The sequence below is a fragment of the Balaenoptera borealis genome (assembly GCF_965194805.1).
Source record: "Balaenoptera borealis genome assembly, chromosome: 3".
In the NCBI taxonomy this organism is placed as follows: domain Eukaryota; kingdom Metazoa; phylum Chordata; class Mammalia; order Artiodactyla; family Balaenopteridae; genus Balaenoptera; species Balaenoptera borealis.
The window spans coordinates 18,090,652-18,162,740 of record NC_138866.1 but is presented as its reverse complement, the minus strand read 5'-3'; the positions used below and the strand labels follow the sequence as shown (position 1 = coordinate 18,162,740).

The 72,089-nt window shown below is 37.2% G+C and overlaps 1 long non-coding RNA gene across 1 annotated transcript; it reads right to left on the bottom strand.

Annotated features, from left to right (window-relative positions):
- Positions 1-36,586: 36,586 nt before the first annotated feature.
- On the bottom strand, positions 36,587-63,705 carry LOC309626277. The gene is made up of 2 exons (XR_014243080.1): positions 52,947-63,705; positions 36,587-52,912 (listed from the first exon to the last, which is right to left on the bottom strand). It is a non-coding gene; the product is annotated as an uncharacterized lncRNA (long non-coding RNA).
- Positions 63,706-72,089: the final 8,384 nt, after the last annotated feature.

Sequence of the window (72,089 nt, the reverse complement as noted above, 5' to 3'; positions counted from 1 at the left end):
TTCTGAGGATACATCTGTGATTAAGAAATAGATCCATTGTTCTGAAAAACAATGAAGTTAAATAAAAATTAATTGACAAAACTTAAAGATATGAAAGGGAATGAAAGTTTAGGATCCACTAGATTTGGTAGAGGGTTGTTATCTAGGAAAGCAATGGTAATATTATAGAACTGTGTTTCTCCTTCAGAGATTCAGTCAAAAAAATCACTAAAAAACATTAAAAGAGTCCCAAAGACTCACAGAAATCGAAGACATGAAAGTCCCACTGTACAACATTAATCAGTGGATGTTATTTATTAAGTGTCCACTGTATACAAAGCCATTGTTTAGACATTCTGTTATTTAAGGCTAATCTCTAATCCTTGATGTCAGGAATGGTAGATACTACATTTGTCTGCTCAGCAATCCTTATTTCTTTTGAGTAATTTACCTTCTCCATTTCTTTTGCTCTGAAAAGTCACTCAAAGTCTAATCAGGAGACAGAAACCACCATACAGTTATTTGAACAAGAAAAGTTGAAAATAAAGAATGATAAACTATAGCAGGGCATTGGAATAACAAGAGATCAGCAGTAAAAAGTAAAGAGAACTCTAGAGAATTAGGAATAGCATATATAAGAAGAAGCACTACCCCCAGCATAGTAGATTGAATAATCATAGCCACCCAAAGCCTCAGAATGTGATCTTATTTGGAAATAAGGTCTCTGTGGAGGCAATTAGTAAATTTAAAATGAGGTCATATGGATTAGGTTGGGCCCTAAATCCAATGACTGGTATCTTTTTAAGAAGGCCTCATGAAGATGTACACAGAGAGGAGTGCACCATGGGAAGATGGAAGCAGAGATACAAAGGATGCAGCTACAAGCCAAGGAGCACCTAGGATTGGTGGTAACCACTAAAAGCTAAGAAAGAAGCATGGGATGGTTTCTCTCTCAAAGTCTCCAGAAAGGACCAATCATGCCAATACCTTGATTTTAGATTTCTGAACTCCCAAACTTTGAAAGAATGCATTTCTGTTGTGTTTAGGCATCAAGTTTGTGGTAATATGCTTTGGAAGCACTAAAAAGCTAATTCACCTGGAACTGAGATCGAATGACCAAAGAAGAGCCCCTCCCCCACCCCCAGGGCTGAGATCCAGGCCTTGTTGGGGAGGTCACACCTGTGGATCACTGGATGGCAGCAAAGTCACTGTGATGCTTCACTGGTAGAATTCACTGCAAATCTGCCTTCTGGGATATTGGAGAAAGGAAAAGCCAAGCATAGGTGGTATCTTGCCAGAAGCATTCTACTATAAAACTTTCCAAGAGGGTTGCTGGGGAAAGCTGCCAGCCACTGAGAGCTGCTGACCACTGTGCATTGGAGGAACCAGGTGCCAGGGAAGTTACCTGCACGGCCGGAGCTGGGCGTTGGAGAAGCTGCATGTGCCACAAGATCTGGGTGCTGGCAAAGCCGGGCATGGCAGGAACCTGCTGGGCTAGCATAGCAACACAAGAAAGGACAGCCCCTTTGGTGCAGGAAGGGGCGCTCCTTCCAGGGCCCAGGAGCGGGCTCTTGTCTAACGCTCGGAAATGAATTGTCCGAGGACACACATGTGCTGACAAAGCAAGAGACTATACTGGGAAGGGGCACTGGGGCGGAGAGCAGCAGGGTAAGGGAAACCAGGAGAACTGCTCTGCCATGTGGCTCACAGTCTCAGGTTTTATGGTAATGGGGTCAGTTTCCAGATTGTCTCTGGCCCATCATTCTGACTCAGGGTCCTTCCTGGTGGTGCACGCACCACTCAGCCAAGATGCATTCCAGTGACGAGGATTCTGGGAGGTTGGTAGGACATATGGACTGGTGTTTCCTCTCTCCTTTTGACCTTTCCCAAATTCTTCTGGTTGGTGGTAGCTTGTTAGTTCCGTGTTCCTTACCAGGACCACCTGTTGTAAGATAACTCCTGCAAGGGGTTACTATCGTGTCTGGCCAGGGTGGGTGGTTTCGGTCAATGGTTCCCCTAACACCTTGCTCCTGCAGTGTTTATTCCATGCTCTCTATTGACAAAGCTTAACATTGCACCAGCTGGCAAAGGGAATATATTTAAAAGCTCCAACTCCATTTTCAAAGAGTGGGTAATGACTGTAATGGGATTGGGATAAATTGATAACTGGCCTGGCTGTCAATCTTGTATTTTTGGCACATCCCTTCCTGAGCCACAGGAGCGAGCAGTTGGGCTTTGGAGAACCATGGACTGCACTGAAGTACCAACATTGAGAGAGAGAAATTCCTTTTTCTCTTTGTAGTGCTAAAACTAAAGAACGTGAACCTAGGGCTGTTATACGCCACCTTACATGATACATAGAGAGAGTCTACCTGCAAAAATAACAGCACAATCACAAACAGACTCTGTGGAAAAACACAGAGATTATGCCCTAATGAAACCACAGGGGCCCCTGGATCCAACCTTACCTAAAGCTTATTCACTCCCCAAATTCCTACACAGTCCCATTTTTCCATTGTTTGAGTTGAGTTTCTGACACTTCAGCCAAAATTATCCTAACAACCAGATGGCTATCTATAGCTGTTAGCTAGGCAGCTGTAGGGCAGGCCTGGGGTTACACTAAAGTGTGCTTTGTTTTGCAGAAACTAACCACTGAAAGGTAGAAAGCTCCAAACACCGTGTTCCAGAAAGGTTACATTGCTTTCTAGTCAGCAAGATACACAGTGTGAACAACCAAGCACCTACTTGCTTGCAGTTTTGGGCAACTTAGAGTACCCTTTGCCTCATTACAATGACCTTGCCTACCCTTTCATGAATATGCATGTTGCCCTGCCCCCAGGTTGAGAACTTCCTTGGTCCAGCCCTTTGGGGAGACAGTGCTTTGAGAGCTACCTCCCTGTCTCCTTACTTGTCACAAGAAATAAATGCCTCTGCTTTAATCAAAAATCACATGGTGTGTTCATTGGCTATACACCTCAAGTGATGGACCCATCCAATTTAGTAGCATAGCTAGGAGGAGTTTCCTTGTCCCACTCTCCAGATTGCTATGTTTGGAGTATGTTCTTTGGAATCAAGTGAGTTAGGCTTAAATTCTGCTACCTCCATTTATTAGCTGTTCCCTTAAGTGATCTTCAATTCTATCTCTAAAAATGGATTAAGCTCTCTCACGGTATTGGAGAAAAAAAGAATGTTCAAATAATGCCACTTGATTCTCTCAGTTCAATTTCTTCACTATTGCATTGAAAATATCAACCTACATGGAAGCAGTATTAAACCACACTTCTCCAAGTTTAAACGGTCAAAAAATACATGTGTAGGAGATTCACTTAATACTGATCCAAAGATTGACTAAAAAAGATCCTTCTGTACTGTTTTTTTATGCAATTCCTTCAATCCAACCAGACACACTTTTCACACTATGTTGAAAGCTCTGGCAATAAATACTCTTCCTTCTTTAAGGTCTCAAAAATTTGGAGAAGGCTCTGCCCACCTGATTTTCTTAATCTTCACAATGGTTTGAGCTATAGTAAGTTAGGAATTGAAAGCTATGATAGTAAGACTTGTATTCATATATGCCCTTTGTTCTGAGGAGTTTATTGACTCTTCAAAGGTCAAAAAATCCTGGAGAAGCCTTTTGACCTTTCACCCCATTCCTGTCCACAGTAGACCACATGGTTTCCTCTCATGATACAGCAAATGTTTTCTTTTTCTCTCAACCTCCGCCACTGCATGCTTTAGTGTTATTACCACATGGCTTTAAAAAATGGCCAAGTCTTCTCTCTGCACAAATCCAGACCATTCTTGGAGTTTAGGCCAACTCATTTGTTTTTTTCTAATTTCCTTCAGTGAAGTTGGACATTGGGGGCAATTAAAACCTAACCCAACCATGTCTTAAAGTGTAAAAATCCTATTGCCTTTTATGTAATCAGCCAATCTAATTATAAACTCTATAAAGTTGCTTTTTTTCCACTCTTAAGAAACCCCTTAAAGAAAGGGCTTGATTTTTAAGTGTTTTGATGGTTTTCCTTTACAATTTCCTTACTGTGTTTAAGATTGAAAAACTTTGACAGGTACCTGATAGTGTTTGCATTTGCAGCTCTGTAGTTGTACCAACAAGCTTCTGGCTTTAAAGATAAGCAAAAGTACTTACTGTATTCTTGAGTAGTGATAAGAAAAGAAAAACAATAAAGACTCAAGCAACTCAGAATTCTTTCCTGTCTAATTGCTAGAAGTATCTTATGGGGTTTACAGGAACTATACAAGGTGGAACAGGTACAGTGTCAGAGAGTTGTTAAAGAATAAATATATATATATATATATTTGAAATGACATAATGAAAATAATTTCCAAATAATTAAGATCCAGATAAAGACAAAATACACCTACCCATCTTAAACCTAGATATATCACCCAATGTCATGTTTATACATTTGCTTGCACATTTTTCTCTAAATTCCATTTTATAGTATTGAGTTTACAACTAAGTCATATAAATGTGGTCTTTCTTTTTGTTCTTTTTAAGTCTATTCTTATAACTTTTATTAAACTTAAAAGGTTTTCTTAGTAACTACCAACTAAGGTAGGTTAGTTGCAGATGGCAGCATTAATAATTTCATAAGGAAGATGGTAGGGTTGAATTTTCAGCTGTCCTTAGGTGCTTAGCACTTATGTTTTTGGATTTCTTATCTAATTTTAATTTCTAGGCTATCATGATTAAACTGTACTTATGCAGTCGACTTTTTCTTTTTAACCTAGTGATCAGGTCACATTCTCTAGACATTATCCCTAAAACAAAAGCAGCAGATGCCATTTCTTAAGATGTCAATGGATGATGAAACTGATAACATTAACTTTTAAAAACTAAAGAACAGTAGTATATTTATCATATTAATAATGATACCAAATTTTACTCTGATTCCTAGAACAGAACTTCAATCAATGATCAAATATAAAGTTGTATATACAAAGTACTCCTATACAAAGCACTCAAAAGTTCCATTTTGTTCCCCACCCACCAATATTTCCCAGAACATACCTTCTCTACACCATTAAGTTAATCCTTTGATAAGGTATTTTTGAATGGTAATACCACTTTTGGATGCTATTCATACATATATCTATTCAACAATCTTTTTTGTTGTTCTTCTTCTTTTAGCAGAACAATATGGCAAGCATTAAGGAATATGTAAATATCAACGAAAAGCACATTTTGGCTTCAAGAACCTTACAGTCTATCAAGGACTAATAAATGCATATAATTAACTCAATTACAAGGAGTTAATTTATAAATGCTACATACAAAGTAAAAAGAGAGTTTACTTGTTGGGAAGAGTCATGTAAGTCTAATTGGAAGAGGCAATGTGGACAAGATTACAAGATTTAGTCATGTCTATATTTGAAGGTAAGACATTCCAGGCAGAGGAAGTCACAGAATTTAAATTAGGTGGGTAGGCAATGGTCATATGGTTCTGGATAAGATTAGATCACCCACTAGTTTGAAAATTCTAGGAGAGCAGATTGTTTATCAGTGTATCTTTGGTGCTTAGCCATATGGCACGTTATCAATCATTCATTTAATGAAAGAAGGTAGGGCAAATGAGTAATAGGATTGGAAAGACAGACTGAGCCAGATTGTAAAAGCCCTGAATGCTAACCTAGAGAGTGTGAATTTTATTTATATGTAGTAGAGTTGTCTATGGAGATTTTATTAGCAGGGGGGATATCGCAGCAAACACTTTAAGTTGGGAAGATTCATAGGAGAACAATGTGTAAGATACAAAGATGTGAGGAGAAGAGAAAAGTGTTAGCCACCAACGTACAAATTTTTATATGATGGAGGAGAAAGTTACTTAAAAACCTCTGGAGACTGAGATAATCAATAGGTTGTTTTTACTTATAAAAGTGATAATGAGTCAGAGCATGCTTTGTTGTCCTCGGAGGGATACCAGAATTGAAAAGCAGACACTGGGTAAAGTGAGCATAAGAGACGTTTGTTATGTGCTTTCCACTGTGTTTTAGTTGCACTACCTCAGCTAATCTTCACAACAACTCTATGGGTTAGATATTAGTATAATCTTCACTACTGAGGGAGGGACATAATACTGTCCAAAAACTGCCTAAATCACACAGCTAGTAAGGGGTGTAAGCCCTGGTGTAGGGACTCCCCTGGAGGGCAATTACTGTAAGAGTATCTCCCCAGTTCTTCCCATCACTATTCATCTCCTCAACCTTGGTTGATTTATATAAACCCTCTGGGTTTTACATTTTTCATCTGAAAATGATAGAATTAAATTAGGTCACCTCTTACTTCCTATTCTGCTCAAATACTCTAACATTCATTAGCTGATTCTAAGGCTTAGGTGACTAATTGTGATTGTTAAAAATACTTTCCCGTGACTCTTCATTCAGTACCAGTTTATGCAGCCCGGGCCAGCCTATTGTAGCATCAATCGCCCTGAAAATGTCTGGATTCCCTCATTTCTGGATTTGTGTAAAGAGAAAGTTAAAAAAGCAAAGTAACAACAACAAAAAACCTTAGGAAAAGGAATGGAAAGAAGAGAAGTGGAAAAAAAGAAAAGAAAAAGAAAGAAAGAAAGAAAGGAAAGAGATGAAGAGGAAGGAAGGAAGAAAGGAGAGGGGAGCCCTAGAGAAATTTAACATCTGAATAACCTCAGCATCCTTGACATATTCCTATTCCACCATGGGTAAATAGCTTCTGAGGTTGGACAAAATTAAGCCATACGCCTGTGATGAAATCACATTGCCCTGCACATGGCGTGCAACCATTACCACACTATTGTCACCACCATTATTACTACCCTTGGCATCATCATTATCACTATTGTTGCCTCTTTTGCTCTTTGAGAGCTCATCAGATAACATTTCCCACTTATTTTTTCCCTTCTTCCTCTGTCTCAGTGTCTTCTATTTCTCTTTTTTCTTAAACCTAATGTAGTTTTTCTGTATTCATACCAGGTGAACGGAGGCATTTAGGGGATAGTATGCTGATTTAAATCTGATTTTGCTTCATTTTAAAGATTCTTTGTTCTATAATCTTTAAGCCAGGCTTTGTCTTACCCTCAAGCCCTAGTTTTATAAAACAAAGATTTCTGCTTTTGCATGGGGAGATCATTTCTATAATGTGAAAATAGAATTTAATACCTCCTAAAGATTTCTCTTTTCCTTGACTTCCTGATGTCAATTTTTAAAGCTAGGTTTTCCTAAACTGAAGACCTGGCATCTCAGAAATCTTCACTCTTTTTGCAAGAGGACTGAAGTGGATGATGGGATATACCATTTAGATCACCCTTTAGGACTGGGGCATTTATGCTCCAGGCTGCTGATGACACACCAGTTGAATCCATCCTCCTTCCCTGGGAATTGTCTCAATCCAAGGGGGTTCTTTCTTGGAATCAGCTTCCTTCCCGTGACTGGGGATTTTTCCAGACAACTTTGAAGGATCACCTCAAAGCTCCTTCTGTCCTATCCTGCTCCCCTGTCTTCCTTCCACAGGTCCTGGTCCTAAGAGCAGTCTCCGATAAACCTTCCACACATGCATTTCTGGCTCTGAGTCTGTTTCCTGGTCAACATGACCAGCAAAGATTGAGGATTTGGAAGGACCTCTAAAGCTTCTGTTTTTCATTTGGTGTTGAGAATGAAACCACAGAGATTCAAAAGTAAAAGGAAAAAAATGGTGGTCTGGCTGAGAAGTACCACTAGCTTTTGAAAAGAAAGGCCTCATGAAGTTATGCAATTTTATAGGATAAGTGTGCGTACTTGTTCCAAATGAGGTCTTGAAACTCACTGGATCATCTGAAGCAACTTTGAAAAACAAACAAGTTTAGTGCCTGCTCATCATTAATCCAATATTCCATAAAACCAGTGTTGAATATATTAGTTATAAGAGTAGAGTTTAGGAATGAGTAGGATGGGAGCAAACACTCCCAGACTGGACTGATTCATCTTGTTTGCGAAACTCAAATAACAGAGCCTCAAATTACACCCAAAGATAACCTGAACTTTGATGATTTTCACCAGGAAGTTTTAATTAATTTCACAAAGGGTTGTTGCCTTGAAAGTACAAAATGTAAATGCATTGACTGCAAAGAAGTTTGTAGCCATTGGACCACTGTGAGTGACAGACTGTCAGTCTGTTTCAAGTCGGAATTTAAAGGTGACTTCACAGTATTAATCCTAGCATTTTGCCTTGCAAATTAGACTAATAGAAATTTGGTTCCTTTGACTTTGCTGGGACTACATAGACATATGAGCTTTATAAAAGTAAAAGATTTCTGTATTCAAAAGCAAAGAAGATGAAGTACCTATCTTTCAACATCCTTACCCATTGCCATATGCTCTTTTCTCTTTACAGGAGTTCTATCTTGCCATCTCTAGGCTTTCTAGGTGTCTAATTTTAAGAGAACTTTCTAAGACCTTCCTTCAAGGTAAAGACTCTTGTAAGAATTTTTAGAACTCACTAAGAAGTATAACCATTAATATTTCAAAATTCACAATGATAGAATGTTTATTTAAAAATTAAAAGATCAATACATTTACCATATAAAAGAATAAATCCACTTAGAATTCTTCAAAAGGCAGCAGACTCAAGAGACTGTTCTCTGAAACTATTCCTTTGCAACTCAGGAATGGAGAATATTTTACTCACAACTGATGTTCTACCTTAATCACTTCAGACATGTAGATAATATCTCAGTATGTGCACCTACACAAAATAACCGACGAATTTTAAAAACATATCTGCATGTATAGATAGCAATCAGATAAGACTGGGCTGAATCATGTGTATAGTGCTCTTGTCTCCAAGCTCATCTTATAATTTTAAAACATATGAAATGTTAACATCAAATTACTGTTTTGTTTTGTTTTTTTTCTTGCAAAGTAACCCTGACATTGCTGTCCCTCCCTTTCCCCTCATCCTAGACTAATTATTTTAAGATCTGACCTTTGTCAAAGAAAACAGGCACATGTGGGTGAGGCTATGTGGAAAGGGATTTTATACAAAACAGACATTCTATTTTTAGGGAAAGGAACCACAGCATCTTTGAAGTGGCCTTGCAAAGGTAAAATTCTTCAAGCGGTGAAACAAGGGAGGTTATAGAGTGAATAACGGTAGAAAATAGACAAGAGTTAAAGACATTTACTGAAACAAGATGAGCCTGAGTTGAATCACAGAAATAACTAAGAGAAAGAAGCCCTCCAAACTACAGGTGTTGAGCAGCCTCATGACCCAAGGCCTGATTAAGGGCATCCTCTCATCAACCTGGGAGTCCTTTGCTCTGCTCCACACAAAGATTACAGCTGATAAGTTATGACAAGCACCCAGTGGAAACCCGGTCAGCCAAGAAGGGCATCACCCCTTTTGGCACAGGCATTCACATTATTTTGGCATTTATTATTATCATTTAAATGTAATCTCACCTTAGAAGGAAAAAAAAAAATCCTCCTATTTGCTGCCGACTTAAGCCCGACAAAGTAATTGAAACAACTTAGTACGGCTTCTAAATGAGAGGCTCCAGATAGAAGAGCTGAGCCGGCAGCATTGCAGAACGGAAACATCACATGCCTCCCGCGGTGACATAACTTCATTAAACTGTGCGTAGACACACAGGCAGGTGCACATACACACACACAGAGGAAAGAATAAGAAAAAGACAACAATAAATTCCAATCCAAAGAGGAAGATCCAGTTCATATCTGTTTTTTTAGACACTGCTCAACATCTAGAACAGAGTCACAATATCACAGCTCAAACCATAGCTATTTACCTTTCTTGCCAAGAGCAATCTGGCAAGTCAGGCAGAAACGGAGAAAAAAAAAATACTGATCACTGATAAAACCTGTTAAATTTGACCTCTAGCTAAAGTACATTCTAGGAATTTTCCCTTTCTCCATTAAAAAAAAAAAAAAAGTTGTCTGTCGGTGTCCATGGGGGATTAGTTTCAGGATTCCCACACATACCAAACTGCAAACGTGCCCAAGTCCCTTAAATAAAGTGAAATAGTATTTGCATATAACTTATTCACATCCTCCATATACTTTAAATCGTCTCTAGATTACTTATAATACCTAATATAATGTAAATGCTATGTAAATAGTTGTAAATAAAATTCAAGTGTTATGCAAATAGTGGCCTGAATGCAGCAAATTCAAGTTCTGCTTTTTGGAACTTTCTGAGATTTTTTTTTTCCCCCGCATTTTTTCCATCCATTGTTGGTGGAATCTGTGGATGCGAAACCCATGGATATGGAGGTCCGACTATAATAAAAATGTCCTATTTTCTATTTCCTTTATCCTGACCAAGTGAAATGACAGAGGCATGTAAATATCAGAGTGACCAGGTATAGGTCTGCCAGGCAAGAAACAGAACACGCCAGGTCGTGTATATAGCGTCTGTTGAAGGGCGGGGGCCCCCTAAACCTGTGTTCTCACCAACCAGGGACCTTAGTGCTCCACACCAGCTCTCTAGACTGAAGAAAGGGAAGGATGGATGCTCTTGTCACCTGTAGAAAAGTTATCTGAAGCCACTTGAACAACTCTTTCTTTTATCTTGCAGGTGGAGCATGGAGGTCATTTTTAATATCCTTGAAGTGCTCATCCATTGTTAAGATGCCATTTCTTTATCTCTCAGAGTTTGAAGGCTTATTAAGGAGTTCAGTGGTTTTATAATCGCAGGGTAACAGCTTTACAAATGTGGCTTTTCCTCTTTCTTGTGTAAGTTTTCCAAATTAGATTTTCTTGTCTTGCCCTTCCTGTTCAAAGGTGTATTTAAGGAGTCCCGTGGAAAATGAAATGTGTCAAAAGATCAAATGACAGATAGGTACTGGGTGCCTACCATGTGTAAAGTAGCAGGTATAGCACAACAGAAATTCTAGGATTGGTCAGAAGAATAAAGAAAGTAAAGGTTGGTGTATTAGCCAGCTAGGGCTGCCCTAACAAGAATACCAGAGATTGGGTGGCTTAAGTAACAGAAATTTATTTTCTCATAGTTCTTGGACTGTAAGTCCAAGATTAAGGCACCAACAGGGTTGGTTGCTGGTGAGACCTTTCTTTCTGGTTTGTAGATGGCTGTCTTCTACCTGTGTCCTCACACGGTTTTTTCTCTGTGCACATGTAGAGATGTAGGGAGAGAGAGAGAGAGAAACGGCTCTCTGGTGTCTCTTCCTTTTCTTATAAGGACACTGCTCCTATGGGATTAGGGTCCTATCTTTATGACTCATTTAACCTCAATTACCCAATATAGTCACATTGGGGATTAGGGCTTAAACACATGAACGGAGGGGGCACAATGTCTTCATGAGTTTAAGACAGTGTGTATTTCATTTCCCTTAAAATTTAAAGGCTCTGCTATAGGTCAATTGTGCCTCATCCCCCCCCCCCAAAAGATGTTGAAATCCTAACCCGCAGTATTTAAGAATATGAACTTATATAAAAATAGGGCCATGGTAGATGTCATTAGTTAAAATGAGGTCACTAGTTAAGATGAGCCATAGGGTAGACCCTTAATCCAACATGACTTGTGTCCTCATAAGAAGAAGAGAAGAGACACAGAGAGAGACACAGGAGAGGAGAAATCCTACAGATTTCAGAGGGAGCATGGTCCTGTCCACATCTCGATTTCAGATTTCCGGCCTCCAGAACCATGAGGTAGGAAATTTCTGTTGTTTTCAGCCCCTGCAGTATGTGGTATTTTGTTGTGGCAGCCCTGAGCAATTAAGACAGGTTCCATGACTCAAATTTTGTTCTTTTCTGTCTATAGTCACTCCCTTGATAGCATAGCCAGTCTCATCATTTAAATACCAACTATGTTTCAATGGCTCTCAAATGTGTATCTTCTGGGCAGAGCTCTCTTCTGAAATCCAACTGCCTACTCAGCATTGGCCGTTGCATGTACAACAAACAGCTCAAATATTAGATGAGCATAATTAACTCCTCGTCTTCCTCCTTAAAACTGCTCTTCCGGGGCTCTAATTCAAGTCATCCAAACAAATTGTATTGGCTCTCCCATCAAATGTCTCTGGATCCTGCTCATTTCTCTCCATGTTCACAGCTAGCATCCCAGCTAGCACCTGGCCCAAGGCACCACCATCCACTGTGTGGGAAGCCCAGCAGCCTCGGAACTGGTATTCCTGATTCCGATTGCGACTCCAACAATGTATTCCCATCATTATATCCAGACTGACCTTCTAAAAAGTAAGTCAGTTCACAGAGCTGGTCTTCTCAGTATCCACCTTAACCTCACCATCCCACTGATGGTAAAAGCTAAATGCCTTTCAAGGGCTCTTCGAGCCCTTTGCCTGCACCATCCTCTCCCTTAATCTCTCAGAATTCACCTACTACTTGCCCCATTGCTCACTTAGCTTTACCCACACTGACCTCTTTGCTCTTCTTCTAAAACAGCAGGCACAACTGTTTTCTCCCTGACTTTTCTTGTTATATGAAACCCACTGTCCCCTCAGCTCCTTAAAGTCTTTGCTCAAAAACCTCTTTTCAAATGAAGCTTACCCTGACTGAACATTCTAGTTAAATCACATGCCCTGATTCTTCCCTCTCCACCCTTAAACTCCAAATCCTCCTTGCCCTGCTCGATTCTTTTATCCAAATCACTATGCTTCTTATTCTATTTACTGATTTATTTTCGGTCTATCTTTCCCACTAGAATGTACTCTCAGAGGGTGGGGATTTCTTTTTTATTTCATAAACATTTTATTTCATTCATATATATGTATTAACACATATGTACTGGGTCATAAAATAAAATATATTTCACAGCTCTCAACACTGCCCTAGAGAAAAACATACTTGGTGATTCAGTCCCTTGAGAAAAGATTCTTTCTTTCTTTCTTTCTCTTTCTTTCTTTCTTTCTTTCTTTCTTTCTTTCTTTCTTTCTTTCTTTCTTTCTTTCTTTCTTCCTTCCTTCCTTCCTTCCTTCCTTTTTTTCTTTTCTCCTTCCTTCCTTCCTTCTTTTTTTCTTTCTTTCTTTCTTTCTTTTATTTTACTTTCTTTTATTTTATTTTTTGATTTTTATTGGAGTATAGTTGACCTACAATGCTGTGTTAGTTTCAGGTGTACAGCAAAAGAGGGCATGGATTTTTGTCTCTTCTCTAACTTGATGCATCACGGGAGCCTAGGACAGTGTCCAGTGCATGTTCAGTGCTCGATAGATGAACAATCACAGCCACTCCTGACGTTCCCTCCTGGTACACAAACTCGCTCAGTGCTAGTCTCTTGCCATAATACATCCTCTGATTTTTTTAAATAAAATTTTCCCCACATGTTCATATGTCAAAATTAATTCTATCCTCTAGCTATAAATAAATAAATAAATAAATAAATAAATAAATGTATCTGAACATTTACATCGTAGAGTAGTAAATAACTTGTTGTTTGAAATGAAAAAGCTGAGCTCCAGAGAGCCCAGTGTTAGTCCAAGGGCACGATCAGGAACCGAAGCCATGTTTCCCATTTCCCGTGCCGTTTCCACTCACCAATTTTGGATATCTCACAAATAGGCAAATCTGCTGGAATGTGGGGCCTGTTTGTGAAAATATTCGCATCCCATCCTCTAAACTGAATCTGTCCCCATGGGACCTTTTGTGTGTTTCTCGTTTAACTGGAGGCAGGCTTGGCAACATGACTGGCTGTGGGCACTGTAATGTGAGCACAGGTTTTAAGGGTTGTGTGTGGTTCCACCATCTTTCACTTTTTTTCTCTGCTATAGGAAAGCCAACATGCAAGCGCTGCTCCTTCCTCTGGATGCCAACATGAAGAAGATGTGGAGCAGAGCCCACGGTGGGCCTTGAGCAGCATGAAAAGGGGGTGAAGCAGAAGCCTTCGTTGTGGTCAGCGAAAACTGACTAATAACTGCGTAACAGCTCCTCCCACTAAATCCATTTTTGGAGGGCTTGCTATATGCCAGAAGCTTGGCAAACATTCTTTTCTTGATTTCACAGCTGTAGGAAGGTGGTATGATAATCTTTTTTTTCTCTCAGGAAACTGAAGTACAGGGAGGTTAAGTTATCTAAAGCTACACAGCCAGAAAGTGGCAGAGCCAAAATGTAAACAAAAGGCTAACTGATTCTTAAACACAAGCTCTTAGTCTTTTCCATCAACATTTGAAGTTGATTAAAAAAGTAATAATAATAAGCACCCTAAAGTTAAAGCTAGTATAGGTACAGGAAGAGATTGAACAGATAGTGGCTAAAGCCCAGATATCAGCATGAGGCATCTTTGCTGTCCCCCGCTCAGATTTTCCAGAGAAATACATACAGTCCCTGTGAGAGGGTTTTGACTATTCACATAGGCCCAGGCGGCGATCCCAGCATGGGTGGCCAGGGCCTCGGTTTTATTTGTTTTACAATATGTTAGAACATTGCCAGCTAACATTTTTAAACTTCTTTTTTTCCTTTTCAGCCAAAGCAATTCCAAATGTTTGAAATGCTAAATTGTGGGAAGAACTAAGAGTAACCAGCAGTACAGAATTTTTTCTTTTATGAAAAATAAACATTTTGAAGAACAGCAAGATTCATCTCCTTAGTCCAGTGGGAAGAGAGGAAAGCAAACCATCGCTCATCCCAGACACCAAGGGAGAGAAAAGAGGTTTCTGTTTTTTGTTTTTTTAATTTTTCAAGATGTCTTTAGACATTGGAGAGATAAAATTATAAATGATGCTTAACTTATAATGGAAAGTAACCCGAGTCTATATTAGTTAGGAACCCCTTTAGCTGCAATAACAGGAAGTCAGTCCAATTCTTCTTTCCTATCTGTATCTGTGCCCTTTGCCATATAACTCTGTAGTGAGTGTCTTGTTACTGTGGATCGGATTCCCATTGGCCCATGGGGCTTGCTTTGGCCAACAGAATGAGGAAGTGCCAGCATGCCAGCTCACAGCATAAACCTCAGGGAGTCTTCCTTATTCCATTTGTCCTCTTGACTGCTTCTCTTCTCATGAGAAAAACATGCCTAGGCTAGCCCGCTGACCCCAGGAGGAAACACCAGGTACACCCAGCCAAGCCCAGCCTAGATTAGCTCACCCCTGGCTAACCTGCACACTCCCAAGGTAAATCAATGCTGATTGCTGTCTGCTCCAGAGACATTGTAGTTGTTTACTGTATAACGGTAGCTGATTGATATACCAACTCGAGGTAGCTTCAGTGGAAAAGGATGTTTACTGAGAGGATGGGAAAGGAGTTCATAGAATCTGAAGAAGGGTGATTAAATTGGACCTAGGAAAGTATCAAGGCCATAACCTGAACCTGAGTAGTAAAGCTAGTGGACTTTCTCTATAAGGTTCTGCCATGTGTCTCTGTCTTTTGGTCATTTACAAGTTCGCACAAGAGCCCATCTGATTGGCCCAACTTGGCTTCCTTGACCTCCTCTTACCTAACAGCGTGGCCTCTTGGCTGTGCCACTCCTCTTGACAAGCAGTTCCAAGATGCTAGCGACTGGGATGATACCTGAAAAGGGGTCTAACACGATTGATTTAAAGAGAAGAAAAAATGGAATTTTACCCAGTTTGGCCCAAAACCTAATTCTTCATGGTTTTTCCCAGGTGCGGTGTGTAATTCAGTGCCGTGCCTAAAGGAAAGTGTTATGAAATACTCCTCAAGATGCTTCAAGTCAAGGATGCCCAGGAAGAGACCAGACTAGCTCCTACCTCAGAGTTTGCTTTACTTTTCTTTTTATTAGCCACTCTTCTCTAGATTCTCAATGCTCACAAACAAACAGAATTTCACAGCTAGAGCCATGTTTTAGCTCTTTCTGCCTCGAGTTCTATTCCAGCAGCTGGGCATGAATTCCTTGAGCATAAGACTCCGGTGAGGATCTGTTCACACCCATTTCATAAGCAGTCTACCAAAGTTTACCTCATCTATTAGTCTCCTAAGGTTGCCATAATGGATTGCCACAGACTGGGTGGCTTTAAACACAGAAAGGTATTCTCTCACACTTCTGGAGGATAGAAATCAAGGTGTCACAGAGCTGTGCTTTCTCTGAAGTCTCCAGGGGAGAATCAGTTCCATGCATCGCCCCCCTTTTTTTTTTCTGTCTGTGCCGTTCCTTTACCAGGGGATTGAACCCATGACCCCTGCAGTAGAAGCACAGAGTCCTAACCACTGGACCTCCAGGGAATTCCCCATGCCTCCCTTTTAAGTTCTGGTGTTGTTGACAATCCTTGGTGTTCCTTGGCTTACAGATGAATCACTCCGATCTTGGTCTCCATCCTCACATGGTGTTCTCCCCTCGTGTGTCTGTGTCTCTGTGTGTCTTTTCTCTCCTTATTAGGACACTGGTTATATTACATTTAAGGCCCATCCTGCTCCAGTATGACCACATCTTAACTAATTACATGTGCGAAGACCATATTTCCCAGTATGATCACATTCTGAGGTTCTGCGAAGGATGTGAATTTGGGGGAGAGGAAGTTGGGGGCACTATTTCAACCCTGTACACCTAGTATAACAGTATCTTGGTGTCTGAAAGAATCTCAGAGTTGATCAAGTCATACTATTATCTTACCATTAATTCCATCATTCTCTCTTGAATATCTTTCATTAATGGAGTGCTCAGCTACTTGGAAGCCTGTCAGGTCTGATTTTAAAGAGCTACTCTTTAGGAATTAATTCAAATAGCCATCAATAGAAGCTTAGATAAATAATGTAGGCTACGTTCATATAATGGGATACTATGCAACCAGTAAAATTATGAAGATCTATAGTTATTGACATATAAAACTTTCACAATGAATTGTTGAATGAAAGACAGGTTATAAAGCAATTTGAAACAAATCAATTTCATTTATTTAGAGATACATGTACAAGTGCATTTTAAAAGATAAAACTTGAAGTTATTTTTGGATGCTGAAATTAGAGGTGATTTTTTTGTTTGCTTTTCAAACATTTCTATAGTGCCTGATTATTATTTCTTTTAAAAATAATGATAAAGTATTTTTTAAAAGACTGCAAAAATATGTTATTCTTTATTTTGATTAGAAATGTTCTTTCCAGCAACTCCATTCTATGACTTCAGAGTATTGGGAAGTAACATCCTAGTGAGGTTTTAAAAAATCCTCAGTAAGACATTATTTTCAAAAAATAATACAATTTATACGTTCTAGTGCTGCCCATTTCTACCTTTACTTGTCTACCATAACAAATACTAGTCCTTAGCCTGGGAATGAAAGGAAATAAATGGGCAAGATTGTCAAAGGTCATTTTTTTTTATAGCACTAGCTTTTATTATTCCTTTTAATTCTTACCAATTTAATAAGTGGTATATAGAATATTTTGTTTGACTTTTTGTCAAGAGTGACATTAAATACTTTTTCTCATGTTGAATAATCATTTTAAATTCCTTCTGTGAATTACCTACAGTCCATTTTTGCCCTTTTAAAAAACTGATTTATACGAACTATTAATGTATTTATAATAACCCTGTCTTTGAGATATAGATATCATTTCATATAGTCTGTCATTTCGTTTTTGTCTTTCTGAGTCTCATCATTTGAGCTTTTCATTTTCAGACATAAAATCTTGTAAATATTTTCTTTGGAGTTTCTGTTATTCCTGTGTTGCTTAGAAAGAACTTTCCTTTTTCCAAAGTTATGGGTAGTATTCTCTTATATTGTCTTCCTGTAAGTGTATTTTTATTTTAAAAGCACAGTGAATAAAGTAAGAAAGTTACAGCAATCTGTGCAAATCCCCTCAGTCCTGCTAGATTCCTTTTCATGTCTTCAGAGTCTCTTACTTCATTATAACATAGGCACTGAGTGCACAGTAATCAGCTGAGATTCAAAGACCACTAAGTCTAAATACTTGCCGATCACAAGAAGCTCACAAAAGACGTTGTGAGATCCTATCTGTAAAATATTTTTGGTCACTTTCACAATTTCCCAGTTGTTCATTCTGGCTAGCATCCACCTTCAATAAGATAGAATATTGAGAATATCTTTGATAAGCCATTTCATTAGGGAGATTGCATTCATTATTATCACAATCTATATGAACCAGGTTCATATGAAAGTGTTTGTATAAAATATTATCACCTGCACTAGACCTAGAGCAAGTGTTATTAGAATTACCATCATGTATAATAACAGATAACTTTTTCTGAGTGATGGTTATGATCTTTAACAGAATTATTTCAATTAATACTTATAGCAGTCTATAAGGAAGGAATTATTCAATTATTACCTCCATTTTCCAAACACAAAAAATTGAGGCATAGAGAGTTCAATTTGTCCACAGTTCAATAACTAGTACATAGCAGAGTCAGAGTCAAATATATATTGCTTAAAGGAGAAAGCAAGTTATACTTATTTTAGATGATATATATGTAAATGATGATAACAAAGTCCAGACTACACTGTCAATAATAGAGAAATGGTGCTTCTGTAGCCTTTTATGAACAATGTTGAATGATTAGTGAGTATACAGGGTTCATACTTCCCTACTGAGAGTCAAATGGTTAGAAGGTTACAGGAAATTACATTCTACAATATAACCTAGGGAAGAAATTAGCATTTCAAAGCTGATGTGTGTCTGAGAGGGAAATCTCTAGAACAGATCTGCTCCATGCTGCACGAGCTGCTGATTGACATTCAACGAAATAAACAAGCACGGTGGTCCTCAGAACCTTCTCACATATGATCATCTCAGTCAAACCACCCTCCCCATCCCCTCTCTACAACCTTGCGCCTCCATTCTTTCATCTCCCAATCCAAGCTACCCCATATCCATGAAGACTTAACACACTTACTTTGGATCTCTATGGACCATTTGTCCACAATCTATTAAGTACTGCTTTTACATTTTTGATGATTTATATGTAATATTTGTATAACTCTTATTTTATAAAACACTTACCCATACATCTCCTCATTTACGTTCTCCAGGTAATTCTAGCAAAGTACAGATAGAAAAGTGATACTTTCATTTTATAGGTGAGAAATATTACATAAAACGTCTTTTATCAATGTGGAGGCAACACCCTTCTACAGCTTCGTATCCTAATGTAAGAATCTTGTCAGCAATAGTCCAAGACTAGTTCTTTGTGAAATCTCTTTGCATTTGGTCCTGCTGTTCCTGAAACATTTTCCCCCAGAGCTTCTAACTCTAAATCCTGATCATTTTCTTAGTAAAAGACAAAGTCTGTTGAAAACACACACACACACACACACACACACACACACACACACACACACACACACGAGTCTATTGAAATGTATGGTTTTACTTATGTGATAATTTATGCATCTTCAATATGTGACAACTCCAGGAAATATAGTTTAGTTCCACCCTTTTAATTTTAGCATAATTTCAGTACTGAGGATAGTACTCAGCAAACAGTGTCCATTACATATATGAGAAGTTGCAAAGATATCTTGATCATTAAAGTTAGAATTTTTGCAAGCCAGGGAGTCTAAAGCAAAGTTCTCATTTGAATGCAGAGTTCTGGTTATTTTGCTTTTTAAAAAAAAAATGTTAGTACTGTATGGTTTCACCTAATAGACACTTTATTCAATTAGTTAGGGAAATGGCAATGTCAGTGGATCTACATAGAAAATTAGAGAGATATGCCATTTGAGAACATTAGTTCTATGCCCTATGGTCCTTGACTCCAACAGCTATTTTTAAGGATTAAGATTCACATCTAAGGCACACAAGGCTTTTTAAGGGAAAGCACATCTGCATAAACAGTCTTGTTCTGCTTCAGTGTTCCTTCCCAGAGGTTTCATCAGTTTAACTGGTTTTCCTTTGATGTGATGCTCACTTCTGCTGCTCTCCAGCCACATTTTTTTGCTTAGTGCTCACCCCCTCTCAAGAAGCTGGACCATTTGGCAAGCTTAAAGATTGTTTTGCAGGTGGAGAAATTCAAAAACTCATACAAACTCTCCTTTTTTTTTTTCCCCCTGTTACCTTCTTTAAGAAAAGTTATCAAAATTTTTTCTTTATTAGGATAGATCTAGATGTCCGAGTAGAGGATGCCTAATAGTGATTTTAAGAAAAATCCAAAATTGTCAGTTTTTTTTCTTAATATGCAGTTTAGCTTTAGCTTATTCTTATCATAATGGTGACTAAACTTGAAAGACAAAATGTAGTAGGTATGATTAGAAATTTCCCATATACAGCAGTATATACACTACTGCTATGAATACAATACCTAACATGCATTCTATGCAACCAGGATAAGGTAAATTAGATCACAAATCTGATTCTCTTCAATCTCTGAGAGAGTACAAATGATCATCTTTCTGGAGTACAGGAGGAAATGAAGACATAAACATGCTTCTGGAAATTTCCTTTTCAGCCCTGAGCAACCTAAAAACAATAAATTTGGTTAAAACAGAACACCCATGCCTAGGATGGTTTGTCAGCAGTCTTCACAAACTGAATCTTCACAGACATGAGGTTTAGATTTGACTAGAGTACTGTAATGCAGAGCTAGTCTTTTTACGTTTTCTTTCCTTCTTTTTTTCACCATAAAGATGAATCAAAAAAAAAAAAAGATGAATCAATCTATTTTTTTTTTTTTTTTTTAGCTAGGGCTAGGAACTTTTACTGTGCTGAGTACAATACATCGTCACTCATCACCAGGGTTTTAAAGATTGATATTTAATTCATGGTTAAAGTATCTCCAGGGCATTATTTACCCATACAATGTGAGAAATTTGGGTATGATATGATGTCGAAGAACAAAGTAAGGTTTTACAGGCCAATTTCTATAGCTTTATCTTCCTACATACATCTATACTCGTATCTATATTTATACCTGCATTTATCATGAAATAAAGTCAAGTAACAATAAATCATGTGATAATAGAATACTTTATGAATGTGACAGTGAATTATGGCACATATAATCTGCACAGTTAGATATATATTTCCCTATCAATTATGCCATTTATTTCAAAGAACTTCAAAATTCACTTTAAGAAACTACGTATTGAGGAGATTGGTTCAAGATGGCGGAGTAGGAGGATGAGCGCTCACTCCCTCTTGCGAGAGCACTGGAATCACAACTAACTGCTGAACAATCATCCACAGGAAGACACTAGAACTCACCAAAAAAGATACCCCACATCCAAAGACAACGGAGAAGCCACAATGAGATGGTAGGAGGGGTGCAATCACAATAAAATCAAATCCCATGGTCACTGGTTGGGTGACTCACAAACTGGAGAACACTTTTATACCACACAAGTCCACCCACTGGAGTGAAGGTTCTGAGCCCCACGTCAGGTTTCCCAACCTGGGGGTCTGGCAGTGGGAGGAGGAATTCCTAGAGAATCAGACTTTGAAGGCTAGCGAGATTTGATTGCAGGACTTTGACAGGACTGGGGGAAAGAGAGACTCCACTCTTGGAGGGCACACACAAAGTAGTGTGCGCATCGGGACCCAGGGGAAGGAGCACTGGCCCCATAGGACACTGAACCAGACCTACCTGCTAGTGTTGGAGGGTCTCCTGCAGAGGCAGGGTTGGCTGTGGCTCACCGTGAGGACAAGGACACTGGCAGCAGAAGTTCTGGGAAGTACTCCTTGGCGTGAGCCCTCCTAGAGTCCACCATTAACCCCACCAAAGAGCTGGGTAGGCTCCAGTGTTGGGTTCCTCAGGCCAAACAACCAGCAGGGAGGGAACCCAGCCCCACACATCAGCAGACAGGTGGATTAAAGTTTTACTGAGCTCTGCCCACCTGAGCAACACCCAGCTCTACCCACCACCAGTCCTTCCCATCAGGAAACTTCCACAAGCCTCTTAGATAGCCTCATCCACCAGAGGGCTGACAGCAGAAGCAGGAACAATTATAATCCTGCAATCTGTGGAACAAAAACCACATTCACAGAAAGATACACAAGATGAAAAGGCAGAGAGCTATGTATCAGATGACAGAACAAGATAAAATGCCATAAAAACAACTAAGTGAAGTAGAAATAGGCAACCCTACAGAAAAAGAATTCAGAATAATGATAGTGAAGATGATCCAGGACCTCGGAAAAACAATGGAGGCAAATATCAGGAAGATGCAAGAAATGTTTAACAAAGACCTAGAAGAGGGGCTTCCCTGGTGGCGCAGTTGTTGAGAACCTGCCTGCTAATGCAGGGGACGCGGGTTCGTGCTCTGGTCTGGGAAGATCCCACATGCCGTGGAGCAACTGGGCCCATGAGCCACAACTATGGAGCCTGTGGGTCTGTAGCTTGTGCTCCACAACAAGAGAGGCCACGACAGTGAGAGGCCTGTGCACCGCAATGAAGAGTGGCCCCCGCTAGCCGCAACTAGAGAAAGCCCTCGCACAGAAACGAAGACCCAACACAGCCAAAAATAGGTAAATAAATAAATAAATAAAGCACATCTCTAAAAAAAAGACCTAGAAGAATTAAAGAACAAACACCTCAAAGAATTAAACAACAAACAGAGATGAACAATACAATAACTGAACTGAAAACTACACTAGAAGGAATCAATAGCAGAATAACTGAGGCAGAAGAATGGATAAGTGACCTTGAAGACAGAATGGTGGAATTCACTGCTTCAGAACAGAATAAAGAAAAAAGAATGAAAAGAAATGAAGACAGCCCAAGAGACCTCTGGGACAACATTAAATGCAACAACATTTGCATTATAGGGGTCCCAGAAGGAGAAGAGAGAGAAGGACCCGAGAAAATATTTGAAGAGATTATAGTCGAAAACTTCCCTAAGATGGGAAAGGAAATAGCCACCCAAGTCCAGGAAGCGCAGCGAGTCCCATACAGGATAAACCCAAGGAGAAACACGTCAAGATACATAGTAATCAAATAGGCAAAAATTAAAGGCAAAGAAAAATTATTGAAAGCAACAAGGGAAAAATGGCAAATAACATACAAGGGAACTCCCATAAGGTGAACAGATGATTTCTCAGCAGAAACTCTACAAGCCAGAAGGGAGTGGCATGATATATTTAAAGTGATGAAAGGGAAAAAACCACAACCAAGATTACTCTACCCAGCAAGGATCTCATTCAGATTCGATGGAGAAATCAAAAGCTTTACAGATATGCAAAAGCTAAGAGAATTCAGCACCACCAAACCAGCTTTACAACAAATGCTAAAGGAACTTCTCTAAGTGGGAAACACAAGAGAAGAAAAAGGCCTACAAAAACAAACCCATAACAATTAAGAAAATGGTAATAGGAACATACATATCGATAATTATCTAAAATGTAAATGGATTAAATGCTCCAACCAAATGACACAGGTTCGCTGAATGGATACAAAACCACACCCATATATATGGTCTCTACAAGAGACCCACTTCAGACCTAAGGACACATACAGAATGAAAGTGAGGGGATGGAAAAAGATATTCCATGCAAATGAAAATCAAAACAAAGCTGCAGTAGCAATGCTCATATCAGATAAAAGAGATTTTAAAATAAAGAATGTTACAAGAGACAAGGAAGGACATTACATAATGATCAAGGGATCAATCCAAGAAGAAGTTGTAACAATTATAAATATATATGCACCCAACATAGGAGCACCTCAATACATAAGGCAACTGCTAACAGCTATAAAAGAGGAAATTGACAGTAACACAATCAGAGTGGGGGAATTCAACACCTCACTTACACCAATGGACAGATCATCAAAAAACAAAATTAAGAAGGAAACACAAGATTTAAATGACACAATAGACCAAACAGATTTAATTGATATTTATAGGACATTCCATCCAAAAACAGCAGATTATACTTTCTTCTCAGTGCTCATGGAACATTCTCCAGGAGAGCTCACATCTTGGGTTACAAATCAAGCCTCAGTAAATTTAAGAAAATTGAAATCATATCAAGCAACACTATGAGATTAGAAATCAATTACAGGGAAAAAAACGTAAAAAACACAAACACATGGAGGCTAAACACTACGTTACTAAATAACCAAGAGATCACTGAAGAAATCAAAGAGGAAATCAAAAAACACCTAGAGACAAATTACAATGAAAACACGACAATCCAAAACCTATGGGATGCAGCAAAAGCATTTGTCAAGCATTTGTCGAGGTGATTCTGAAAAGTGACATTACCCTTCTCTGGGATCATCAGTTTTTCCAGGTGAATTTTGTGTTATTTGGTTTTGCTTTCCTTTCAGAGTACAAATCTTTTCATCAGCTTTCAGTAATTTTTTCAATGAAATTTATGGGTTGAATAAAATGAGCTCACCCAGTGGGTGCTATACAAGTATCTTCCTGTGAATTCTCATGGCCAATTATTTTCAATGTACCAGTAGATCATAAATCTCAAAAGCCATAAAAATATTCTTTCTCAAGGCATGTTCTAGTCTGTAAATTCCTAGGTGGATGGCCTTTGCCTCAGATTCTAAAAGTTCTTTTTTTCTTCCTTCTTTTACTTTTCATCATAAATGATTTCTTGGTGTCTGAGAATTGTGTTACTAAGGGACAATAACAAATCTTGAAATTTTCAATGTTTCTGTAAAACATAAACATTGAGGGGAGTGAGCACTATGCAAGCTTTGTTTTCTAAGTATCTTTAGCCCTCCTGACTGACAAGAATTCAGTTACAGGAAAGGGAGAAATAATTCATACAGTAAAAAAAAAAAAAAATGGAAGGAGAAAGAAGGAAAAAAATATGTCATCCTCCCTTCAATGTTATACAAATAATTAAGGTTTATCAACAACAATTACTGTATTCCTTTATTTTAAGAAATATATGTTTTTAAATTTAAAATTTTCTGAAATAAGAATACATCTTAAATCCATGTGCAGTTTCAATGTAGCAGTGTTTCATTTTTTTTCTGAAAAGTTTATGGAAAAGAGAGTATCTCAATGTATCTAATGTCTTAATATAGAGGAAACCATGTATTCAAGTTCTACTTTTTCCCTAGACCTGACCACCAAATGGAATATTAACACATGTCTTGTGAGCCTGGAAATCCAAGTTCAATGTTTATAATAGTACATGACATTGAACTAGGAATCATATAATGTAGGAAGGAAACATTTAACAAGGTAGTAAATGTGATAAACTTCACCCTGGGAGGTAATGGTAGGGGAATGGTTCTCTGGTTGGAACAAACACCAAAGGAGGTATGACTCTGCTAAGGAAACTTCTCCCTGAGTAGGAGGGTCAATATAAAATATTTTATTCTTGAAAGTTCTTTGTTTCTTGGTCCCAAGGTTATAATTGACAGAGGTAGTTCAAAATTTACTCCCAGTTGATGTTGTTTATTTCACAAGGTAATTGAAGTCAGATCACTAAAGTAACACACAATATGTTGAACAAGTATAGGTTGGAACAGCCCAAAAGAATGTTCCAACAATGAACCAAAGGCTCTGAGGCTCTCTTTTAAGAGTGAAGTAAATGTCTCAAAATTCCAAGTGTCTGAGATAATGTTCAATAGCAATAATAAAGAAATCACAATTTGATGAGTAAATACACTTGGTGGAACAGAAGCTAAGGATCCATTGAAATGTGTAGACAAGAGAATATGATCAAAGGTTTTGCATATTAAGTTACTTTATTAACTGTTTCAAAAGACACACGTCACAGTACAATAAAACTTTAAAAGGCATTTTGAGGGGAACTTTTCAGTCTCAGGGTGAGTTGCAGGCATGAAATAACCCAAAGGCAGCAATTATTACTCTATCCTTATTCACTTCATTTCCACTTAAATAGTTATAGTGTGATAATTAATTTCCAGTTTTCCGATGAGGATTATTTAAGGATTTGCTTTTTTAACCATCATTTACAAATAGATAACTCTGGTAGTTAGTGTAAGATGTGGTTCTAAAACTTAACAACAGTGGAGTACACTTACAATCATTTTTAATATGCAACATTAAAAATAATTTTCTTCCAAGAAAAGGATATAGAAAATATTATGAGTAGAAGAACTACAATCCTGCAGTCTGTGGAACAAAAACCACATTCACAGAAAGATAGACAAGATGAAAAGGCAGAGGGCTATGTACCAGATGAAGGAACAAGATAAAACCCCAGAAAAACAACTAAATGAAGTGGAGATAGGCAACCTTCCAGAAAAGAATTCAGAATAATTATAGTGAAGATGATCCAGGACCTAGGAAAAACAATGGAGGCAAAGATCGAGAAGATGCAAGAAATGTTTAACGAAGACCTAGAAGAATTAAAGAACAAACACAGATGAACAATACAATAACTGAACTGAAAACTACACTAGAAGGAATCAATAGCAGAATAACTGAGGCAGAAGAATGGATAAGTGACCTTGAAGACAGAATGGTGGAATTCACTGCTTCAGAACAGAATAAAGAAAAAAGAATGAAAAGAAATGAAGACAGCCCAAGAGACCTCTGGGACAACATTAAATGCAACAACATTTGCATTATAGGGGTCCCAGAAGGAGAAGAGAGAGAGAAAGGACACAAGAACATATTTGAAGAGATTATACCCAAAAAGTTCCCTAAGATGGGAAAGGAAATAGCCACCCAAGTCCAGGAAGCGCAGCGAGTCCCATACAGGATAAACCCAAGGAGAAACACGTCAAGATACATAGTAATCAAATTGGCAAAAATTAAAGACAAAGAAAAAATGCTGAAAGCAGCAAGGGAAAAACAACAAATAACATACAAGGAACCCCCATAAGGTTAACAGCTGATTTCTCAGCAGAAACTCTACAAGCCAGAACGGAGTGGCATGATATACTTAAAGTGATGAAAGGGAAAACCTACAACCAAATTACTCTACCCAGCAAGGATCTCATTCAGATTCGATGGAGAAATCAAAAACTTTACAGATATGCAAAAGCTAAGAGAATTCATCACCACCAAACCAGCTCTAAAACAAATGCTAAAGGAACTTCTCTAAGTGGGAAACACAAGAGAAAATAAGGACCTACAAAAACAAACCCAAAACAATTAAGAAAATGGTCATAGGAACATACATATCGATAATTACCTTAAACGTGAATGGATTAAATGCTCCAACCAAAAGACACAAGCTGGCTGAATGGATACAAAGCAAGACCCATATATATGGTCTCTACAAGAGACCCACTTCAGACCAAGGGACACATACAGACTGAAAGTGAGGGGATAGAAAAAGATATTCCATGCACATGGAAATCAAAAGAAAGGTGGAGCAGCAATACTCATATCAGATAAAATAGACTTTAAAATAAAGAATGTTACAAGAGACAAGGAAGGACACTACTTAATGATCAAGGGATCAATCCAAGAAGAAGATATAACAATTATAAATATATGTACACCCAACATAAGAGCACCTCAATACATAAGGCAACTGCTAACAGCTATGAAAGAGGAAATCGATAGTAACACAATCAGAGTGGGGGACTTCAACACCTCACTTACACCAATGGACAGATGATCCAAAAGGAAAATAAATAAGGAAGCAGAAGCTTTAAATGACACAATAGACCAGATAGATTTAATTGATATTTATAAGACATTCCATCCAAAAACAGCAGATTACACTTTCCTCTCAAGTGCGCATGGAACATTCTCCAGAATAGATCACATGTTGGGTCACAAATCAAGCCTCTGTAAATTTAAGAAAATTGAAATCATATCACGCATCTTTTCTGACCACAACGCTATGAGATTAGAAATAAATTACAGGGGAAAAAACGTAAAAAACACAAACACATGGAGGCTAAACACTACGTTACTAAATAACCAAGAGATCACTGAAGAAATCAAAGAGGAAATCAAAAAACACCTAGAGACAAATTACAATGAAAACACAACAATCCAAAACCTATGGGATGCAGCAAAAGCAGTTCTAAGAGGGAAGTTTACAGCTATACAAGCCTACCTCAAGAAACAAGAAAAATCTCAAATAAATAATCTAACCTTACACCTAAAGGAACTAGAGAAAGAAGAACAAACAAAACCCAAAGAAGAACAATCAAAACCCAAAGTTAGCAGAAGGAAAGAAATCATAAAGATCAGAGCAGAAATAAATGAAATAGAAACAAAGAAAACCGTAGCAAAGATCAATAAAACTAAAAGCTGGTTCTTTGAGAAGATAAACAAATTGATAAACCATGAGCCAGACTCATCAAGAAAAAGAGGGAGAGGACTCAAATCAATAAAGTTATAAATGAAAAAGGAGAAGTTACAACAGACACTGCAGAAATACAAAGCATCCTAAGAGATTACTACAAGCAACTCTATGCCAATAAAATGGACAACCTGGAAGAAATGGATAAATTCTTAGAAAGGTATAACCTTCCAGGACTGAGCCAGGAAGACATAGAAAATGTGAACAGACCAATCACAAGTAATGAAATTGAAACTGTGATTAAAAATTTTCTAATAAACAAAACTCCAGGACCGGATAGCTTTACAGGTGAATTCTATCAAACATTGAGAGGAGAGATAACACCAATCCTTCTCAAACTCTTCCAAAAATTTGCAGAGGAAGGAACACTCCCAAACTCATTCTATGAGGCCACCATCACCCTGATACCAAAACAAGACAAAGATACTACAAAAAAAGAAAATTACAGACCAATGTCACTGATGAATATAGATGCAAAAATCCTCAACAAAATACTAGCAAACAGAATCCAACAACACATTAAAAGTATCATACACCATGATCAAGTGGCATTTATCCCAGGGATGCAAGGATTCTTCAATATACACAAATCAATCAATGTGATACACCATATTAACAAATTGAAGAATAAAAACCATATGATCATCTCAATAGATGCAGAAAAAGCTTTTGACAAAATTCAACACCCATTTATGATACAAACTCTCCAGAAAGTGGGCGTAGAGGGAACCTACCTCAACATAATAAAGACCATATATGACAAACCCACAGCAAACATCATTCTCAATGGTGAAAAACTGAAAGCATTTCCTCTAAGATCAGGAACAAGAAAGGATGCCCACTGTCACTGCTATTATTCAACGTAGTTTTGGAAGTCTTAGACATGGAAATCAGAGAAGAAAAAGAACTAAAAGGAATACAAATTGGAAAGGAAGAAGTAAAACTGTCACTGTTTGCAGATGACATGATACTATACATAGAGAATCCTAAAGATGCCACCAGAAAACTACTAAGCTAATCAATGCATTTGGTTAAGTTGCAGGATACAAAATTAATGCACAGAAATCTCTTGCATGCCTATACACTAATGATGAAATATCTGAAAGAGAAACTAAGGAAACACTCCCATTTATCATTGCAACAAAAAGAATAAAATACCTAGGAATAAACCTACCTAGGGAGACAAAAGACCTGTAGGCAGAAAACTATAAGATATTGATGAGAGAAATTAAAGATGATACCAAGAGATGGAGAGATACACCATGTTCTTGGATTGGAAGAATCAATATTGTGAAAATGACTATACTACCCAAAGCAAATTACAGATTCAATGCAATCCCTATCAAATTAACAATGGCATTTTTTACGGAAGTAGAACAAAAAATCTTAAAATTTGCATGGAGACACAAAAGACCCCGAATAGCCAAAGCAGTCTTGAGGGAAAAAAATGGAGCTGCAGGAATCAGACTCCCTGACTTCAGACTATACTACAAAGCTACAGTAATCAAGACGATATGGTACTGGCACAAAAACAGAAACATAGATCAATGGAACAAGATAGAAAGCCCAGAGGTAAACCCACGCACCTATGGTCAACTAATCTATGACAAAGGAGGCAAGGATATACAATGGAGAAAAGACAGTGTCTTCAATAAGTGGTGCTGGGAAAACTGGACAGCTACATGTAAAAGAATGAAATTAGAACACTCCCTAACACTATACACAAAAATAAACTCAAAATGGATTAGAGACCTAAACGTAAGACCAGACACTCTAAAACTCTTAGAGGAAACCATAGGAAGAACACTCTTTGACATAAATCTCAGCAAGATCTTTTTTCATTCACCTCCTAGAGTAATGGAAATAAAAACAAAAATAAACAAATGGGACCTAATGAAACTTCAGAGCTTTTGCACAGCAAAGGAAACCATAAACAAGACGAAAAGACAACCCTCAGAATGGGAGAAAATATTTGCAAATTAACCAACAGACAAAGGATTAATCTCCAAAATATATAAACAGCTCATGCAGCTCAATATTAAAAAACAAACAACCAAATCCAAAACTGGGCTGAAGACCTAAATAGATATTTCTCCAAAGAAGACATACAGATGGCCAAGAGGCACATGAAAAGATGCTCAACATCACTAATTGTTAGAGAAATGCAAATCAAAACTACAATGAGGTATCACCTCACACCAGTCAGAATGGGCATCATCAGAAAATCTACAAAGAACAAATTCTGGAGAGGGTGTGGAGAAAAGGGTACCCTCTTGCACTGTTGGTGGGAATGTAAATTGATACAGCCATTATGGAGAACAGTATGGAGGTTCCTTAAAAACTAAAGATAGAATTACCATATGATCCAGAAATCCCACTACTGGGCATATACCCAGAGAAAACCACAATTCAAAAAGACACATGCACCCCAATGTTCATTGCAGAACTATTTATAATAGCCAGGTTATGGAAGCAACCTAAATGCCCATCGACAGACGAATGGATAAAGAAGATGTGGTACATATATACAATGGAATATTACTCAGCCATAAAAAGGAATGATACTGAGTCATTTTTTGAGACTTGGATGGATCTAGAGACTGTCATACAGAGTGAAGTAAGTCAGAAATAGAAAAACAAATATCGTATATTAACGCATATATGTGGATCCTAGAATAGTGGTACAGATGAACTGGTTTGCAGGGCAGAAATTGAGACACAGAAGTAGAGAACAAACGTATGGACACCAAGAGGGGAAAGCGGTGGGGGGTGGGGGGGGTGGTGTGATGAATTGGGAGATTGGGATTGACATGTATACACTGATGTGTACAAAATGGATGATTAATAAGAACCTGCTCTATAAAAAATTAAAAATAAACAAAAAAAAAGAAAATATTATGAGGGGTTGTAGACTTGCTGTTTAAAAGCAAGAAAGTAAAAGACTACAAGGGTATAGCTGCTTCTTTATCCATTTAAGTTTTGTTTGTTTTGCATTTTCTTTTGGTAATGGGTCAGGGGGGTGGTATTCAGGTGGTAGTTTAACCCCCTGGATTCTGAGTGTGAATATTTGAACCACTTTACCAGTCTTGTATCTTTTTCATTGTTGAGTACAAGAACCAGTTGCTAGTTCTCTCTAGACTTCAAGCGGATGACTCATGATAATAATACTTATAAAAAGGAAAGGAAAGAAGAAAGAAAAACAAGCAAGAAAGCTAGCACAGCTCTCACATCTGGCCCTACGGAGCTATTCTGTTCTGTTTGGCTGCCAATTGAGAATCAATCTGGCATCCCACTGGCTAAATTATGAACTGCCAGAGGCAGGGCTGCTCTGCTGACTCTGCACATAACTGGTGAACAGGTCTTCTTGAAGCAAAAGTAAGGTAGAAGGATTCTGGACCAACTGAAGAAGGCGTTACTCATGTGCACACATATCATCCCAAGTCTGTATGTAAATTGCCACTTCATATATCATATACAATGACAGTAGCCACACAAAATAAAGAATAAAAAAAAAAGTTTTGCCACTGTGAGGTGCATATATATCTGCTGTCTTAGTTCACATTCTAGAATGTTACCGTGGGTTAAACATATGGTAACTCCTAAATGTGAAATAAATGAATGTATGAAGAGGAAATGGAGGACCAGTTTCTCCAACATTGCAAATGTGGGTAAAAGCACAGGGACCTCTTCCCTCAAAACAACTTTATTAAAAAAAAAAGCTCATTTTAAAAAAATCTAAGAAAGAAAGTTCCTGACTTTTCAAATTTATCATGGACTCAGTGGCAGCTGTGAATATGAATTACACTGATTATGCTTGTATTGTGGTTGATCTTCTACAGCTCTTGGACTTATAAAACTAGGCTGGACTAATATTTGTGTGTCTTGAAGAATTCTCACTCTTCCCATGCAGCTCCCAAACAAAACAAAACCATTACTGAATCCCTGCTCTGAGCAGGCATTATTCCAAGCTCTAAGAAGTGAATCAGTAACAGAGCACCATTCCTGTAAAACTTACATTTAAGTAGAAGAAAATTGAAAATAAACAAAATAATTCCTCTATAGTGTTAGAAAGTACTAAGTATTAGGAGAAAAAGAAAACAGGAATAAGAGACTTCAGATAAGAAGTCTGGACTAGATATATCAGACTTTAGCCTTGAAACTGGGTAATATCACCAAGATGGGGTAGAAGCCATAGAAAGCAGACAGAAAAGAGGTTTGAAGAATAAGACCTGGAGCTTAAAAAATGTAAGATGTAAGAGATATGAGGAGGATACAGCAAAAGAGATGGAGAAAGGAAAATCAGATGGAAACAGGAGAGCATGATGTCCTGGAAGTCAGTGGTAAAAGTATTTATAGGTGGAGGTAGTGATTATCTGTGTCAAAAGTCATGGAGGGGTCAAATACGTGAGTACAGAGGTCAAAAAGAGAAGAACATGCTGCAGTCATATTTAATACTGCTTTGGTCACTCTGTGAGCTCAGGGAAAAAGATGAAAATATAAAAAAGAATATGAAGCAATGGCAAATTTTTGCTGGATTTTGCACAAGAATGCACATTCTTATGGTAAACTGTCTTGCATTTCTGTCCACATGTAGGCAGGTTTATCTTGTCTCTTGCCTTTCCCTGAAATATCATTTGCTTCTAGAATAACTTCTTTTAAGGACTGTACCCTGATACTTCCCTTCTACCTACTTGCTTAATTGTCTATCTTGCTGGCCAGGCAGTAAGGCCATTAAGAACAGGACAATGTGACATTCATGTTTGTTTACCCCAAACCTATCATGATGTCTTGAACAAAATAAGGCTTTATGGTATTTATTATTGAAAAAGGGAAGGAAAGGAGAAAGATAGTGGTGGGGAGGAGTGAAATGAGAGAGACAGAGAGAGCACGGGAATAGAGGAAGGGGCGGAGGGAAGAAGAAAAAATAGGTTTGTCCACTAAAATTGGCATTAAGCCAGTTTACACAGCATTGGGACATCTGCAGAATTCTTCAGGGAAACAAGGAATGACACTGAGAACAACACACATACTGAAAAACTGTCCTCATTTCCAGCAAATAGCCATTTGTTATCTACTTTATGAGTACCCGTGTTAATACTACAATTAGTCAAGGGTCAGTCCATGGAATCCTTTCAAAGCCCCTTCAGCACTTAGAAGAGGGAGTGTTAAATCTCAAATATGTAAGTTTACTTGGCAAAAATGCTTTGACTTTACGTTAACCTTTTTTATTATTTTTATTCTCAAAACAAAATTCAAGGTCTTCTCCTGAGAAGAATTATGAAGCTGGTGGTTTTAATTAAGTTAAATAAGGATTAGAAAAGTTATTAACAATGCTCAAGAAGGAATAAAAACAAAATTCCCTCGAATAGATCTGACAAATAAACTTTCTGAAAGGAATTAATAAATAATTCTTATTTCCTCTGTATCTCATCTCCCTCAATCTACTCTCCATTTTCCTATCAAATATCTGAAGGAAGAATTTCGCTATAAAATCCAATAAACCACCTTCCCATTTTTTTTCTTGTAGAAATTTAATAAGCATCTACGCTCCTAGCCAAGGTGAGGTACTATAATAATTATTCTAATCTTATGACATCTGGAAATGTTCCCTTCAAAGCACTTATAATATCATTCATGGGATTTCTACCTAAAATGAATTACATGCAGGTTCCCAAGCTATGGGTATGATTGTCCAGAGAAATGGGAATAAAATACAATAAGACATAACTTTTTTATACCCTCTCAGTGTTCAGTTAGCAAACATCTATTGAGCATATACTTAGTTTAGCCCTGTATGCTTAGCCTTTTCATATGCAAAGGGAATAAAAAGTAGTCCAAACTTTGTGCAAGATACTATGGGTATAAATATTAATATACAGTTTATAAATTCATCATTGTCAGTTTCATAATTAACGTCATCATCACAATGTCATATTTATCGATCACTTACTTTGTGTTAGACAGCACATTATGTACATTAATTCGTTTTAACCTTCACTACATCCTCAATTTATAAAATGAGTAAACTGATGCTTTGGGAGTTGGAAAGTCATGTAACCTGTAATAGTGGAGCTGAAATTCAAATCCAGACAATGAAACAGAGCCAGCATTCTTATTCATAATTCAACATTGCTTTCCAAGGTAAATCTTGTGCTTTGGAGTCATATAGACCTGGTTTTAAATCCTGCCTCTATCATTTATTAATTATTGAACCCTGGACAGAAAAGACTGTAGACTCTAATCCTAAATTTTTTTGTTTGTAAAATGAGAATTTAAAAAATCAACCTTTTGGGTTTGTGTTGAGGCATATGCAAAAATTGATTAGGAAAGAGCATCCCATATTGTCTGACACATAGGGGTTTTCAGTAAATTTTAACTATTGTCATCATCATTACTGACGGTCTGAAATCTCCTGATTGTCAAAGTGAGCTTTGTAAATGATTTCTGCTTTTTTAAAAAACATGAGTCAGTCCTTCCATAATTTCAGGACTGAATTTGAAGTCATCAGATTTAATTTCCATATGCCCCAGCAATCCATTTTCATCTACTTATTCAAAACCTGGCATGTAATGTATTTATTTCATGAAGCCCTTCCTTCAGCATTAAAGTGACTAATTCCAACTACTTTCCATTTAAACTGGTTGACACATTGATTTATAATTGTTCCTGTGCAATTCCTCTGTCTAAAATTGTTTTCAACAAATAAATGTTAACAAGTCTCCCTTAGAAAAATCACATCTGGATTTTCTTAAATTGGCAAAGAGGGAGGACTCCCCAGGTGAACAGGGTCTATATTATATTATACATGTATTGGAATAGAAATTGTAGGAGAAAAGAACATGAAAATAACATACAGTTTATTCTCAAAAGGGCTTACAACCTAAAATAAGGGACTAAATAAGTAAAATCAGTATTATATTGAAAGGTAGTCACAGGAGATCCAAAAAGGGAAAACTTTTTGTCATCAAGATGAGCCACTTTGCAGCAGAAAGTACCTGGATTTTAAAGTCTTGTGGGTTTGTAGTCACTCTGACATAGATATTATTCATGATACAATATGATCTAGGGCAAGTCATTTAAGCTCTCTGAATCTATAACTTTGAACGCCCCAAATGAAAAGAGTGAAACTTCCCTCTAAGATTTATGCATTGATAAAATAAGATCAAATGAGAAGATGAATTGGAAAACATTTTGCCCACGTGACACACCTAGCAGTACTCAAATTGTCTCAGTGTCTTCCTCTCTCCTCCCTCTAAGCAACAAAACAAAACAAAACACCCAAAGTTGCCCAATAACTACTTAAATGGGCAGATTAATGGACTTACTAAGAACTTATTCCTCTGGATTTTCTAAACTGTCTTTCAGACTTAAAAGGAACATGTAGATATTATTTAACTGATCTTACCCTTAACACTTTTGTTATCTTACCCTTAACACTTTGTTATCTTACCCTTAACACTTTTTGAAGCTCTTTGAAAAATGCAACCATGTGAAAAATTCATTTTTATCTTCTGCAAAATTCCTGTTGAAGATGTTTTCTATTATGTTCCTCAAAGTGCCTTAAATTAATGCCCATCTAAATTTTTTTTATAGTAAGTGATTTTATTATTTACCAAAAAAATAAATAAATAAAAAACTGATAGACAAATACACTGTGGAATGAAAAAGTAACTTGAAACTTTGCTTTTGTTTCTTTTCTTTTAAGTTTATCATTATACTTCATTTTATTTTATTTTTTTAACATCTTTATTGGAATATAACTGCTTTACAATAGTGTGTTAGTTTGTGCTTTATAACAAAGTGAATCAGCTATACATATATATATATACATATCTTCATATCTCCTCCCTCTTGCATCTCCCTCCCACCCTCCCTATCCCACCCCTCTAGGTGGTCACAAAACACTGAGCTGATCTCCCTGTGCTATTTGGCTGCTTCCCACTAGCTATCTGTTTTACATTTGGTAGTGTATATATAGTCATGCCACTCTCTCACTTCATCCCAGCTTACACTTCCCCCTCCCCGTGTCCTTAAGTCCATTCTCTATGTCTGCGTCTTTATTCCTGGCCTGCCCCTACGTTCTTCAGAACCATTTTCTTTTTTTTTTAGATTCCATATATACGTGTTAGCATACGGTATTTGTTTTTCTCTTTCTGACTTACTTCACTCTGTATGACAGACTCTAGGTCCATCCACCTCCCTGCGAATAACTCATTTTCGTTTCTTTTTATGGCTGAGTAATATTCCATTGTATATATGTGCCACATCTTCTTTATCCGTTCATCTGTTGATGGACACTTAGATTGCTTCCATGTCCTGGCTATTGTAAATAGAGCTGCAATGAACATTGTGGTACATGACTCTTTTTGAATTATGGTTTTCTCAAGGTATATGCCCAGTAGTTGCCCATCTAAAATTAATGCCCATTTATAAACGGTTCATAGAATTCTATGCTAAGAAAGTGTCTACTCTGAAGAACTGAAATACTTCTCTTTATCTGACAGGTGAAGAAATGATTGAAATGGTAATGGTGCCACAATGGGTCCCTTACAAATCTGGCCCTCCAAAATCAATTTTAATGATAGTTCTTGATATGGAAAATGTTTGCTTTACCAACATCTTGCAAAGACTGAAAAACGCATCTTTATAAATCTTGATCAGCGTATTGATCTATAACAAATAACTGAGGTGAAACAGTGTGCTTTCCAGGCAAATACAACTTTAAGACAGTTCTAGCCTGCCCCTCACCTTCCAATCAATTGTTCCACAACTGAGGAAGTTCTAGAGTCACAAATGGATGTAAACCACCATGTTTCTATGTTTTCCTCCTCTATTAGGAAGTTTACAAGGATTCTTTTTCAACCCTAGAAAAGATTTTTTTTTCCCCTGATTTATGTCAGAATCAAAATGCACAAGATCCCATGAATCTCTGAGCTCCCTTTCTCAAAGCAACAATCAAGTTAGTCTTTCATGGGAAAGTCTCAGAAAGCTGTTTTATTTCTTTTCCTTCTTTCTGCCCCAGTGTAGAATATTAAGCCTTTCAGGTATCACTCCCATAAATAAACGGAAGCGTAATTTAATGCTCAGCTTAAGTAACCAACTTGTTCAGCTTCCTGTTATAATTACTCAATTATTTTTAAGTCTCCTAGGCTAAATAAATGAGTCCTTATGATAAGCCACCTCAAGTCTTTTTTTTTGTCAAGTGGAATTAAATTTAAAAATATAAAAGGAAGACAATATAAAAGATTAATAGAAGTTTAGAGTTGAAGAAAATGTAGAAGTCATCTAATATAATCTTTAACTTGATTTACAGATCCTTTCTAAAAACTCTTTGAGTTGGTTGAGGGTAAAGGTCCCCTCCATCTATTTTATTTTGTGTGCTCCCACAGAACATGAAGTTCACCAATTTACACACAATGGGTTCTCAATAAATATTTCTGACAATTGTTGAAATATATGATATATAACCGTGTTGGGCCCAACCTGTCAGTGCCTATTGGTGAATATAAATTATTTCCTGTGTGGAGCGTTCACCTTTGTAAGCTCTAAATACTGCATGTTGATGCTCAAACTAAGAATGGAAACTTCTCAGAATTTACTGGATCATGGAGGGTGTAACTCAAGAACAGTAATGTTACTTTAATGTAGCAGTCTGGGTGCTAATATGATATATTTCTGCGACTAAATTTGAAGAAGTTTTAGGAGAAAAGGTTTTAGCACTGGGTACAAGACGTTTTACAACATCTGGTTTGGCATTTCAAGAAATATTCCCCAGAATGTCCTGCAGTCCACTCATGAAAAATGAGAGAAAAATATCTGGTTTTTCTCTGACCTCTATTAAATGAGAAGTTTCATGTAAGGCTAAACTTGCCTGTCTCCAAGTCAACTTTCTAAAAGCAAAATGCAGAGAAGAATGTAAAAGAAAATGAGGGAAATGGAATGGGGTTTAAAGAAATAAAATTGAAAAGATTGGCTTCAAGAGGAGCTTTTCACTACAAAATAACAGAAATAATATAATTATTCCAGTCCATATACAATACCTGTTCTCTGAAACAGCACAGCCCATGACGAACAGAAAAATCTCCACAGAGCCCTAAAACAGAGACACCAGCCCCCTCGCTTGCAAGTGTGGTAAAATGGGATATTCTCACATGAAGAGAACAGAGGTGGTCATTGACCTGTTAGAACTTCAATACCATGTATAAGACCTTAGCTCCTTGAGGACTAAATTTTCACTAGAGCAATATTTGCATTACTAAGGTGCTTAGCACAAAGTAAATACTAAATAAACTTTTGTGACTGAATTGATGGAATATTCATTTTTTTTCGTTATCATTGAGTCTTGTTTGTTTCTTTATCTCCTTTTTGCTCCAGTGAAAATAGCAAAATACTAGACAAGATCCTCATTCTAAGGTTTTCCTTAGGATCTGGATGGAGGACTCTTTTATAGAATTAAATGTGTCAATAATTTGCAGTGCTTTGCTGCTGAGAAGCAGCATAGAATAGTGGTTAATTCCATGAGTCCAGAATTAGGCACTTCTTTATTCATTGAGGGACCGTGGACAATATAATCTTTCAGAGCTTCAGTTTCCTCATCTGTAAAGCAGAGAAGGTAACACTGACTCTTTGATACGCTGGTTGTAAAGATTAAAACACAGAGTGCATATGAGTGTTTAGCATATTCATTGGCCCATTTCTAAGAGCATAACAAATGTTAACGAGTTGTGTTATGATTGCTAGAGTTAAGTGAGGTAGCCCTTTGAACTGCATACTCTAAATATGCTGTATACTGTTTCTGCTTTATGAAATAGTTTTGGAAAAAAAAAAGAGTTGACTTTGATCACATGTGGAACTGTAAAAATTATAATCTCTGGGTGTTTGTTGTCAGTCCTCAATCCCAAAACAAAATATCAGTTAATAATTTTTTACTGGGTATATTTCAGTGATTACACTGGTATAATGTTAGATATTCAAAGAAGGAGTTTAAACATCTGAGGTAAGGTTCCACTTCTACCTTTTTCATGCATTCAGTTTCCTCATTTGTAAAATGGGCAACATTTATTCGGCAAACCACACAGGGTAATTTTGCAGATTGAAGCAGATCGTACATGTGAAGTCGCTCTGAAAACATAAAATGTCTTATGCATAGAGATTTCTATTATTCATCAAAATAAACTGGTCAATAGCTGTAATTTCATGAATTTGTATTCGTACATATTTCTCTTTATCCAAATTAGATAGTTCACGAGGACTGCTTTCTTGTCTTTTAATTCTCTCACCAACATAGCTTTTATTGATTAATTAGTATATGAAATGGAGGATGGTAGTGTGCAAATTTTATGTGCTCTAAGGTATTAAATGCATATGAAATAGCTGCAAAGAAAGAAAGTTTAGAAAATTATATACTATATAAATAGAAAAATGGATGAAATAGATTACGTGGATATGGCAAGATATGCACCCTATACTGTAAATTATACAGAGTGAAGTCCCTTTCATATAAGTACATATCCACATGAAAAGCTCTGGAAGACTAGAGACCAAATTTCACTAGTGATTATTTTTAGTTTTGAGGTTATGGAGGATTTTACTGTGCATAGAAAACAAAATTATAGCCCAATTTCTTTCTATAATTAGCCTGTACTATAATCAGAAAGAAGACTCTAAACTATACAAAATACATGTTCCATAAATACACTTGTAAGAACTTTTTAAACTGTAAAATCTTTTGTTCAAGGATAAGAAGAGTCCACTATGAAAAAAGATGGCTGCAGGACTGCTCTGTCTCACCTTACTTCAACCTGCTGAATATTTCCTGCAATCTGTTTTATTTATCATGTTCAATTGGCAAATGAGATGACAAATTAGTTTATGCATTAATTACTTTTCCATCTGTGTTCCCTTTTAGAGAAGCAAGGACAGCAATGGCAGGTAATTAAGACGAACTATGGCCCATTACCGCTCCACTACTTGGTTCTCTTTCTAACCCGCATGCTCCTTGTTGCCAGATACGTATCGGAGAACCACACCTTGAGATTGATTTAACTAAGTCTTGAGCTAGTAAACCTTTACTCTGATTCTCAGTCCCAGTTTATTTTAAACACATGATTGTTATATATAGCTATAGCTATAGGTATAGATAGTTATTAAACAATAAAAGTTTATTGTATAATATGTAAGCAATATATATATAAAAGAGCAATACAATTATATGTATATAATTATATATTATATGTACATATTTTATTGCTTATTTTAATAGTGTTTTTTTGAGAAAAATACCTTTCAGATTAAAATTAAAGTATAGATTTTGATTTTAGAAAACAAAGGAATAGCTGTTTATAATCATCTATAGTTTCTATGGTCTAAATTCAAGATGCTCATTTTTCTAAGAAACAGTGTGCGAATGTGTGCAGATGTGGGTGTGTGTATGGGTGTGTTTGTGCAGAGACAGAGAACTGACTCAGGTGAATTAATTTTTTATTCATTAATTTCCCCTCTTAAAAAAACAAGAAAACACTAATATGCATCCATGGTAAACCTTATAACACGAAAATTTTAAGTTATCAGTGAAAGTTCTCTTCAACACTCCTCTGTTCACATACCTGCTTAAATGTGATAAGTACCTTCCAGAACTTTTTGTTTTACCTAGTGAGATGATAGATAAGTAGGGAGAGAGACAGGCACATGCATACATCTCTAAATATACATATATGTTCATGTTATTGTTAAAACCTAGTTACATTGCCAAAGACCACTGGGAGCAAATCTATATTCTTACAAAATCGATTTTCTTGACTCAAGGAATCAAGAGCAGACACCCCAGAGGAACAACAGGACGCTCCTGACAAGTGAGAGGAGGGAAGTATCTAGTGTATGGTCTGGCACCCACTGAAGGTCTTTGAGGGGGACCTAATGGAAGCTCGGATCAGCTCTGGACTGTTTGTTGCTCCTCAGGTGGGGTTAGGAGAAGTGGGATGTACTAGGGACTGAAAGCCATGGAGAGGTGGGGTGGTTGGCTATTGGATGTCTTCCTAGAGAGGGATATATTAAAGCAGGACTGGGGGCATCACTGAAAAGAACAACAGTCACTAGAAGGGGGGGGTGTCTCTGGGGCATTTTCCAGCCACTGCATGACCTTCGGAGAAACAACATTTCCTGGTAACTCAGCTTGATTAATGGCAGGACTGTTTTGTTATATTTCATCCAAGCAGATTTTCACCACTCCTTCCCAGATTTTTAATCTTGTGAGATATATACTTTATATATATAAACTATACTATATGTCGTTTTACTTTCCAAAATAGGAAATTAGGTCATATTATTTTGTGCAATTTACTTTTGATGATTAGCAATCTGAATTCACTCTTCTAAGTTAGTATATAAACTTCTGTGGTTGTTATTTTTAATGGCTATATAATATTCAGGTGTAATTTAACCAGTCCTCCATGTTGTATTTCCATCAATTACTTACTATTTTAAATCACTTAGATATATAGATATAATTAGTATTATATATAGTGTGCACGCAACACAAATACATACACATATGTCCTTAAACATTTCAGTAAGTATTGTTATATATTTCTAGAAACAAATTTCTAAATCAAAGGATAAGATATATTTAAAATTTTGATTATGATTAACCTCTAAAAGTGTGGTAGCCATAAAACTCCCAGAGACTATGTATGGGAGTGACCCTTTCTCCACATGCTTATCAATATTAGATTTTATAAATTCTTTAATTTTTTGCAATATAATAGGTGGAATTGGTATTTTATTATTATAATTTGAATCATTGATTACTAAGAAGTTCAGCATCTTTTCATGTTTATTGTGCAACATTTGCATGTTTTCTTTGGTCACTTGCCTTTTGTAACTCATTGAAGAAACTTGACTTTCATAGATATAGTTCCAGTAGCCTCATTATTACTTGAACACTAGAGAAGTATAAACGTTCAAGTAAGAGCAGTGGTCCCCAACCGTTTTGGCACCAGGGACCTGTTTCATGGAAGAGAATTCTTCCACGGACAGTGGAGTGGGGGTGGGATGGTTCAAGCAGTAATGCGACTGATGGGGAGCGATGGAGAGCGGCAGATGAAGCTTAGCTCATTGGTCTGCTGCTCACCTCCTGCTGTGCAGCCTGGCCCGGGGTTGGTGGGGGAGTGCTGGGGACCCCTGAGTAAGAGGACCTCAGGTCAAATACTGAAACTCTGCTTCTGGGGTTTGTCTTTCACTGATCATAATGCAGGAGCAAGTTCACTATCTATGACCAATGCCAGGAGCCACTGTTCTAGGCTGGATTTCACCACTGACTCGGTACAAATTCAGTTCTTCCACTGCACAGTGAACCGGATACAAATTGTCTTTATATAACAGAAAACCTTATGATAATATTAGGAATGTGAATTGTTTTGGTGATGAAAAATTTTAATTGTTGTAGAGTCTATTTTGTGTACAATTGTACCTGGTCCCATCCTACACACCTAATAGGAAGTTCTAAAGATCTCAAACCAAGGCCATTTTATATAAATGGTGTTAGAAATTTTGGAACAAATTATTGTCCATGGTTTTCTCTGAGTTTCTTATGGTTTTAGAAACCATAGGAAACTTCTTCCATTTGTTGATTCATATCAAAGCATCTAAAACACTCAGACATATGTAATAGGTACCCTCCAAACAGATATAAATTAAACAAAATCTTCTCCTTCCCAGAAGTAAAAATCTTTCCCTTATAAACCTTATGATTGATTGAGAATAATTATTGTCAGATAGTTTCCATCTCATTAATTCCCCATCTATTTTTCCAATCTCATCTAAAACCAACTCTTAGCATATAACTTATTACTCTTAATTTAAATTTCCCTCAAGTAATATATTTCACTTAACTTGTGATCTGAGTGTTTTATTTAGTCCAGATTTATTGAACTCAGTAAATTATAAATACTATTGCACAATAAAATGTAACTCCACTCATTATTTTGGAATTCAATGTGTCTGCCATTTCAGACTATATATGTGCAAATTCTTCAAAACATTCTATGTTTCAAGACTTTGCTTTCCATTGGTCTGCTATCTCATTTAAAATTTAGACTACCATTTTAAGTGTGAGGTAGCTAGATGTCAATTAATTTAACAGTTTTAACTGATTATTAACTGCATTGATAAAGGGGAGAGATATCATAGCAGATATAGAATATTTACTCTCAAAGAGCCTGCACTCTAAATGACAAGATACTAAACTAAGGATAGTTAGAAGTTAAATATTAAAATAAGGGCATTCACAGAAGTAATGTGGTGGCAACTTAGTATAATTGATCAAAAGTAGGAGGAGATGGTTGTGATCTGGCAGAATTAGGGAGGGAGACATGGTTTACCTGTGTTAAACCTTGAGTAGAAGGGCATCAAAGGAACAAAATATATGAGGCATTCATTGATGTGAAAAGTGAGGGTCAAATTGAAGCATATTTATTGAAGTCAAGTAATTGACACTGTGGTCTAATGGAAAAAGAATATCACTGGAGTTAGGCAAACCTGGGGTCAAACCAAGGATTCTTCTCTTATTAGCTATATGATATGAAAAAAACTTTTTAACATTTTTAATCGCAGTTTTTCTCATGTGACCAAAAAAGAGATTTAAAACACATATTTGGATATGGAGATCTCACACTGCTGATGGGAACATAAATTAGCAGAGCCACTTCAGAAAACCCTCTGGTAAATGGTTTAGGAGACTCCTTAAAAGAAAAACCCTCCACATCTGACAGACACCCAACAATGCCCTTGGCCTTTTTTTTTTTTTTTTTTTTTTTTGGCCTTTTCTGTATTTTTTTTTTTTTTCCTTTTTATATCTACTAAAACTGAGTATATGTGTATCACCCGAACTAGCTATTTTTCTCATGGTTTACACTCAAAAGAAGTGCTTCTATATGTTCATCAAGAGACACATACAAGAATGACACATACAAGTACTGTTCATAAGAGCTAAAAACTGGGATCAAGTGAAATATAATTAGCAGTAAAATAGGTAACTCAGTTTTGGTAGATTCCTACAATGGACTATTACACAGAAATGAGAATGAATGAACTCTGTCATATGCAACAATATGCCAAATCACGGATAAATCTCAGAAACACAACATTCCACAAGAGAAGCCAGATGTAAAAATACGTACAATTCAAAACCATGCACGTAAATTTTGAAAGTAGACCAGAGACATGAGCATCTTCCAAGATGCAAGTAAAGTTCTGTTCCCTGCTCTGGGTGCTGGTAACATGTATGCGTTCACCTTGTGAAAAATCATTAAACTACACTTAATGATCATGCACATTTCAAGTTGTATACTACACTTCAATAAAATTTATATTAAAATTTTTATATCTATATTCTGGCAATTTGTAGGAAGCATTTTAGCTATGCCATTGTTTTTCTATGTCTTTCCTAATAGGCTATGTGGAGAGGACAGGCTCAGTTAGAGGAAAACAATTTGGTAAATCCTTGAAAACTAAACCATCTTAGGCATTTGTCCCATTGAGATAAAGAATTATGTTCACACAAAAACCTGTATGAAATGTTTATAGTAGCTTATTCATAAGGGTCCAAAACAGCAAACAGAGACAAATCTAGCTGTCTTTCAATGGGTGAATATTTAAACAAGCAGTTGTGCATCCATACCATGAAATTCTACCCAGCAATAAAAAGGAAGGGAATATTGATATATGCAACAATCTGGATGAATCTCAAGGGAATTATATGCTAATTGGGGGGAAGCCAATCTCAAAAGGTCACATATGCTATGAATCTATTTATGTAACATCCTTGAAATGACAAATTATAGAAATGAACAGATTAGTGGTTTCCAGGAGTTAGAGATGGGGCATGGGGGTCAGAATGAGGGAGGATGTGGTAATAAAAGGTTAACATAAGGGATCCTTGGAATGGCAGAACTGTTCTGTACTTGATGATGGTGGTAGATTCATGAACCTCTACAGGTGTTAAAATTGCATAGAACTAAATACACACAAATGACTACAAGTAAAACAGATAAAATCTGTGTAAGATCAGAGGATTTTATCAAAGCAGTCATGCTGGCTGTGATCTTACACTATAGTCTAACAAGATGTTACCTACCATTGGGGGAAACTGGATAAAAGGTACTTGAGATCTCTCTGTATTCTTTCTTACAACAGCCTGTGGATTGACAATTTTCTCAAAGTAAAAGTTTAATTACATGTTTTGATAGCAAGAGGGTGACCCCAAACTTGACAGTATGCTAATGTTGCAGAGACCCTCCAAAATATTTTAAATGGGCAAGATCCTTCATTTAACCCAAGTCTATAAATGGGTAACCAATAAGGACATTAGGCAATGTATAAACATGAATTTTTAAAAAAATGGCATTTGTAATGCTTATATAATGACTCCCCTTATGGAAATACCAGAATTAACCAGTTTCATATTTCTAGAATTATGGCGACTAAATATTTTTTCAAAAAAAAAAAAAAATGTTCCCTATTCTATGAGTGTGGGCTTCACAGAGTGACTTCCTTCTAGAGTACAGCAAATTAAAGGAGTAAAATGTATAGAAAGTGGAGGAACCTGACAAACACCACCTCAGCCAGGAGATCAAGGGCGACATCAATAGTGATGAGTCACAGTATCTAGACTTGATATGATGAGGTGAAAATGACACTTCACCTCGGTGGTCTTCCTCCCCAAACCCGTAAACCCATTATAATCATTGCAAAACCATCACACAAATCCAGTGGAGCTTCTTTCTACAAAATAACTGACCAGTCCTTCTCAAAACTATCCAGGTCATCAAAAAGCAGGGCCAGTCTGAAAAACTATCAGAGGTAACAGAAGCCTGAGCAGACAGGACAACTAAATGTGCCATAAAAATGGCTAGAAAGAATATCACCTGGTCCTGAGCTTTGAACTTTTTACATCTCTTGATACATATTAAGAAATCATTTTCTGAAAGTTTATGCTTCCTACACTTGTCCTTCCATTAAATTGTATAAGTGCATTAATCATCACACTTACAATGCATATTTTCTTTAGAAATAACAGCAACAAGCTATTCTACTCTATTTCATTAGCAAAAGAAACAAAAGTCTCAATTTAATTATTGTGTCTTCCCTTAACAGTCAGGGTAGCCCTGTATTAAAATACCTCTTGGACATTTGTATTTTATAATCTGTGAAACCTTGTTTCTTTTTTTTTTCTCAAGCTTTTATCTTTTGTTTTAAAATCTCTCCAAACATATTAAGGCTATTAACTCTTTGTTTCTTTTGTTACAAAAATTTCCATATTTAACTTCTAAATGCATTTATGGTTCTATTTGAAGCAAAACAATCTTAAATTTATATATGAGGTAATTTATAGAACTTTTGTTTTGTTCCTACAAAGCCACACCTCATCCTTAAATTGGGTAAATTTCCACCTATCTTGTTTTAGTTTCTTTGGTTTCATTTATTACATTTTCTCTGCAATTTACGTATATTTGAGTACAGTTTATGGAACTTGTAATTAAAGGAGTTAACAACTAAGAGTGTCATTTTTGAACAATGCTCTGCTTTCCTAGTGAATCTGCCTCCTGGTTTGTTACATAGTAAGTTCATATGGTTGTTTATTTTGTGAATATTTTAATTTGTAGTTCTGTGGGGGGTTTTGTTTCCAACACTGAAATGCTTTAAATGTTATAGTTTCATTATAAATGTATAAAACTGATTATAAATAGTGTAATTGAATAAATACTAGTTGTTACACCTAAAAATGTTTCTCTGTAACCAGTACTTATTTTTCTAATCACAACTTTACATTGTCAGGTTCAAATAAAGTCACATTATATGATTTTACTAGATTTGCATAAAATCTAAAAACAGAAAAACTGGCTTATCATGTTCAATTCTCCCATCTGTGGACTTGGTATTTCTCTTCATTTTTAAATCTTCTTTTACATCTCTCAGCAAATATATTCAGATTGGTTCAGTTCAGAAGAGTTCTTGTTATGATGACTTGCAAGCATTTTGTTGTTGCTCCTGTTATGAATGGGAATTTTTCCCACATATGTTAACTAACTGACTGTTGGTTACACAAAACATCTATCAGGTTTTGTACCTTTATTATTTACATAGATAAAACTGAATTTATATCTTAGTTCCAATAGTTTGATTCTCTTGGATTTTCCAGGAGGAAATTATTTTCATATACAAATACTGATAATTTTGTATTTTCCCTGATATTAACCATAAATATTATTTCAATTTCTTGCTTTATTGCTAGACAGTCCATAAAAATATTGAATAACCATGGGTATCCTTTGTTTGATTTTAATGGGATTGCTGCTATATTTTCAAAATTATGAATGCTCTTGTCTGTTGACCTTAATCATTATATTGAAATGCTTTCTACCTTTTTCTCTGTCCTGGAAAAAAATGGTTAAGCATGGGAATCCCATGTAAAGTCAAACGTTGAAAGAATGTGTCTCTAAAACTACTAATCTAGTGCTACCAAAAGGCTTATAGTTCCTTGATCAGGTTTACCTGCCTCAGTGCCTTCGTTCAGCATTTTTCTTCTGCCTAGGATCTTCTTCCCTGGTTAGTTCCTGTACTTCCTTCAAAGCTAACCTCTGCATTACCTCCTCCAAAAAGCCTTCAAAGATGGTTGTTTCCCTCACCCAGTCTGAGACTAGAGCACTTCCTGCATGGGCTGAAACACCTTATAAATAGATCTAACAGTACAATTAGCACATAAATCTGAAATTGTCTGCCCATCTGCTCCTAAACTATAGCCTCTTTAAGGGAAAGCACTTCATATTATTGAGCTACAGGTTCCCAGGGACAAAAATAGTGCCTGGCAAAAGATTTTTTAATTGTTTTTAGAGCAAAATGTTATCCTTGTGATGAAATGTTAGAATTCTGATGGTCAGTCATAGATATTATGTTCCACTTGGCATGTATTTCCACTTTATTAATTATAATTTACCCCTCTTTATATAGCTTATATCCCAAGTTCTCACATTAATGGGAGAAATTTCTCTTATTTTAATACTTATAACATGCTAAAGGCTTTGGAAAAATAATCAAACCCTCATGACAAAGCAATAAAGCAAATACTATGACTTTTTCTTTTTTAGATTCCACATGTAAGTGAGATCATACAGATCATGCAGTGAATCATCTATCTCTGTATGATTTATTCCACTTAGCATAATGCCCTTAAGGTCCATCCATGCTGTCGCACATGGCAGGATTTCTTTCCTTTTTATGGCTAATATTCCATTGTATGTACGTGTGTGTGTGTGTGTGTGTGTGTGTGTGTGTGTGTGTGTCACGTCTTCTTTAGCAATTCGTCTACTGATGGGCACTTAGGTTGCTTCCATACCTTGGCTATTGTAAACAATGCTGCAATGAACAAAAGGGTGCATATATCTTTTCTAATTAGTGTTTTTGTTTTCTTCAGATAAATACCCAGGAGTAGAATTGCTGGATCATATAGAAATTCTAGTTTCAGCTTTTTGAGGAAACTCCATACTGTTTTCCACAGTGTCTGCACCAATTTGCATTCTCACCAAAGAACATAAGGGTTTCCTTTTCTCCACATCCTCACCAACACTTGCTATTTGTTGTCTTTTTGATGTTGTCTACCATTTTGATAGGTGTGAGGTGATATCTCATTGTGGTTTTGGTTTGCATTTCCCTGATGATTAGTGGTGATAAGCACCTTTTTATATACGTGTTGGTCATCTCTATTTCTTCTTGGAAAAATGTCTATTCAGATCTTCTGCCCATTTTTTAATAGGATTTTTTTCCTGTTGATAAACTATGATTTTCATTTTATAGATAAGGAAACAGGGCTCAGAACGTCTTTGTGAATTAGAAAGCTTAGAGTTAAATCCAGGGTTTCTTCTGACTTCAAAGCTTGGTCCTGGAACCTCTCTGTTGTACACTCGTCCACTCTAGTAAATTTTAGTACCAAGCAAATGACTGTTTGGGGTTCACAGTATAAGCGAGGCCAGAGATGACACTCCCAGAGTGAAGTCTAGAGAAAACCTCTTAAGTCCTTGGAATGTGAGAATTCACAAATCATAGGCAAAAACATTCATGTTAAAGATATTCTTTGGGATTGTATAGAAATATCTACTGGACTCCAAGCAAAAAGCTAAAATAACACTAAATCAAGTTCATTTTTGAGCTTTACCACACAAAAGACTTTCATTTATGAGGCTTAAACTATTGGCTTAAATTGTTTAAAGGAATTTCTATTTTTAAATTATCTCTTTTAATCTTAAATACATGTGCGATTATTGGAATAAACTTAATTGAACTGTTTTTCCAAAGCCTACACTACAAAATTCTTATTAGATATTTTAAAACTACTATTCCAACTCTGAGAGATCCCAGATTTGTTGTGGTCATTCAGAATTGACATGATATTGGAATTTGGGACTGTGTCACACAAAGGAAACTTGTCCCCTCAAGCAATCATGCTCTGTTTTTAATCTAAATTACCAGTAGGAATGAAATGTTCTTTTTTTCAGCTGATCTTCATATTTTGATATTCATAGTTTAATCTCATGTCTTCTCTGTAACTTAATTGCTTTTGAGGGAAATTGAATTTTCTGCCAGTCAGTTAACTTAAAAATCCTGAAATAACCATTATTTTCCAAATTTGTTTGATTTTTCCATTTTAAATTTGCTACTGAATAATATTTTCTAACTCCTCTAGCACCTCCTCAGCACTGGCAGAACTTTGTTGAAATTTTAAATCTTTGCTCAATCATTTTATGCCACCTCCTCTTTGTTAAAAAATGAGCATAATACTGCTCTTGAGGCCATTTCACATCATTTTACCTCTAGTTCTTCTTCTGTTTTACATGTGTTACCTTTCTTACACTTCACTTCTATACTCAGACTGCATCTAATATCCTATCTACTTAGTTATTACCCTTGACCTGGCAGACAATCCTCATAGGAACAAAAAGTTATGTCCTGCTGAATCAGATTCATATTCAATGCCAACCAGCTTTGTCTCTCTTAGTGGAGCTATGTGATAATGTTTAGCTTGGGGAAAACAAGGCTCAGGGAATGCAGGGTATCTTTAAATATGCAAAAGGCTGTCGTACAATAGATAAAATAGGCTCATTCCATGATTCTGGAGAGCTGATCAAGATGCAATTTAGAGGGAAGCCATTTTTATTTGATAATATGGAAGAACAATACGAGGTGTAAAAATGCAATGTGCTGCCTCTGGAAGTACAATTTTCCATCACTGATGTTTTCAGCCCACTTGGAAAGACTACTTTTCAGAGACCTTTGTATTTAAGAAACAGATGAGTCTGAACAAGGCTTCTGCCCAACTCTTGTTTCTGCCTGTCTGTGTTTTGCTCTCATTTTCTCTAACTGCCGATCAGATCTTCCCAGAGGTAGGGAGTATGGCTGCTGCAAGCCCAGGCATAATGATCCAATGGAGAAAGTCTTTCCTTTTTCCCAGTGTCCATATTTCTTCCAGGTAAAGATCTCAAGCCCTGCTTGGTTCTTGAGCTCACTTCTTGAACTAGTTGTTATTGATGGTAGATAGGGTAGTTAGTACAGTTGGCTGAGACCGGTTGCATACCTGCAGCTGCTCAGGAGGGAGTGAGGTTGTGATTAAGAGGCTCCCAGGAGCATGGCTCATGGAAGAAGGATGCCAGGCAGATGAAAACAACATAGACCAAAACCGAGAGAGCAGAATCATATCATGTCCACACATATCTGAAAGACTCGCATTAAAAATAATTTCTCCTTAAGAACTGTCAAATACTCAGTTGTTCTTTGGGACACCAAAAATTCAGAAACACTATTAGTATCTGATTTAAAATAATTATAATATTGCCTAAGACATTTCAGGTCTGAGAATGAATTCCCATCTCTGTTTTACCTGAACTCCTTTTATAAATGCTTTCCAGTTTGTACTGCTCTGTGTGCCATATACATGCAGGATATAGACCAAAGCCTGAGAGCCTTTCTCTACAACTCTGAGCTTCTGATTTGTTCACATCCATTGACACTGGGCCAAATTAGGGAAAACAATATGCAAGCCATCTGATTATTTTTGTTTGCTCCACTAGGAAATACAGCACTTTGCTTTCAAATGAACAAATGATTAATCAAGATGTGACACTACTCGTAAGAGTTTAGGGCTTTGGCTGACATTTAGCAGATTGAGAATTGGAATATGACACAGCGTAAGAAAGCTTGACTTGGAGGTCCCAGGGTTTCTGGTAAGTGGCCATGTTGAAAGAAGGACGAAGTGGTTGAGAAAGCTCAAAAGAAAACTGTGAGGAGTATTCAGCATAGCAGTTCTGGACTTGAGAGGTTTTTTTGTTTTTTTTTTTGTTTTTTTTTAACAGACTGTTAAAGGGGAACATTTTTGAAGAAAGTTCCAATTAGCTTTTGCTGAAAAGTGCCAAAATTTATATTTAAGGCGTACAAGAGAGCTATCAAATTTGTTAATAGTTTCAAAGTTATCAAGGAAATATTAGCCACGTGGAATGGGGGTGGATTACTTTATTTTAATGGTTGATATGGTGTCAACAAAATACGGGAAGTTTTGTGAATGTAAAATCCAGTTACACAAGAAACATAATTTGTTTACTGTTTTTGGATCTATTTACTAATAAAAAAACCTGTTAATCCATTAAAAATTATCTTTTACTTGGCAATTGATAAATACATAAACTTTCTTAGGTTCTTTTCTTGCTATTCACTAATATTTTTCACTCCTGCATTTAAAAAAATTTTTTTCTTACATATATATGTATCTATCCCTTTTCAGATTCTTTTCCCATTTAGGTTATTACAGAATATTGAGCAGAGTTCCCTGTGCTATACAGTAGGTCCTTGTTGGTTATCTATTTTAAATATAGCAGTGTGTACATGTCAATCCCAAATGTGTGTTGGAAGTGGGCACTGGAGGTGGGGGGGATGGAGAAAGTATGACGTCCATGGAGATTAGAATTATTATTTATTTCTTTAACTAAAAAAAGTCCCAATAATATTTTATTCTTAAAGAAAGGCAGAAATCGTATGGCCCAATTATGATTTTGGTGGAAAGGTTTTGGATCGTTATTTTAGAAGGCACACAAAAAATCATCTAGGACTCTGTCTATATAAGCTATATTTTTTGTACAATTCTATATTTCAAAGTAATAGACTCAGTATCCTTCAGGTGCTATGAGATTCCCACGGGGGCTTCAGTGTTCCACTTTCTCATAGGGGTGAGCCTCTCAAAATGACTTTACAATGCTTTCAAGAGAAGGCTTTACACAGACCCTTATAAGTGCTTTGTCTCTTGCTATTTGTATTGATCTGACCTGAGTTACCCAAGTCTTCACCCTTTTATTGCAGGGTAACGTGGAAGTCTCCGGAGGTGTGGCTTTTGTTGGGTTTAGGACATACTTCATACCAAAGCTTCCAAACATAGTTTCAGTGATCCTAGGGTTTTGTTCTACTGGCACGCATGAGAAGAAAAGCTTGGTTCACAGCCTCTGAAATGTGGAGGGCTCAGGGGAACAGAATGGTTCATGCCAGACCCTCTGGCCTGTAGCTGACCTTAGTTTAAGCAAACAGATTATGTATAACCCGTGGTATAATATTTGTGACTGGACAATGATGGATGTTCTATACTCTTTTATTTAAAATTCCATATAATGTTAAAAGTTTTGGTAAGGAATCATAAAGTCACCCTTATTTGGAAATTCCTGAAAAGCTGAAGGTTCCTAATATTTAGTCACAAACTAAATTTACCTGAACATTTTGTCATAATTGAAAGTACTGCACACACTGAATTCAGAGCCTTCCTAGTATGCTAGGGTAACTACAGATATAGACACACACACACACACACACACACACACACACACACACACACACACAGTTTTACAGTATCTACTTTTTTCTCACTGGTCTTTTCCATTCAACATCATATTTGTGAAAGTTATCCATATTACTACATGTAGTTTATTCTTTGTGCTATATACTATTCCATGTTGTGCAAATATACCGAAATATACTTATCCCATCTACTATTTTTTTTTTTTTTAAGATTTTTTTTTTTAATTGATTGATTGATTGCTATGTTGGGTCTTCGTTTCTGTGTTACGGCTTTCTCTAGTTGCGGCAAGCGGGGCCACTCTTCATCGCGGTGCGCGGGCCTCTCACTATTGTGGCCTCTTTTGTTGCGGAGCACAGGCTCCAGACGCGCAGGCTCAGTAGTTGTGGCTCACAGGCCCAGCTGCTCCGTGGCATGTGGGATCTTCCCAGACCAGGGCTCGAACCCGTGTCCCCTGCATTGGCAGGCAGATTCTCAACCACTGCGCCACCAGGGAAGCCCTCCCATCTACTATTGATGAGTATTTGGGGAGGGTACAGTCGGTTCTGCTGGTGCATTTTCTTGGTGAGCATCTATTCACCTTTCTGTTGGGCGTCTCTTTAGGAATGGTGTTGCTGGGTTTCAGGATGAGCATATGTTCAGCATTGGTAGGTCTTCTGTCAACAGTCCACTCAGACCAGGCAAACTTACATATTAGGTGGTGTAGCAGAATTCCAAGGTGTCTAAATTATTGCTGCTCAATCTCCTCACCGATTTAATAGATGGAAGCCATAATCCCAAAGATTACAGGAAAAATAATGTTATCTTTCTGGGCTTTCCAATTCTGTGTCATAGAGGGCTGAGACACAGAAGCCAATGGATTAATGCATTTATTTGAAGGTAATTAGACACTGATCTCACAGGTTTATGCAGGAATATTGCCAACTTTAGACCTTTCACCTTCCTTAACTAATTTCATTTAATTTCTTTTTCTTTTTCCCAATTGCTGTAAAAATTCAAAATGTATGTAAATACAATTCATTGTAGAAAACCAGAAACTACAGATAAAATAAAAGAGAACATTTAAACACTGTGAATTTTCCAATTTACATGTTTTAGTAGCTATCTTAAAACCCTTAAATGGCCAAGGGATCTCCTTTGCCCCCAAATATACTTCTTATTCCTCAGCACAGATCATGACCAGATCTCTGCCTCAATGCTTTTCATTCCTGCCCTTATTCTCTGTGTACCACTTCTATGTCTAGGAATATACCGGGCTTTTCCCATTCCGAGTCTTGAACGCCACCCTTTCCTGTTCCCTTCTTTTGAGAGAGTATTATGGGCCTCATTGTACAAGACAGAATAGAATCAGAGAGGTTAAGTGACAAGCAAATGTCACACAGAAGAGCCAAGTTCAAACCCATGTCTCTCTCCTTTCATGCTGAGTTATTTAACCATTCCACTCTATTAACCTTCCTTTTCCTGGTAGAGGTTTCCCAGGCCTCCCAAAACTGGGTAAGAGATTTTTCCCTTTGTGTTCCAATAACCACCTGTGCACATACTAACGTATTTCATTTGCTTGCTTAAGGTGTTACGCCAATGGATTTTAAGATACTTGAGGGTAAAGACTGTCTTCTTCACTATTATATCTAGAATAGCTCCGGGTAAGTCATTCATTGTCTCATTACCAATTTTTATTTTTTCTGTTATTTACTCTCTGAAATTACATCAAATATGTAAGGATCATTTGATGTGGCAGAAACTCCCTCATTATTAAACTACCTGAACTCCTGTCTGCCTATTGCTCCAAATCACTGGATAATTTGGGAGGCAGAATCTGTGGTCTTCAATGGAAGACAGAGCTTTAACAGGCCCCAGGGGATTGGGCATTTCCTGCATGTCATGGATGAAAGTGATGAAATAGACATGTTTTGATGGCATTGGCATGGTGCCACTGATTTCCCTGTAGCCTGTTAGTGAGGCAACAAAAGCTTGATAAACAACAATTAACAGAAGGGAGTGGAACTATTATTTTAGGGAGGATGCTGAAATCATCTCTCCATGTAAAGCATTACACAACTAGTAAGAGCTTCTTTGGAATGTCAAGGATTGCAAGGAAGAATTATAAATACCTATTTGCAACAGTACAATATTATTTCACTATAATCATCTCTATTTTATAACAAGATTATTTATCCTCAAATTCACTTTCCAGCCAATAAAGTAATGCCAAAATAATTTTAGTTTTTGGGGGGTTTTGGATGAAAAAAGAACAACAAAATAAAAATAATTCACCAAATTAATAATTGGCTGTCAAATTATTTTCTACAAACTTTTTTCAGTTGAATTTTAACAAAAAATATTTTAAATAAGTTACTCTGTTATGTAAAGTATTTATAAATTCTATTTCTCATTGGACTAATAGTCTTTTCTCTTTCAGATTTTCAGTAATTCTAAATTAGCATGGAATCTAAATGTTTGGAGTTAATATCTATACATATTGACAAATTTGAATTTTCATGATTCACTGAAGCATTTAACAATGAATGAATATGTATTAAGTGCTTGGTACTGTATTGAAATTTGCAAAGATAATATCCGATTCCTACACTCATGTGGTAGGTAAGAAAAAGATACTAACTAATTTACAAGACAGTAAGAGAGATTCATATTGAAGTATAAATAAACTAACATTCAAATAATTATAAGGGATTGGAATAACAGAGAAGCCTTCACAAATGAGGTGGTATTTGAGCTGAATTCTAAGGGAAGACTAGCATTTTTCTATATGATAATGTTTAGAAGAAAGTTTCAGGTCAAGGGTTAAGACATGGATTTCTGAAAGAGAATGCCTTATAGAGGGAACAAAAAGTGGCTAATATGGCTGAAAATGAATGGGTGTGCAGTGACAGATGAGATTCAAACATTAACTAGTGACCAGACTATGAAGGGCCTTAAATGCCACACTGATGAATTTAAATTTTATTCAATAGACAAGGAGAAATAATTGATGGATTTTTAAGTAGGGGTTATCAGCTGTGTTTTATATCATTTTCAGAAGGAAACATAAAACTTTGGTTATTAAATGAAGACTGGCTTGTAGGAATGAGAAATAACACAAGGAGAAAAGTCAAGAGGCTAGTATGGTCCTTCAGATGAGTGATGATATAGGCGAGTCATTCTAGATGTAAGTAATATAAGCGCCACAAAAGTCCCACCAGAAGAGCTGCTATTCTCAGAGTTAGCCCAAAAATCTGAATCCTAAGGCAAAGAGTTGGATTTTTCTAGGAAACATATATTCCTATCTTCATATTCCAGCATTGCTGTAGGACTTATACTGCACAAGCTCATGCCAGCACATAGGCCAACTAGACCGAGAATCTCTCCAACCACCAAGTACCTTAGACCCACAGTTCTCACATATTAGCAGGTACCAGAATCACCTAGAGGTGTCGCTATAACACAGGTTGCTTGGCCACACCCCTAGAGTTTCTGATTCAGTAGTTCTGGAGTGGAGTCTGGTAATGTGTCTTATTAACAAATACCCAGGTGATGCAGACACTGTGAGTCTGGGGACCACACACTGAGAACCACTAGTAGACAAAATTGTGAAGAATGGGAAGTTATAAATTAAAGAAAAAAAATCGTATACTTCAACAAAAACGTAAGGATATGTTAGAAGAATATTTCTCGCAGACTTCTTAATAGGAGAAGCAAATGATGAAATAGCATAAACATCCAAAGCTAGACGCTTAATTCATGGAATAACATATCTATGGCTGAATAATATGCAGTCATCCAAAACGATGTTGTATAATAATATTTAAAGAAAGGGCAAATTGATAGAGTATTGAAACTGATTGAGTATAAACTAGAATTGAATTTTTACTTTTTGAAGTAAAAATTTGTCTCTGCTTGTACACGTGTACATATGGATACAAGTATAGAACAAAAGACTAGAATGATGTGTCCCTGATGTTAGCAGTGGTCATATTTGAGTGGTGAAATTTATGACTTATATTTATCTTCCGTAGATTTGATATATATTTCCCAAGCACGTCAATAAATACAACTAACTTTAGGCTCACAAAGGTATTTTTAATATTGATGCAGGTATGCATTTGCATTGATACAAAAGGAAGGAAATCAAAAGACAAACAACTAACATCATAATCACTAACCCAGTGGGAAATAGAAAAGTCATTCTGATTGATCAAATTTCGCCCCAAAGGAGTGACTATATAAGCTGTGCTCTTTGCCACTTTAGGGACACAGAAAGACCCGAGACGAAATGGAACCCATTTGAGTTGAACTGACCTTCCATCCAGGCATCAGAATGAAATTCCCAGGGTCGACCTTTGGAGAGACAATCATAACTAAATGCACGCTAACGGTGAGTAGCTTAGGTTCACGTCCAGAGGAAATGGAAACACTCTAGGCAGGGAACAAAGCCACGTGAAATAAGAAACCAGGCTCCCTGAAGGAAAAGAGATAGAGGCACGGGGGAGAGAGAGAAAAGGGCAAGCCATGAAGTCCTGGGGGAGATTTAAGGTTCTTGTGGCACTTTAAATTATGCTAGCTTGACTTTCACACAAGATTGAATTTAGCTGCCAAAAATGAATCTACTCTTTCTTTCCTTTTTTTTTTCTTTTTTTTCCAAAATAGTGTTAAATTTATTTCAACAGGCCATCTGAGCTATTCAGTTTTGTTATGAGCTGATGAAAATCCATCATCAGCCAATGACAGACCCTGCCTTTCCCTCACTCTAATTTAAGGTCTGAGAACAAGCAGCTGCAGCATTCATATCAAAAGTCAGGCGCGTCGCAGGCAGGTCTTCCTCTACTAAGATTAAAATTTGGCCTCTGTTTCTACAGCCCAGAGTCACCCATCAGGAAACTTGCTCTCTTGTCACCTTTCCCAGGGAAGAGACATTCATTCCATCAGAGAGGTGTGTTAAGGACCCTGAAGGCAGACACACTCTGGCTCTGATCTCATCTGTCCCCACAGACTAATCAGAACCAGACTTGATCTGAACTTGACCTAAAGGCCACAGGGAAGAGTGATGGCTGCCTGCGACTCATTCCCTGAACTGTGCCTTTTCTTGTATGCAATGGAGACTTCAGGAGGGATTATTTCCAAAAATCTACTTCCTCTGTCTCTCTGCCACTGTCACCATATGGCATTTGTAGTCTGCTCTACCGGAATCTATAACAAAATGCAGTGTTTGGTACTTACCTTGGGTGAGTTAAAATGCGGATAATCTATGCCCACTGTATCGAGTCTCTGGAGGGAGGACCAGACAATCTGGAGGTTGGAAAGACTCCTTGGTTGATTCTGACGCAACTAAATTCTAAATACCACGGACAAAATGATAAAGAATCTGAGTGTGTTCTACAACTTGCTTGTTTTGTGAATTTGGGAAAATTACTCTCTCAGAACCTCCGCTTTCCCATCTATAAAACCATGATCATAATATCTGAATTCCTACAACAATTGTGGAATTCAACCGAAGCCCACAGTAAATCAATAAGCGTTAGTTATTATTATTTATCATGATGATAATAATAGTCTTATGTACATAGCGGCTTGGTGAAAAAATGATGGATTTTGGAGTAAAACTGAATTCAAATTCCAAATTCAGTATCTGTGGCTTCCAAGAGATCAGGACTATTCCCTTTCAGAAAAATGTATAGGTTGAGTGCCTACTGTGCGTGTACCATTTTAACTCCTGGGCAGATAGTGAAGAACGAGATAAATAAGTTGCTTTCTTACTTTCCTGGCATTTTCCGTCCAGTGAGGAAACAATAACAAAACATACATGAGAGACACAGACAGACACACACACATATTGAAAAGCCTATGAAGAAAATAAAGCAGATATTTGACTAGAAGTTTCTAAGGCTAGGTGGGAGATAACTTTGGATGAGGTAGCCCAGAACATTCCCTAAGGAGGCCGCATTTGAGCAGATCTTGAGTGATAGGGGGGAGGTAGCCACGTGGAAGAAAGTCTTTGTACATGCACTCAAACACGGCTTATCACTAGTGACCTTAATCTTGGCCACTGGGTTAAGGTAATATTTGTCAGGTTTCTTCTGTGTAAAGTTACCATGTGCCCCCATCCATACTCTATTCTGTGGAAGTGAGTGACTAATTTCAGGCCACTTTCTTCCAGCAATATTATCCCAGAAGGAATCTCCTTCAAATGACAAATAGGCAAGAACAGTCCAACAAGAAAAGGGTTGGATGTAAGCGGGTAGAACAAAACTCCCATCCTGAATTACACTTTGGATGATCTGAAATTTACATAAGATAAGCATCTTGACTGCATTATCATCATAAAGCCTCAGACAAGATATTTCCTGATCTTATTGAGGCTTGCTAAAGTGGAAATCCTTGTCATTCTTAAAGGCTGCTTTATTTCTGCCCAGCAATTCCCGTGAAATGAGATGTTTCTCTGACTCAGCACTTAGGACATAGTTGGACAAACCACAGATATGGTCTTTGCCACAGGTGCATCGCTCTCAGACTAGACATCCAGCTGTCACCTGCCTGCATAGCAGAAACCAGGTGAGACAGGCACAGTCAAGAAACACTGAGTAAAATTCACACAAAGCAAAATCTAACTATGAATGTGCGTCTACCTGTTCTCTCATCGTCTCAACCCAGCCCTATAATTTTGAAAATCGAATCGCTTTTTCCCCTGACTATTGAATTATGTTTTAAAAGTGCTAGATTAATGGTTCTCAACTTTATTTCCTGGAAGACTAGTTAAAGCACAGATGGCTGAGCCCCATTCCAGAACTTCTGATTCACGAGTTCTGGGGTGCAGTGCAAGAAATTACATTTCTAGCAAGTTCTCCACTGATGTTGGTGCTGCTGATTCGAGAATCACACTTTGATAACCACTGTCCTAGATAAATCATTTGTTTCTATGTCTATCTATTTAAAAAAAAAGAGAAGAAAACTCTGGTTTTGGTATTTTAATGAGTTTAAGTTTTCAAAGGTTATAGTTTTTAAGAAGATCTATGTGACTGGATACAGTTGGGGAACAGGGGTGGGGAAAAGGGAAGAGCCCACTCTCAGTTTGGGACAACTCTCAGGGCTGGCCCAGCGTCTGAGTTCACTGGGAGCCTGGCTAGGGCCTAGGTTGTGATAAGGTTCAGGACACACCGAAGTGTGACAGGAGTGATTGTGACCTCTGCCTGCTTCACCCTTCTTCCCCAAAACACGTCATAAACCCTTCTGTAAGGGGTACCCTCCCTATACGCAGAGGAAAGGAGCATCTTCATCTCCAAAGACAAAGGGACACCAAAAAGAATCTAAACAAACAGACCTTCTAAGTTTCCCCCAGTTTACCGCAATGACCTCTACCCTTTATCCCATCCTATTCCTCCAAAATATGCACCCTTTGTCAAGCCTGGCATAAAAATACACAGGTCTGTTTCTTTGGGGTTTCATTTCCTAATGAAGGCTCCCGTATCACATAAAACATGTATCAAATACATTTCTGTGCTTTTCTCCTGTTAATTTGTCTCGTTTTAATTTTCAGATCCGGCCGAGGACCCTCAGGGGATTGAGGGAAACTTTTTCCTTCTCAGCAGTTGCAGATGCTTTGCAGTGCAGAGGCTGTCTCCGCTCCATCCTGTTTCCTTCACTCTCCCAAATGCGTTGCTCTCCAGAGCATTCTCCAATGTGCTTTCTGCACCGAGATGTGGGCCTCAACCCAGGGATGAAAGCTGATCAGCACTTGAATGGGTGGCGACAGTTTCATGTGTGATTGTTGGTTGGTGCTTAGGTTGCACAAACAGACGCTGAATTCCTGCAACCCTGACAATTGGTTTTAATCAAGTACTACATAAATTCACTTTCACAGATCATCCTAGTTTGGCTCAGAATAGACTAAAATCAAAATTCTTAGGTGGTGGTATTATTTTTACTCATAGCTTCTGAAAAAAAAACAAAATAAATGTTGTATATTCCTATAAACTACTTCCCACCACTGCTGACTTTACTGTGTATAGAGATTGAGCAGTTTAATCATCTGCCTTAATTTAAGAAAAGAAAGTTGATGAGAAATTTTAAATAACATATTAGGCATATTGATTGATTTTTAAAAATATGAAAAGCATTTTCACATTCTAAACAACTCTTGGTGTGTAAATGCCCCCCAGCAAATATATTTGACTACTCATTTGGTTGAAGAATTTAGTTTGTGTTAATTGCATTCATATTTATAATTTGCCTTTCAAAGATATTTTTGTCTATTAAAAAGGCTGTTTTATATGCCAACCAATGTGACCTGTGTGTGACCACAAATCTCTCCCTTGAAAAGCAGCTGACCTCTGCTATTCTTTCCTCTTTCTCATTTTTTCCCTGAAAGCAGGTGTTGCATCTGTCACTACTTGGCCACAGAGGACTGTGCTAATTAAAACTTATAAATTACGTCCATGTGGCATTGCCTCTCTCCTGTGAGGCCGTCCTATTTGTTTGTTATGCTACATGGGAGTAGGGTTAAAGAGGGCCACCAATTTTGCATAAACACAGACCTAAATGTTTGAAGGCCAGAGAGCATGTACTGCATTTCTCTGTATTCCCCACTGTGTTTTTCTGTAACTGGGGGTCCATGTGTACTTGTTGAATGATCTGAATCGTCAAGGGAAGGATTTTGTATACATCGCATAGGGCAGTTTAGGGAACAACGGAGGTTAGCTGTAAGACCACAGCAAACATGTAATCACTGATGGTTTGGGGAACAAAAATTTGATCTTACATTTTTCTCCGTTGCCATAAAAGTTGTACTGCCCTGTGACCCCTCCTTCAGCACTTTGCTTCAAGTTGGCTAACAGTGATCTAACTGAGGCAGGTACCCTACGTGCATGTTTAGTATTTGAGAACAAATTACTTCATTTCCTCTCCAAATGAACGTATTTGAAGCATAGAAATCACAGTTCTTTAGCAAGGCATTGGTCATGGGATGGTGGGCTTTGAGAGGTGGGGAATTAAGCTATTTAATTGTCTTCCCTAATCTGTTCTGGCCAACCAACCAATATATGGACTTATATATTTCAACCAAGTATTCATATCAACCTCCTGAATGTTATCTAATAGCAATCATTAGCAGCACTACAAATGATTAATTGAGTCTTAAAGGCTGACATGGGTGAAAAGTAGATAACCCTCTTATTAGTGCCAATAAGTATGATAAACCTGTTCTAGAAAGAAGGAAACTTAGCTTTGTTCCCCAAATTGCTTTCAGTGTAACACTTGCTTAGAAAGAAGACTACAAAATGACAATGGGAGGCAAATTTTGAATCTTTAAAAATCTTAACTTTTTATTATAAAATTTGTAAGCGATTGCTAAAAATTTATATCCCATGGTCTAAGACACACATTGGAAAAACAAAAACAAAAACATAAGTACTACAGTTAGACTTTTGCTGTAACCAAAAGGATAAAAAAAGTCTTGTACCACTTGTACTAACTAAATCCAGGCAATAGCGCAGCAGTAACTGGTCAAAATGTGAAGGTTCAAAGAGCCTGCCTGCTTCCATTTGGATTTGATTATAATTTATTTGAGAATCAACTCTTTTCCTGACCTGATATTTTTCAATGCTTGTTGAATTAATCTTTTAAGAAAGGATTAACAGATGTCGATAAAAGTATTCAATCAAGGCTAATTTTGAAACACTATCTATCATGTTTGACACGATTTGTATCAGTTGAAGTCATCTATCAAACCTTCAAATCTAGCGATAATAAGTTACAAAAGCCACCAATATAACCCACCTGATTTAGCAAATTCTTATTTATAATGCACTGCATTTTTAAAAGTTCATGCAGTGTAGTAGAGTGTGTGATCTGAGCTGGGCCAGGAACCAGCTACAGAAACAAAGGTGAATCACTCAAGCTCTCTAAGCCTCTACAACTTCATTTCAAAATTGGGAAGAATAAGAGCTACTCTAAGTTCATTGGCTTGTTTTAAGAAATTAATATAATAGAACTTTTGAAGTATTGGACAAGATCTATGCAACTATACAAGTCTCTGTTAATCTAATATTATAGTTTTCTAAAACACTGTAAAAATAGAGAATTTTATCATCTACAAAACCACACATTTTGTAAATTTTTACTCTAAGACATTTCTTACATACATAAAATTTCCTTGCAGTTATACTTCTCTTTTTAAGCATCAAGCATCCTTAATATTCTTGACAAGTTAGTGGTAAATGAGGCAGTAAGGCTTGGTCTTCATGAAAACTGAATAATTGAAATTGCCCTTATTGCAGAAACCACATAAAGCTTAGTGTTCTAAATATTGTAAACATCCTGATGACTTTGAAAGTATAGTATTGAATCTATCTACCCCACCAAATAAAATTGTCAACACATTGTTTTCCCAATAATCACATTCACACCAAAATGCAAATGTCCACAGAACTTTATGTACTTTTTTGCAACTTCCTGTGGGTCTATGATTACTTCAAAATAGAAAGTTGAGAAATAAAGCAAAAACAAAAGCAAAAACTCCAGTGCCTAAAAGAGAGTGCCATCCTGAAATAAAGATCAGTATAAACTAGTGAAAATTTTAAATTACTTAATATTTTAATGAGGTACGATTATATTGATTTTTAGAATATTCACTAACTTGAAAAATTTCTTAAGTTGAAGACTTCTGGAACTTCTGAATTAGAATTGGATTCCAACTGGAATCCAAGAATGATGTCATGATTATCAGGTTATCAATTGATATTCCAGTAATGAGGCATTGAATTAAGCCGATTTGTCCTATGGAATATAAGTAAACTTTTGAAAGGAGTTGTTCATATTTATCTTAGTTAGTTCTAAAAAATTTCATCTGAGTGAATCCTTGAGCTTTGGAGGCAAGGGAGAAAGAAGAACTCTTGTTATTCTTGTCCTTTCATCTTTTTTTTTTTTTTCTTCTAAACTTAATGTACCTATTCCCCTAGTTGTATCCTCTTGACTTTGATAGCGATGAGGGTGAAAGGTGGTTACTATAATCTTCATGATTAACTATGGTCTTTGCAATACTTGAGAAGAGAATAAAGCCTTAGTATGTTGTTTTGGCAAAATTCCTAGTATAAAAGGGTACTAAATGTAACTTTTCGTAATTTTTCAGAGTCTAGTCTGAAAAACAAAACACTAAATACCCAGTACTCACCCATTCCAAAGTATGGTGTTAGCTCACCTAGGCATAGGATTGAGTTATTACTGTTATTGTTGTTGTTGTTGCTGTTAAGCTTGAATGAAACCAGGGTATATCGTCACCCTATTAATAGATCACTAAAACCTGGTTTTGCAACCCTTTGTTCATCTTCCATGTTAAAAATATTATAAAGTGTGGCTAGAGCTGGAAAATCCACAGAAATAACTACACTGGAGCAAGTGGCAATCCATAAAGAGCAAGGCTAAGGGGCATGTTTTCCATGAACCAGATATAAGGCAGATGAAGGCAGATGATGAACCCGACTCAGGGCTGCCAGAGGAGGGACACTTAAAATTGGATAGCCAGAAACTGCCTGCCCGTGCCAGAAGAACTCCCAGAGAATCTCTCTGGAGTTATATCAGCAGCCCACAAAAGTGGGTGTCAGTACACTGACACCATCAGTGCTGTATCTGTCATATAAGACATTTTCTGCTCCTTCTCTCAACTGTATTTACCCTCTGCCTAACCCTATGGGACTCCAAAGGAGAGTTAGGGAGTGAATTAAGAGATGAAATTAGGGAAGAGTTAAGGCAGCCAACCATGCATCTGCATGTGGTATAAATTTCCAAGGATGAAGCTGGTTTAGCCCAAGGATAGGCACACAGAAGGCACTCCACAAATTTGGATTGAATGCATTCTCTCTTTGTTCATCCTTTTTCTTTTATCTTATATCTGTGCTTTGCTTCTATGCAACTTTTTATCATTAATGCTATTTTTCTCATCCTTATCCATTTTTTACTTTAGCAGAGGGAAACACTTTAGTGGTATCATTGAGTCCTTGTAGAGTATCAGTACCTGCCCATCTGACTATCTAAACTGGATGCAATTTCACATAAGGCCAGAAATCTCATGAGAAGACTGAGCTTCAATGGGAAGCACTGAATCAATGAACTGAGAGTTGGGATGGAAGGTATCAAGAAAATGAAGGTTCCTGAAGCTGCAGACAGACCCGGCAGACTTGAAACCTGACTTTGCAATTTTGGATCTTATTATGAACAGTCTTTATCATATTTTGGCCTCAGTTCCTGCCTCATATGCTGTTGTGAAACTTAAAGAGTTCAGATGAATGAATAGCACAGTTACTGGTTTGGGAAGCCCTCTCTTCATCCCTGCCAGTCTGGTCTTCAGTCCATGTCTTCAGAGCCCACATATTAATGGTATATTAAGGATAGAGAGGAGAAAATGTACATTTTGGAGGTAAATATTTATGAAACCAGACAGATACTGAAAGCTACTGGAGAAATAAGAGATGATATTTCAGAAGAATCATGTCAACTTAAAGTCGTACTATTCCATGGTACGTGGACATGCTTCAGAAAAATTAGAAAGGACACAAAAGTGTCTATAATAATCATTCTCTCTTTTTCCGCTTCCCTCACTTTAGGAAGGTAGCAAGGTTTTTGTTTGTTTGTATTGTTTTGTTTTTGATTTTTAAATTCTTCCCCTGGGAAAAAAGAATTTGACCAACAAATTCTCCAGGAGATATAATAACGACGGAATTCACAATATGATCTTGCCCAGAATACTTGAGTTTAATTAAAAAAATGATTTCTGAGATAAAAATTTCAAGTTTTAATCGTGTAATTTGAGCCCTTTGAAGGCAGCTGGGGAAGAGTTATAGAAGCAGGAGAGCTTTCCTTTCACTCTGAAGTCATTGAGCTAGTTGTCACTTGCTTTGAACTCAGGTGAGGCTAGTCCCAAAAGACAAAAGACTTAGTACTCTAGTGTCAAACAGGCCTCCTCCACTTAATAAATATGTGCCTCAGTTAATCAGTCTAAATCTGTTTACTCATCTGCAAATTCTGTTACCTTCCTCAAAGAAATAATGAATTAATAATAAAAGATCTCAGCCTGTGCCTAACACACAGTACATTCTCGATAAAAATTAGCTTTTTCTCAAAAATATCAGCATTCAAAGGACCATGCGAAGAGTGACCCAAGGGAGATTAGAACTGAATTTTTATGGGGAAAAGGGAAGGAGAGAGTTGAGACATGAGGCAGTCAGGAGAAGAAATCTAGAAGGTATGAAAGTGACCAGTGAAACACTGAGTTCCTTTACCTGACGTCTTCCACCTCACCCACTCCCTGACTGTGGCAGATGTAAGAGGACTTTTGCCTGGTTCAAATAATTTGTATCTATTTGCAAGATTAACTCTAGGGAAGGTACAATGCCATTTACCACCAGGAAAGTTGTACCCAGTGGAATCCTCAGATAACTGGGAGATCGCACAATAAAATAAGTGCACCAAATGTTTTCCCATGACATCCTAGGAAAGAATAATTGGGCGCACGCTGTGGGCAAGGGGGTGGACTGAGGTTGCCAACGGATTCTCACAAATTTGGAGTGTACTTCTTCTGGGCTCATAGATAATCCATGGATAAGCTCTTGATTGAAAGTTACTTTTCTAAAAAGAAAAATTGTTGTAAAAGATACAAAAATGCTTTACAAAACACGAAGGCAGGTAAGTAGCTAGATTTGGAGGTGGAAAGCCAGCAGTAGCTCAGACAGCACCCACGGTGTCTCGACTTTCTCTCTGTCCACCTAATCCATTCCCCCTCCTCTGTCCTGGTTTAGTTGATATTCTTTCTCTTGGCAAATAAGATTGCCATCCCACAGTCCCTGGGTTCCTGTCTCCTGTGCTCAAGAGATAGGCTGCCTCTAAGTCCCGATCCCAGGTTCCCAGGAGAAAGACAGGGTGAGGCGCAATTTAAGTTTCACGTCCACGCCTACCTCCAGATTCAGAGATATATGTGTGTGTGTGTGTGTCTACGTGGTTGCCATAGACCCAACTCTTCGGGGCAGGATGAGCAGTTCTCTGAGAGAAAGAACTCTTGTGAGTTGGGCGCAGTATATCAAGTAGTGTCCACAATATCATGTATGAGATTCTCTATTGTACCACAACAGACATTATCATTTAGGGGTGTTACGTCATACTGTAAGTATGAAGTCTTGCGTTACCACTTAGGATCCACATGAACGTCAAGCACAGGCTCAGCTATGTTTGGTCCGTATGATTCTTCAGATCACTTTCCATAGGTGCACAAAACATCTAAACTACCCTACCAAATGACCTGTGATGCAGGATTGTCTTGTCAAACCCGTTCAGCCTTTTGTTTTTCTTCCATCTCAACGAATTTCTGTGCTGCAGTTATTATTTTTACATCTTATTTAAGAGAATGATTAATTTAGAAAGCATGAACAACCGTTTCTTATTTTATTTCAAGTTTAAATACTTTTATTGTAATCCATATGTAGGAATGAGCCACTTGATCACTTGATTTCCTGAACTAGAAGGCTCATTTTTTTTTTAGCTTAAGCTGCTTCAATCTGTATCCAAAAAGAATTGTAAGGAAGTCCATTTGTAAGAAAACCTCTTTTTCAAAACCACTTAAAATACTTGCGTGCTTTTACTAGCAGTGTTCGTATTAAAGACAACCTCAGAGTCATTCATCTCACCCTGATGTTGTTCTGTAAATCCACACATAGCTATTACCTTTAGAAACCAAGACACTGTCCTCGTGAATCAGCTCTGGTCTTTTATTTGAAATAACTCCATTGCATATGTCATTTGGGCTTTCATGTGGTTCTATGTGTGCCATTGTTGAAATACATTGACTTTCTTTGTTCTGCCAGTTGAGTTAGAAACTACCCAAACAAAGATTGGACAAGATTACCCAAGATGACTCATGGGTAGTGCAGTGGTTTGAGATGGGGCAGTTTTTGTAACTTGTGAGTGCTAAAGATATTTCCAGCCATGATGGATGCATTCAAAAAGAGCAGTTCATGTTATGTTCTAATGGTGACTTTTAGTGTATTAAATCTGCAACCTCAGTAATTTGAGGCCCTTCCGCTGCTGTGAGAAGCTGGAGAATCCTAGGGAGAGAAGAGCGTATGAATGAAGCAACCTTTCACAATATCTTTATGGACTTTCAACTATCACATTCTCCTTTACTTGATAACACTTGAGTGTTTTTGCTTTTCCTCTTCTGATTTTAGGTTCTCTAAGTTGGTTTATGTCTAAGGGACAGGAAGTCTGAAATTTTAAACCCCACCCGGTTCACTGTCCTTTCCCTTTCTGTGATTGTGAGGGGAAGCCGGAAACTTCAGTAACACCATGTTTCAATTATTTTTATTTTAGACCACATGGGCAGAGGCTGTCCACCACTGTTTGACAGGATGTTGCTGTGTCTTCTTGGTAGGGGTCCACTGCCCTTCAAAGAGAGAGATTTGGATTCTTTTGACTCTTAAAAAAAAATGTTAGCCACACACACAGACAATACCTCACAGGGATACATGTCTGACTGAGACCTTTTGAATGAGGCACACTTTCCACTTATATTCTCTTGTTGAGGAGGGGAATATCTTACTTCATGTGAGTTCTAAGAGCTCAGCTTCCTCATATTATGAAAGCTATAGATCCACAGTCCCTTAGCCAATACTCCTGAGGTCAGAGGTTATTCGGAATTCAGAATTTCTCAGATTGCATGCACTGCATGTTACATAATACCCCAGGTAGATCTGGGCAGAACTAGAGTAAAGCACATTCATAATTTCCTCCTAATGTGACTAATGAGGATAGCCAAAGATTTAAAACACTCTCACATAAATTCTGGTTGGGATTTCCATAAAATTAGCTCATTTCGGGGCAGATTTTTGCCTCCACTTAGGCTGTAAAAGCTTTTTGGATTTTGGAATTGCAAGTAAGGGATTGTGTACCTATATTCATAGATTTCAGGCATATTATAGGTGCTCCCTAAATATAATAGTTATGGAAATGATTGACTAGTTAAATGAATGACTGACTAATTGAATAAATGAGTAAGTGAGAGAATGAATAGTCTTTCTCTTATAAGGTAGAAAATAAAGAGGATAAAATATTTTATGATTTAATAGGGTGTCTAAATGTGGAAACGAAATTTAAAGGGGAGGTTGTCCCAAGTGATGAGGTGACTTATTATCCTAGCTCATCACTGCACACAGCACTTGGGACCAGGGCACTCAGGCTTCATGTTCAATTCTATACATCCTCAATTTGCCCCCATTTCCTAGCTTCCTAACCTTTCTCCTTAGACCTTTACATAACTGTCTACTACAGGTTATATTTTCACCCAGAAAAACATGATACATAGGAAAATAGATGGTTGCGAGTACAGGCTTTTCTTCTACAGAAACAAATGTTGCTTATTTTGAAGAGATTTTGTCAGTATTTAGTCATTAGTAAAGGTCTCTTGGTATATAAAATTTGTCACAACCCTTTCGATTCTTTCACTTCAAGAGCGTTCTGCATATTTAAAGGGCTGTTATGCTTTGGAGATTTATTGTATTGTATGTTTGATACTATTAAGAAAAAAGAAGATGACTAGAAAACAAAAATACACTGGAACAAGTTATATATGTTACCTTCACCTTGAAGATTCTTGTATGCCTTTAAACTGCCTTTCACCTGACTGCTTATGAATAGGGACTTCCCCTCTGCCTAGTCAGCAAGTGAGTTATTCCAGAGCTGCCATATTTCCAGATTTGCCAAGGACTGTCTTGGATTACACCTGCTGTCTCAGCCTATTTATTCATAGTGTTCCCTCCCATTCTCAAAAAATCCTACTTTGGATGAAAAATTGTATAATCACCTTAATTAATAAAAATTCTTGTAATTTTGGTTAAAAAATCTCATGTTTTCCCAGAAAATTCATTCCTTCTCTCAACCTTACTATTCTATGACACAATGGACATTTTAGCTTTAAGTGACTGTATTAAACTCAGTTTTCTAAACAACACTTAGCTTTCTATGGAGAGGATTAGAAAGCCATTTTAATCCATTTTTAAAGTAGGTTGGCATTTTTCCCCCCAGATCAGGGGGGAAAAGCCTCTTTCTTCACTCACAGGAGCTTTTAGAATATGTTTTTACCACGTACCAATGTCTTCACTAAAGCACCAGTTTCCCCTTGGAAACAAAGCCATTGGAACTCCAATAAGTTCAACATGACAGAGGCATTGCACACTCCCAAAATGTTTGCATTGCAAAGCCACATGAAAAACATCTTCTTTCCCACTAGCCAGCATGTTTCAGCATCCCCACAGTCTGCTGAGATTAATAGAGGTGTAAAAGTCATATGTTCAACACCGAGTCTATTTATTAAGGAGGGAGGTGAAGAGAAATAAGTGCTGGGAAGGAGCTGTTGAGAGACAGGATTGCTCTGTTTCTGATAAAACAGAGAAAACAATTTTTTTTCACTAGGAAGAAAGCAAGGATTAGCTAAACAGATTGATGTTTCCACTGTTATCTACAGACTATACATATATGTTTATTAGCATGATAAATGAATAAAACATTCAACAGTGGGAGGGGGTGGGCAGAGTAACAGTAGCACAGGTATTTCTTTCTTTCTAAAAAGAAAAATGATTTTGGCTTTCCACATGCCACTAGATGGCTTCAATCCCTGTATCTATATTTCATGATTAAAACTGGAAAATGGACCCACTGGCTAAACTTCCTGGCTCTCAGAAACACATCCATTTACTACTAAACAGATTAATCGCTTTACCTGGAGTGGGAGACAGATAGATTTAACTATATGGATTTAACCATTAAAACCAACAGAATGAGGCTTTGTTCAAAAGAAGGGAATTTCCTCAACATGGATATCTATGTGGAACCATTCCAGACCTCAACACTCCATGTTTGAATCTGGTAGGACTTGCAGACAAATATTGGCTTGTAATAACTACTGTCCCATTAGCTTTAGTGGCACAAGAGCAGTACTATCCGAAATCCTCTTGACAGATCCTAAAACATTTTCATGAATACCAGAACCAACAGGCACCCAAGGTAATGATCAAACAAACAAAACAAAATGGTACAAAAAAAAAAAGCAGCACTGCTCCAAAAGAGATGCATGCTTTCTCTTTGTTTTAAAATGAGACAAAAACAATGTCCCAACCATTCTAGTCTCCCAAGAATCTCATGCCTTTAGACCTGGCTGGGAAGACAGATTAGTGATATACCGACCATGCTTTACTAACTCAAAATTAAAAATACATTGTTTGTTAAAAATAAGTCGACAATCAGAATATGAAAACACAGGGCTATGCAAGAAAATCCCAGACATGTGGGGATCTCAGATTGAGGTCTTTTTGTCCAAACGCATCATGTTTTTAAAGAGGGAAACTGAGATGAGTCAAGCAGCTACGTATTGACTAGTCTGGAACCAGGAATCGTGTTTCCCAGTTTACTGAGCCTTTCTCTCCTTTATCCTTTATTCAAAAAAAATAAAAATAAAAATCCAAGTACCAATGTCATGAATATATCAAGTAATCAGAGCCATAAGGAGAAGAAAATAATGTTCACAGTCAGGAAAAATGCAAAGGTAGCTCTTGGCTGTAAATACAAGAGAGAAAAACTAGAATAGGATGATTTTCTCCTCAGACACAGCAGGAAAATTATCTAAGAGGAAGTCAAAACTATGCAAATGTGATGGGTGCTGAATGCAAAGAACTTTGTTTGAAAGAGATCCTGAGCAGGAGCTGGTGGCTGGGGTCTTAATGAACTCCTTGGTACATTCCATGCAGCTAAGGGAAAAGACATTCTTAGTTCTTAGTGGATGACTATCTGTGAAGGTCAACAGATAGAAAGGTGTTTGTCCTTTTATGCTCACTTTTCCAATGCTTTTGCAGAAACTAAAAGCATCTCTATTGGGAAGACATCTTTTTTCTTTCCCTTTGCAGATTCTAGTGGAAAATCCTTGTTTTCCTTCACCCCTTTTTAGCCCCAGTACTTTCTGAATCAAAACGTAATGTCTTCTTGTCATATTCCAGAAGGAAAGAGACTCTGAATGAGGGTTTTCAGGTGCTTTCAGGCTGGGGTTCAGTAATTTAGAATTATAGAAACTTTGAGCTAGAGGGGCTGTTAGTTTAGTGATTCTCCATGGGGGTGATTTTGCCCCCCAGGGAACATTTAGCAA